The sequence below is a fragment of the Lissotriton helveticus genome, chromosome 7, assembly GCF_964261635.1.
Source record: "Lissotriton helveticus chromosome 7, aLisHel1.1, whole genome shotgun sequence".
NCBI lineage: Eukaryota > Metazoa > Chordata > Amphibia > Caudata > Salamandridae > Lissotriton > Lissotriton helveticus.
This window is the reverse complement of record NC_136068.1, coordinates 1933033963-1933106051: the sequence shown is the minus strand read 5'-3', so window position 1 is coordinate 1933106051 and position 72089 is coordinate 1933033963. Positions and strand designations below refer to the sequence as shown.

At 44.5% G+C, this 72089-nt stretch overlaps 1 protein-coding gene across 1 annotated transcript; it reads left to right on the top strand.

Annotated features, from left to right (window-relative positions):
- Positions 1-16590: 16590 nt before the first annotated feature.
- On the top strand, positions 16591-52442 carry LOC144770938 (uncharacterized). Its single transcript, XM_078655773.1, has 8 exons — positions 16591-16776; positions 26437-26563; positions 28759-28860; positions 31760-31861; positions 33532-33642; positions 37169-37258; positions 49209-49319; positions 50513-52442. The coding sequence occupies exons 1-8, from the start codon at positions 16735-16737 to the stop codon at positions 51178-51180; spliced, it is 1353 nt and encodes a 450-aa protein (XP_078511899.1). The 5' UTR covers positions 16591-16734; the 3' UTR covers positions 51181-52442.
- The last annotated feature ends 19647 nt before the right edge of the window (positions 52443-72089 follow it).

Genomic DNA, 72089 nt, shown 5'->3' with positions numbered 1-72089 from the left:
GCTGCTAGGCGCGTACTCCTTGGAGGTCGGAGCAGAGCTCCGATGCAGCGCGAGGTGCGCCTGACAAAGCACCCGCCTCCGGCGGGAAATACACAGCGGCAAAGCACGCTAAAGCCGACAAGCCCCCAAATAAACTAAACAAGCCATAAAACAATGCACATACATAAGCGCTAGGCACTAGGGGCGCATCTGCACTCTTTAATTATCCAAAATACATTCAAAACGCCCCGAATTAACTACATAAAGTCTCAAGCACACAGGCATATAGATAAGGGGCTGGTCACTTAACTCTTGCTGTGTGAGCAGCAAAGAAAGAGGAAGCTGGAGGTGTGACCTAGGCTCTTATGGGTGCTGAAGGAGGCGTGGCTATGCCAAGCATCATGGTCTTTGAAGTTTATTTGCACTAAACTGTATGTTTATTGGCTGCTGTGTTTTATACAGTAAAGAAAGAGAAGCATAATCTGAAGCCTCCGTTCCTGTAATAGAATCAGTACAGCTGCGGAAGATCAACTCAGCTGACATTGAGTCTAAGCGCCAAGATGCTCCTTGGAGTGAACGAGCGCTATATAAATACCATTTCACTTCACTTCACTTTTTACCAGAAGTCTAATGTTAAACCTGAAGTCTACGTTCAGACTTCAGGTCTAAAGCTAGACTTCATGTCTTCATGTCCCGTGTGGTGCCCCTGTTTGAGTGAGTCCTGTTTTTTCTGCCGTTTTTCCCACCTTTTCCGCCGTTGCACCCGCTCCCCGCTCCCTGCCGCTGCTCCCCTGCGGCCCAGCCCCCTTCTCTCTTAGGACCTCTCCCCTTCCCATTCGCCACCCCGCTCCCACCTCCCAGCTGCTCCTCCCTCCCTCCTCCCCCCCACTCTCCACTCATGGCAGAGTCCGCACGTACGTGCAGCGGGCGTGCCGATTGTGTGCCGAAGGCGCACCAAAGGCAAGCCCGTCTGCGCCCGTCCGTGCCTGGCCCGCGCCCAGCGCCAGGACCCCTGGCCCCGAAGACGCCAGCCCACGCGATGGACCTACGACGCCGCCACCCTCAACGCACTCAACCCCGGCCGGAACCCTGCCTGCTACTGAGCTGCCCCGAAACGCACCCACGGACCCTTCACCTGCCAGACCTGCTAGTTCACCTGCATCCGGACCGGCACCGACAAGCCAAACACCAGCAGCAACCACCTCAGGTGCATCCTGCTCAACACCCGCTCCAGACACGCCATCGAACTCTGGAACCTGCTCGACACAACATCACCAGACGTCGCCTTCCTTACAGAAACCTGGATGAACGCCTGCTCAGCACCTGACATCGCCATAGCCATCCCGGACGGATACAAGATCACCCGGAAGGACCGCGTCAACCAGACTGGAGGAGGCATCGCCATCGTACACAAGAACACCATCCACATCACGACCAACCCCGACGACACCTTCACCGCCGCCGAACACCTCCGCTTCCAGATACACACCGATCCCAAGACCACCCTTAGAGGAACCCTCATCTACAGACCTCCGGGACCACGCACACAATTCAGCGAAGACATCGCAGACTTCATCAGCCCGTACGCACTCCCCTCCGCTGACTACATCCTCCTAGGGGACCTCAACTTCCACCTGGAGAACAACAAGGACAGCTATACCACCACCCTACTGGACAACCTCGCCAACCTTGGACTCAAGCAACTGGTGAACACCCCCACCCACTACGCCGGCCACACGCTTGACCCCATCTTCTCCTCCAGCGAGCACATCTCCTTCAGCCACTCCACCGGACTCCACTGGACTGACCACAGCTTCATCCACTTCAGCTTCAGAAGAACAACGACCCACCACAACTCGCAACAAATTCCTCGCAGAAGCTGGAGTAAGATCACCACCGAGCAGCTCACCACCTCCCTCCGCCAGAACCCTCCCGCCAGCACAACGGACCCCAACGAAGCAGCCAGCAACCTCACACAGTGGCTCACCAACTGCGCAAATGACCTCGCACCACTGAAGAACCCTCCCAGCAGACCCGGCAACAGGAAAGCCTCCTGGTTCACCGACGAACTCAAGAACTCCAAGAAGAACTGCCGCACCCTCGAGAAAGCCTGGCGCCACGATCAGACCACAGACAGCATGACTGCCCTCAAGCACGCCACCCGCAAACACCACCAGCTGATCCGCACCACCAAGAAGACAGCATTCACAGAACGACTGGACAACAACGCCCACAACAGCAAGGAACTCTTCAGCATCGTCAAAGAGCTCTACAACCTCAGCGCCGGAAATAACGACCTTACCCCCTCGCAAGACCTCTGCGACTCACTCGCCTCGTTCTTCCACCGCAAGATCGCCGATATACATAACAGCTTCGGCGCACCTACCACGCACCCAACCACCGAACCAACGCCCCCCACCACCACCCTCTGCGACTGGACCCCGGTCAGCACCGAAGACATCGCCCGCACGATGAACACCATCCACTCCAGATCACCAACCGACCCCTGCCCCCACCACGTCTTCAACAAGGCAGACTCCATCATCGCACCCCAACTCCGGGACGTCATCAACACCTCCTTCTACACTGCCACCTTCCCGGAGACCTGGAAGCACGCCGAGCTCAGCGCCCTCCTGAAGAAACCAACTGCAGACCCCACCGACCTCAAGAACTACAGCCCCATCTCGCTTCTCCCTCTTCCTGCCAAAGTCATCGGGAAGACCGTCAACAGACAGCTCGCCGCCTTCCTCGAGACGAACGAAGCACTCGACCCCTCGCAGTCCGTTTTCCGAGCCAACCACAGCACCGAGACCGCCATCATCGCAGCCACTGACGACATCAGATCCCTGCTCGACAACGAGGAAACAGCGGCCCTCATCCTCCTGGACCTCTCTGCAGCGTTCGACACCGTCTGCCACCACACCCTAGTGCAGCGCCTCAACAACATCGGAGTCCAAGAGAAGGCACTGGAGTGGATCATCTCGTTCCTCGCCGGTAGAACCCAGAGAGTACGCCTCCCCCGTTCAGATCCGAGGCCATCGAAGTCATCTGCGGCGTACCACAAGGATCATCACTCAGCCCAACCCTCTTCAACATCTACATGAGCCCTCTCGCAGCCATCGCACGCAAACACAACCTCAACATCATCTCCTACGCCGACGACACCCAGCTAATCCTCTCCCTCACCAACGACCCCGCCACCGCCAGAACCAGCCTGCACGAAGGGATGAAAGACGTCGCAGAGTGGATGAAGAACAGCCGCCTGAAACTGAACTCAGACAAGACGGAAGTCCTCATCCTGGGATCATCGCCCTCCGCCTGGGACGACTCCTGGTGGCCCCCTGCCCTGGGCACCACTCCCAAACCAACGGACCACGCACGCAATCTGGGCTTCATCCTGGACTCCTCCCTCTCAACGCTGTCTCATCATCATGCTTCAACACCCTGCCCATGCTCCGCAAGATCTTCCGATGGATCCCCACTGAAACCAGGAAGACGGTCACACAGGCACTCGTCACCAGCCGGCTGGACTACGGAAACACCCTCTACGCCGGAACCACAGCCAAACTTCAGAAAAGACTCCAGCGAATCCAGAATGCCTCCGCACGACTCGTCCTGGACATCCCCCGACACAGCCACATCTCCGGCCTCCTGAGAGACCTGCACTGGCTCCCCATCAGCAAGAGGATCACGTTCAGGCTCCTCACCCACGCACACAAGGCCCTCCACGACCTGGGCCCCAAGTACCTCAACAACCGCCTGACCTTCTATGCGCCCACCCGCCAGCTACGATCGACCAGCCACGCCCTCGCCGCCGTACCACGCATCCGCAAGGCCACCGTCGGAGGAAGATCCTTCTCCTACCTGGCAGCCAAGACATGGAACTCCCTCCCCATCCACCTTCGACTGACCCAGGATCACCTCCCCTTCAGGAATTTCCTCAAGACCTGGCTCTTCGAGCAGTAGTGGACCCCTCCCCCCAGCGCCTTGAGACCCAACCGGGTGAGTATACAAATTACCATGATTGATTGAGTGAGTGATGTCTACGTTTAGGGTTGTGAATTGGGCCATGAGTCTCCAAAGGAAAAAAACAAATACAGGATGAGTCACCAAAAGACCATAAATAAGATGGGAGTTGGAGGGTGGGACTGGCTAACACTAGTGCATCCTGTACACAGGGTTTTAATTTTGCTGCTGCATCAGTATGTTCTTCTATCCAAGATTGTACAGGGGTGCATAGTGTCAAACAAGGGTGTGAGTGTCCTTGAAAAATCCAATATTCTCAAGAGGGTCTGAAAGTCACTAACACTAGTGGTTAGGGGTAGCGTCATTATAGCCTGCAGCCCGTCATGTGCAGTCTGATATGTTCATAGTGGTGATGTTTGTGTAGACGTGAGGTCCACACTCTTCTGTCATGTTAAGCCGCGTTCAGTCCTGGTAGAATAATAGTGATGACCTCAGACAGAGTCACTTCAAACTGGCTCTGAAGACTCCCCTGGAGGTGGCCTGGGGCACCGGATCTAGACTCCAGAGTCAGTAGTGATGATCACACCATATTTGATGTTTCATTTTTGATCCTTGGCTGTGGATGTTGCCTTTGAGCAGCAAGCATGTATCAGCCCTGCTTTGTTTCAGTGCTGGAGCTCACAGAGATAGGCAGTATGATAGTTGAGTAAGCATTCCTAAGTTATCCCATTGCTCCTTTCTATGCAGCAGCATTTGTGGTGCCAGAAGAGGTTGTCCTGAAGTCACATTTGCCACCTCGGATAGTCTGCGCTAAGAGAGCTCATCCATCCAGGCCAGGAGTCTTCAAACTGGGGGCCTGGCTCCCCTAGGGGGGCTTCACACGATCCCAGGGGGGTGCCAGGCTCTGGCCAAAAGAAGCATTATGCTGATGAGAGTGCTTTATTTTCAGTGGAAATGAAATGAGCATCAGTGAGCCGCTCTGTAATGGACCATCACTGACATCTTTTGTCATTATATCCTGGCTGGGAGAAGGTGTCAAAGGGGAAGGGACTCCAAATGTTCTTCAAAGCACCCAACTCCATTTCTAATAATCACACTGTGGCTACTTTTACATGTTATTACGGCCCGCCTGAACAGAGTAGGATGTTTGGCAATCATGTATTTGATTGAATTTAAAAAATGTAACACAACTTAACTGCAATTTTAGACATATTTAAAATTGCCAGTTTAACAGGATATTTGTGAAAAATGTTGAGGGGGGCTCCCAATGTTTTACACACACAGAGCCACCCACACACACAGAGCCACACACACACACAGAGCCACACACACACACAGAGCCACACACACAGACAGAGCCACACACAGGGAACAGAGGCCGGAAGAAAATGCTCACAACGAGGGAACAGGGGGCAGGAAAGCAAGCACAGCGAGGGGGCAGGAGAGCAAGCACAGCAAGGGGGCAGGAGAGCAAGCGAGGGGGTAGGAGAGCAAGCACAGCCAGGGGGCAGGAGAGCAAGCACAGCCAGGGGGCAGGAGTGCAAGCACGGATCCGGGGGCGGCAGAGTACGGGGGACAGCACCCCTAGGGGTGAGCAGAGCTCGGGTGGAGGCTCAGGCGTCAGGTGACAGCAGAGCTCGAACCAGGGGCTCGAAAGAGGGGACGGCGGTCGGTGGATGTGGGTGGGGGTGTGCATAAATCGAAGATCAGGGCGAAAGGTGGCTGAGGAGAGGGCAGATCATGGGTGGGGGGTGCACACAGGTGGAGGGGGTGCCAGCGTTCTGACTAACCCTGGGCGTAGTGGGGCGTAGTGGGGCTCCGCGGAGCTACGCGGAGAGGGCGAGAAGCTACGCCCACTCCCGCACTCCGCGTAGCCCCACTACGCACCTCCCTCCCGCTCTCCCCTACATACTTTATTTAAGCATTTACACGGATTAAAACAAGTTAAAAGCACTTACCTTGTCCGGGGCTCGTCCGCGTCTTCATCTTTGAATAGCGTCCTTTGCCTGGATACCAATGCGCATGCGCGGGCGGCTGCGCATGCGCATTTCTCCCGAGAAATGCGCATGCGCGGCCGCCCGCGCATGCGCATTGGTATCCAGGCAAAGGACGCTATTCAAAGATGAAGACCCGGACGAGCCCCGGACAAGGTAAGTGCTTTTAACTTGTTTTTATCCGTGCAAATGTTTAAATAAAGTATCTAGTGGAGGGCGGGAGGGAGGCGGGTGGCGGCCGACTCGGCTACGCTCACGGAGTGGGCGTAGTGTTGCCGGCTACGCTGTCTACGCAAAATGCGTAGAAGGCAACACTACGCCTACTCCGTGGGCGTAGCCGATTCGGACGCCCACCCTTAGTTCTGACCCAGACGTTGGGAAGGAGGGGGAACTCGGCCGGCTGGGGAAGGGAAGTGCCCAGGCAGGGGGGAGGAGAACGGAGGCACTTGGGCCAGAAAGCAAGCACAACGAGGGGCCAGACGCACAACGAGGGTGCCGGAAAGCAAACACAACGAGGGGGCAGACGCACAACGAGGGGGCCGGAAAGCAAACACAACGAGGGGGCAGACGCAGAAGCCAGAAAAACAATCACAACGAGGCAACAGAGGCAAGAAGATGGAAAGCAAATACAACGAGGGGGCAGACGCACAACGAGGGGGCCGGAAACCAAACACAACGAGGGGGCAGACGCACAACGAGGGGGCCGGAAACCAAACACAACGAGGGGGCAGACGCAGAAGCCAGAAAAACAATCACAACGAGGCAACAGAGGCAAGAAGACGGAAAGCAAATACAACGAGGGGGCAGACGCACAACGAGGGGGCTGGAAAGCAAACACAACGAGGGGGCAGACGCACAAGCCAGAAAAACAATCACAACGAGGCAAGAAGAGGCAAGAAAAGCGAACACTCACCGGAGGACTCGGCAGCTTCTCTACTTCTACAGCCGGCGGTCCAACAGAAATGGCTTCCGAAAAGCCCCAACATTTTTGGATTTGGGGGCGTGGTTTTCGTTCTCTCCTCTTCCCATTGGCTGGAATGTAAAATTCCAGCCAATGGGAAGAGGAGAGAAAGAAAACAGAAAGAAGCGAAAAAACACCCCCCGAATCCAGTCTTCAATGGAGTGATGCCCCTCTCCTCCAATGGCTGGCCTCCGTTTAGGAAGCCAGCCAATGGAGAAGAGGGGCGGGTTCAAGCCCCCATACTGAAAGACAAAATTTCTCGACAGCGAGACTGCGCAAGCGCAGCCCACACAGGCCGAGACCTAAAAACGAGGGAACTTGGCGCCTCTTGCATTTAAGGGGCCATGTACTATATGATTGGTGGATGAAGTATGACAAAGGAAATGTGATTATGGAGAACATAGTTTATTGAATGTAATGCTTTTCATTGGCTGCTGTCATTTTCTGCAGTAAAGACTGAATAGTATTGTTGGGCCTTCCCAAGCCCTGGAGCATGCAGATGAAGTTTGCCAAACAGCAGCCATAGCAAAACACTTCTTTATTCTTCAGTGTACACTCACACTGCACATTCTATGTCAGGACCAGAGGCTAGGATTATGTATTTCTTTCTTCTCTCTTTATTATACAGCAAGTTCAATGATCAAGTAAAACAAACTGCGAACACTACATATACCATAAACCAAAGTAAGGAGTGTTCATGACAACCATTAACCAATCATAATACAGTCCGCATGTCCATATAAATCCATGCTCCACAAAGTCCTTTCACTTTCTACACTGCTGCGTCAGTTAAGTCCCTAACTTTTCCTAACTACTCTTGGGTTGTAGCAGTTTTGGGGTTTATAGAGTACTGTATTGCTGCATATTGTAGCGTGCCTGCATATTTTACAGTGTTTTGTGCTATTACTTGCTAATTATAGCACAGTAGGCTTCGGCCTGAGTGTGCCTTGGTACCACGCACATTCCATAGGTGGCACTGTTTCACGCTGCCAAAGGTTCAGGGGAAGCGCTTTGGAACCTGTTGAGCACACGCCCTACCAACTCTCGCCTGACACTGCGTATGTGGGAAGTTTCTTCCCTGGTCATTGGGCCCTTCTGTGCTGATGACACCTAGTGGCTACTGAACACATTTCTTGATTTTAAGCACCTACGAGGGAGCTACCCTTTTTAGTCTATTTTTGGGCAATTTATGTGCACGGGTGCTCTTACCCTTTGCTATGGAATCCTGCAGGGGCCTGGACTATTCCCCTGATCTTGCCTCTGATGAGGACTGGCCTCCCTCAGCGCCACATTCCGGCAGAGGCGAACAAGCTCCTTTCCCAGACTATTGCCAGAGCACTAGCACACTTGCAGGAAAGTGTGGACAGGTTGGTGTCCCAGGTCTCTAGTGGCACTGGGATCCTTGGGGACATGAGGGCAAGGCCTAGTAGGCTTGCCACAAGTACATCTCATAAGTCCCAGAACGTGACACAAGGCACCTAAAAGGCTTCGATTATTTGAGAGATGGCTTCCATAAGAGTGTGCGCATATTGTAGAACACACCCTACTGGGAGTAAGACGCCTTGGCACCGGACTTTGATCCCGAGGAGGGGTCCCCCAAAAAAGGGGAGCATGACACAGATGAGGATGGATCCTCCTACGAGGGCAGGACTCAGGGAGGCACTGATGCCCCGGTTCGCCCCCCTCCGGATCCTTTGATGGGGACTCCCCATCAACTTATATGTTCGAACCTGATGGTATCTACCATCCGAGATCCTCTGAATGGCTCCCTGACAAAAACGTGGCAGATTATGTTGTATGTGAGATTTGCCAACCACTGGATAAGGAGGCACGCACACATCCGAGAGTGGAGTGCCCTAGGCCTGCCTTTGGGGATAAGGTAGCGGCCACTCTGGACATAGATCCGGAACGTTAAACCTTTTTTGGAGAAATACATGAAAGACCCAAAAAAGGGGATTGACTGCTCCCGGAGAGAGTGTCAGGATAAGTTACTAGATGTTGTAGGGACCTTCATCAAGATCAACAAACTGGCAGAACAGGTAAAGCAGACAGGGACTGCCTTACCCACTGATATTGTGGCAGGTTCGGCACAGAGGGCCGTTCGCCTCCTTGGCAATGCCAACTGCTCTCTCTCCGCAGAGTGACAGCACTCACTTCTTAACAAGATAGATCCTAAGCTGGGGGAGCTGACATCATCTGAGGCAGGGGTGGCTGCACAAGACAAACTGTTTGGCTATCCCTTTGTGAAGGAGTTAGGGAAATAGCTCTTGCCAAGCCGCAGAGGTCTATAAAAAAACTTTCCAGGGAAGGTTTTAGGTGAGGCTGGAAGAGGCAGGGGTTGCTCCTATGACTGCTCTTTCCATCAAGGCCTCATTAGAGCTCAAGTTGCTTCAACAATGGATGGAATGAGGGCCGACAGGGTACATTATATTCCACCTGGAGAGGCAGAAAGGGAAGAGCCTACCGCGCCACCCAGGAAAGAAGGCTCCAGGAGGTTTCCATTGTAAACAATATCTTTTCTTTCCCTCAAAGACTGGGGGAGGTTTGGGATTGTTCGCACACAAGTGGATAGAATTCACTTCAGACCCTTGAGTCTTGGAGAAAGTACAAGGCTACCACATAGAGTTCTACAGAACATCAGTTCAGATGCCAAGGCCACGCTCTTTGTTTATTTTCCCAACAGAGGATGGAGCTTATAGACTTAGAGGTGCAGGATTTTCTCACCAAAACAGCATTCAGTATTACATCCCTGAGATTTCCTCTGCAATCTTTTTTTGGTGGAAAAGAAGGACATGAGGGTTCGTTCGGTGATAAATCTGAGAGGATTCAACGAGTGGCTGGTTTACCGCCACTTCAAGATGGCGGGCATTTACCTCCTGAGAGATCTTTTGCAGCAGGACGACTGGTTGGTGTGTCTGGCCCTCTAAGACGCCTACCTCACCGTCCCTATTTTTTGCCCCACATCTCAGTTTTATACAATTTGAGTGGAGGGATCCAATCTTCGAATTTCAAACCCTTCTGTTCGGCTTGTCCACAGCAACCTGGTGCTTTACGAATTTATCAAACCAGTGGTGGAGGCTCTCATAATGAAGGGCATCAGGCTGGTCATCTACCTCGACTATATCCTCCTGATAAATTAATCGTGCAATCAATTGATGTCTCACTTGAGCATGACTATTGCACTCCTCCAGGACATAGGATTCATCATCAACAATCGGAATTGATTCGAGCACAGACCATGACTGTTAGAAATGGGATTTCTGGTTGGCAGAGGCTTGCGCCAAAGCCAAGCAGAAACCACCACTCTAGTCAGGGCAAGGGGGTTATACCCCAAGAATAACCCCTGCTCACCCCCTTGGCAACGTGACACGAGCAGTAAGGCTTACCCCGGTGGCAATGTGTAAAGCATTTGCGCACCCACCAGCAACAACATCCCAGGCCCCCCACAAAAGGAACTCCACACAAGGTTATATCAAAAATAGCCTTTGTATTCTCAAAACACATCAGATAGTAATCACACAATATACATTGTGCCAACTGGCACGGGCAATATTTACAAGGGATTATTTACACATGACAGGGCCACGTGGGCCACTGTCAGAATTAGCACTTAGTGACCTTGGTAAAGAAATAGTGAAAGAATATATATGAACTTAGAACACAGCCAGTAATCACTGGCAGACACTATACTCAGCGTCAACCTGTACCATAACTCATAACAGGCACAATATACCCCAAGTCTAAATACATTAGACCCTCACCCCCTAGGTAAAAATTACACTAGGGGCGTAAATCACACAGGGAAGTATAATCTCCCTAACACAAACCTAAACAGGTAAAACAACCTCGCATAAACCATATCTAGAGGTATTAAACAGGGTGCGCAAAACATACTACACACCATTGATTGCCTAGCACCCAAAAGCATTAGCACATAAATCACATTAGCACATAAATCACATTAGCACATAAATCACATTAGGGCTTGGCGCCCTATAAAAGTAACCATCCCCCTGGCCAACTGGCCATCTAAAAAGGGGGCTCAAATGCCCTATGTCCAGAGAGTCAGGGCTGCTGCCTAGGCAGCGAAAGTCAAGGTTGCGCCACTGCGCGAAAACCTAAACGTTGCAGCTGCCCACTACTTACTGGGCAGCTGAGAACAATAAACTGGAGGCCTAAACGCTGCAACTGGCACTAAGTGCTGCGCAGCCGTGGAAGGCCAAGGTAGGGCGAAGGAGTGTGTCTCACTCCTAGATACACCAAGAACAGGTCCCCTGAAAGAAAGAATCTAAACGGTGCAGCTGCCCACTACTTGCTGGGCACCTGTAAAAGGAAAACTGTGGCATGGGCTCTCACTGGCCCTTACAACGGATTGCGCCAAAGGTGGGAGCCCTCTAGGCTCTAGAACAAATCATGTCCCCTGTCGTGGGGTAGCCCTCTCACAAGCGGGGCTGCCCAGATGCCGACAATGCGCCTCGATATGGCCCTAGGCGAGGGGATCAGCACGGGCCCTTCTGGGGCTTTTCACATAAACAGGGCCCCACTGGGGCTTGGTAAATAAACTCTGCCCCCAGGTTGGAGCTCACTGGCTCCGTCATTGATCGGCAACTGTTGGAGCCATCTAGGCTCGGAAAATAAAAGCTGGGCAACATTTGGAGCCATCTGGCTCTCGAAATAAAGATGCCCCACCGTTCGAGCAGCACTCTGCCAAGCGGGGCTGCTCTGAGGGAGGCACCGGCGTGGAGCCTTCACTTCGCTCCCCCCAGCCAGTTGTACTCACCGGCTCGTCCGGGCGGGAACTCCTTCTTTCGGGATGCGGCAGAACTTCTCCTGTGGGCCGCCACTCCTGATTCACCCGGGCCCCCTCCTGGGACCCGGGGCTTCCTCCATCTACCGCCACCGCGGGGCTCTCCCTTCCACATGGGAGCCCCGCGAGAGCACTGATTGGCGGCACGTCCGCTTCCGTCCGGTGGGCCCGCCCACAACCAGGTGGGCTCTGGCGGCGGCAGCAATCGGCACCTCACATGAGGGGTAGGCTCCCTCGGAAATAAAAATAAACAGCGGGTGGGCACCCGCAAAGTCCCGGCAATTTCGGGGGAATCCCTACGCTGGGGATTCCCTCCAGGCGAGAGGCAGCTCAGTGCTGCAAAGCCCCCGCTCTCCCTCAGCAGAGCAAGTACAAAAAGCAAAATAGAGCGCTCCTCAGGCGCTGGAAGGCTGTAGCAAGCCTGGGTAAAATCCAAAAAGGAGGCAAAATGTCCCAGAAGTTCTGGGCAGCAAAGATGGGGCAAAACCGCTCCCCTCAAGGAAAATCCTCCAGGCATCTAGGGGCTGGACAGGGCCCAGGGAGACAAGCCTTCCCCTGGGCCCCAGCAGCAGCACATCCCTGGTAGATTCAAGTCAGGAACAAGAACATTTTTCATGGGGTCACAGCCCCTTTTTATACACAGAAATCCTTTGTCTCCAAAGGTGCAGGCAAGGGGCGAACCAGATGCAACTGGTTCTTGAGCACTTTGCTTTGCTGAGCCCCTCTCCCTATTCACAGGACAGGGCAGAGACATCAGACACACCACAGGGGGTGGAGCCAGCATTGCGGAGGAAAGGCCCAGCCCTATTCAGGTCCCAGGTGCAACTCCTCCCTGCCATCAACATGCAGATCTCCCCATTCACCACCGGGCAGACCCATCCTGACTCCTGGAGCCAGGCACACCAGCCAGCTCCAGCCAATCACAAGCCAGACAGTCAATTCGCATTCACTGCACAGACATGCCAACTTCTAAAAGTGGCACTTCTACACTAGACACATTAAATCTGCACACATCATCGCGCAGCATTTAATCTCACGAGTTTGCACATACCAAACTCGCCCCTGCACTCCCCACATATCAGGAACTACCATAGACACACATATTCCCCATGCATTCCTATTGGAGGGCAGGCCAATCTCACCACACGCACTCAGAGAGCGCACGCACTTTAAACTGGCCACAGTGCTAAAGTGCGCAGAGACCAGAAATCACTACCATTATGTAATTATAAAAAGGCATAAAATTCAGGGGTGAACCTGCCAAAAGGGCCAAGTCCAACAATGACATTTCAAGGGTTACTCATAGATTCCAGGTCAGCTACTCTGAGTCTCCTGGAACTGAAGATCCTCATGGTCAAGAAAGAATTAAACAAGGTCCACAGGAGGAACACGATCTCCTCAGGCATTTGGCCAAGATTATTGGCTTATCGCCATTCTCGATTCAGGCCATCTTCCTGGGCCCTCTGCACTACAGGGCACTTCAGCAATTGAAGGTGACTCATCTACGGAGGGGCCTCACCTACTCAGACCGGATTTCCCTGATGACAGAGGCCAGGACGGAGCTACAATAGTGGATAGATCACATGGAGGCATGGAAGTCTGGTGATCCTGAGGTCCCTCCCGGCCCTGATAATAGAGTCAGACGCCATGGATGGAAGATGGACAGAGGAGTTGAGATTGCAAATCAACTACCTGGAACTTCTTGCAGGATCTTTTGCATTCCGATCCCCGAAAAGGGATAAGGTATCATACTGTGTACTCCTGAGATGGTCAACACAACAGCAATCCAATATATCAATCGGTTGGGAGGTACCTGATCAAGACTGTTGGCAGAGATGGCCAAGGACTTCGGGCACTACTGCCTCCATTGGCAGATTTCAGTGATGGCAGAGCACCTGCCGGGATCTCAAAACACGGTGGCAGATTGGAATTCCAGACATCTCAAGGATTCCAGAGACTGGATCCAATGATTTTCCAGGCTCTGATGGTTTTGTGGGGTCTTTGCAATGTGGACCTGTTTGCCTTCAGAATGAATGCCCAACTTCCTCGGTATATCAGCTGGAGACTGGATCCAGGAGCAGTGGCTGTACATGCCTTCCTACAAGACTGGCCGACAGTATAAGCATATGCGTTCCCACCGTTTCTTCTCATTCCTAGAGTGGCGACTCAAGTCTGATGTTAGAGAGCTTCTTCTGGTTCTCATAACATCGATCTGGAAGTCTCTCGCATGGTTCCCCACTCCGTTGGAACTGTTATGGGTCATTCCAGTGCAACTTCCATCATTCACCAGTATCCTTCGGGACCCCCAAGGCCATCCACATCGGATGGTTCTACAAGGTCACCTCATCCTCATTGCTTGCTGGATTTCAGACAACGATGGGACGACAGCAAACTTTCTGACAAAGCTGAGAAGCTCATCTAGCAGGCACGGGGCCCAGGGACAGTCAAGAGAAATAAATCTGCATGAAGAAGATGGGTTCATTGGTGTGTGGAGAGACACCTGGATCCCACGGGGACAAACATTACAGGCATCCTGAATTTCCTGGCAGAACTGTCCAGCACGGAGCTTGCTTTCTGCACAGTGAATTCCTTCAGGTCGGCCATTTTATTTGGACACCACCCCATCAATAACATTCCGGTGGGGGAGCATCCACGGGTTTGTAAGCTGCTCAAAGGTGTCAGAATGTCACGACCCCTGGAACTTAGATATTATAGGTTATGGGATGTTAATCTAGATCTACGTCTTCTTTCCAATTAGCAGGATAACCAATATCTTTCCAGGAAAGAGATTCTGCATAATGGCCCGTGTTACTCTGCCTCATCTCTTGTAAGAGAGTTTCGGATGTCAGAGCTCTAGACATCAAGGCAAGAGTGCTGTATCACTGGTGGTTATTGAGCTTTGGACATGCATAATCCTCACCTTGGTCCTGGCATAGAATGAAAAATGTCCTAGTTGACACAAAGGAAAGTTTCAATTCTATTAAGGATGCGGAGGCGAGAGTTATCCCTCCCTTAGCATATTTACAATCTGCCATCACGCCCCATTTTATGGGTTCCAGGGAGTATATCTAAATCTTGTTATGATTGGATGTACCATGTCACCAGCATATACCAGGAGGTAACATGTACAGGTGTGTTATGATCATTATGGAACTCTCTTTTTTCGTGAACAGTGCATTGGAATTCATGTGTTATTGTTTTATTGTTACAGCATGTTTACCAGGAGTCAAGTTCATGGATGAGATATTACATGTTCTTTAGTTAATCGATGTGAGGATTGTACTATGGTCACTGGATGTACGATTGTAACAGGTCAATGAATTACTATGTTGTGGTTTATTTAGTACATTAGCAGCGTATGCTTATGCTTACCAGAGTATGTTCTGTTCGTAGGTTCGGATTCCAAGGTGGATTGAAACTGCTTGAACTTAACTTCCTACAGTGACAAAGAGGAAGGACTTTGTGGAACACGGATTTATATGGACATGCGGACTGTAGTATGATTGGTTAATAGTTGTCATGGACACTCCTCCCTTTGGTTCATGGAACATGTAGTGTTCGCAGTTTTTTTTTTACTTGATCTTTGAACTTGCTACATAAAAAAGAGTGTAGAAAGACATGCATAATCCTTGCTGCAGCATCCTTAATAGAATTGAAACTTTCCCTCATGTTAACTAACCACACCCTAATATTAAAACCGCCTGCATATGATGTTGTTCCTGTTAAAGTCCGCCCCAAAACCACGAGGGTCCTGGTGCATCATGAAAGCCTCCAGTCCTGACATAGAATTGAAACTTTCCTTTTTTTTGTTGTTGCAGATTTATATAGCGAGAAGCCAACCTGAAGGAATTGGAGCGCTTTACGCGAGCATCAGTTGCGTTACACGAGGACACATTCATTTTTGGTAGGCACGAGGAGATTAATCGATGTGCCCAGAAGCACAGGAAGATGAGCCGACGCCGAGGCTCGAATCTTGGTTTTCCAGCTCCAAGGTTGGCAGCTCTGCCCGTTACGCCACATCCTCCCCTCTGCTTTATTTTATTTTATTTTTTGCATTTGTATGGCGCTCAGCTACCCAACAAGGGTTTCCCGGCGCCTTTGACATTGGGTTGGACAAAGGTATATGCAGAGTTAGAATTTTAGCACAGTTGTTTCTGGAAAAGCCAGGTTTTTACATATTTCCGGAAGCTAGCGTAGTTTTCCTCTTTCCGTATATGTAGGGGAAGTGTGTTCCACAGAATTGGCCCTGCTTGATAGAGAGGAAAATGTATATATAGGTGAAGAATTGTGGACACCCATCGCGGCTTTTTTTTTCAGGATATTAGTTTACACATCACCTCTGGTGACATCATGGTCGGCATAGGTTACGTCATCAGTTTATATGAAGTCATACATGGTATTTATTACCTAACTCTTTTTTCCTGGCTGAACTAGGAATGACAGAAGGCTCCAAGGTCTCAGTGTGCATGCACCGTGCCTCTCCGACCGTCAGAGGGCGCTAGTTTGCCAGTTTGTATGCGCAGAAAACTTGCTATAAGAGGTTAACGTTGGTCTTCATCACGCGCATGCTCAGAGAGCTTCCGGTGACGCTTAGAACCTCCGTTCTTGCACTGCGTATGCTCCCCTGAGCAGTAAGCCTTGTCCGCGCACGCGCAGTCATTCCTCCGCAGCCGCGCAAGGTGCTGTGGGTACGCTTGGAACTATTATTCTTGCACTGCGCACGCTCCTCTGAGATGTGAATCTTTTCCACGCATGCGCAGGCATTCCCCACTGCCGCGCAGGGTGCTGTGGGTACGCTTGAAACCTCTATTCTTGCACTGCGCATGCTCACGGAGTCACTGCGCATGCTCCCAGGACTAGTGACTCTTCGCCGCGCATGCGCAGTCATTCGTCCCGGATCCTCCGCAGGGCGCAGTGGCTGAAGCGGTCCCCGGCCCTCTCCTCCTCTCCGTCCCCTCCGAAGAGCCCCGGCGGACGGCGCCGAGGCCCAGCCTGTGCCGCCCGCGGGCGGGGCGCTGCGAGGAGCCATGGAGGCTCGGACCGGCCTGCAGAGGCAGGGCTCCACCCAGGCAAGTGCGCGGGGCTCCCGGCCCTGCATGCGGGGGCCCTGACCCCGCCGCCCGGGGACCCCGACGGCCGGAGGCCCTGACCCGGCTCCCACCGCTCCCTCCGCCGGGCTGCCTGTCAGACCTCCCCTTGACACTACTCCCTGCTTTCCCTCTACCCCTCCCATGAGCCTGACTCCCGCCCTCAGGTTTATTGTATTTATTTTATTTTATCAGTTTTATACAGCGCCAGCTCGACCCGTGGGTATCGGAGCGCTTTACATACACACAGTAAAGAGGGAAGACAAATTGCATTAAATATTAAGAATTAAGAAAGCGGCAAGGAAGCAAAACAGAGATAAAAATACAACATGAAAAATAGGTAAACAGTGCAGGGGAGGAGAGAAAACAAAGGAAGGAGGTGAACACAGTCCGAGCACCAACTGTCCTTCAATTTTTTTATTTTATTCGTGCGTTTTTCTATAGCACGGACTTTACCCGAAGGCGTCAGAGCGCTTCACAATAGGAACAGAACTGATACATGAGAAAATTACAAGTGAACAAATTACAAAAGCAAACGTTACATTAAAAGAAGCAATAATGTCAATCGTGAGCCAACAAAATACAAGAGGCGCAAACGGTGCATTACAGGAGGAAAAAGTGACAAGTGTGCAGGTTACAAAAGTGTACAAAGTACAAGTAGAGGTAAAATACTGCAATGAATGTCGTGGTCTGCAGCCCCAGGGTTCGTTCCTTTCAAGGACCGAGTGAGCCCTCTCCCCCAACCATCTCCTGCCCGGGTTCAACGGCTCACACCGGCTCCCGCTCACCAGCCACCTTCCTCAGTGCTCCTGCCCTTCCTCGTCTTCGTTTATTTTCATTTATAACATGTTTTCCTGTATTCTTTGAATTAGTTGCTCAATCAGTCAAGATTTATCAAGTGCTGCAAATCACCCGTGAGGGTTTCAAGGTGCTTGAGTTGCTAGCTGCTTTGCGGAGAAAATAGTGAATGAGTCAAAAGCAGGAGAAAGCACTCAGAAAGAAGGGAGAGAAGGAAGGAGAAAGCACTCAGAAAGAAGGGAGAGAAGGAAGGAGAAAGCACTCAGAAAGAAGGGAGAGAAGGAATGAGAAAGCACTCAGAAAGAAGGGAGAGAAGGAAGGAGAAAGCACTCAGAAAGAAGGGAGAGAAGGAAGGAGAAAGCACTCAGAAAGAAGGGAGTGAAGGAAGGAGAAAGCACTCAGAAAGAAGGGAGTGAAGGAATGAGAAAGCACTCAGAAAGAAGGGAGAGAGGGAAGGAGAAAGCACTCAGAAAGAAGGGAGAGAAGGAAGGAGAAAGCACTCAGAAAGAAGGGAGAGAGGAATGAGAAAACACTCAGAAAGAAGGGAGAGTAGGAATGAGAAAGCACTCAGAAAGAAGGGAGTGAAGGAAGGAGAAAGCACTCAGAAAGAAGAAACAGAGGAATGAGAAAACACTCAGAAAGAAGGGAGAGTAGGAATGAGAAAGCACTCAGAAAGAAGGGAGAGAGGAATGAGAAAGCACTCAGAAAGAAGGGAGAGAAGGAATGAGAAAGCACTCAGAAAGAAGGGAGAGAAGGAATGAGAAAGCACTCAGAAAGAAGGGAGAGAGGAATGAGAAAGCACTCAGAAAGAAGGGAGAGAAGGAAGGAGAAAGCACTCAGAAAGAAGGGAGAGAGGAATGAGAAAGCACTCAGAAAGAAGGGAGAGAAGGAAGGAGAAAAAACTCAGAAAGAAGGGAGAAGGAATGAGAAAACACTCAGAAAGAAGGGAGAGAGGAATGAGAAAGCACTCAGAAAGAAGGGAGAGAGGAATGAGAAAGCACTCAGAAAGAAGGGAGAGAAGGAATGAGAAAGCACTCAGAAAGAAGGGAGAGAGGAATGAGAAAGCACTCAGAAAGAAGGGAGAGAAGGAAGGAGAAAGCACTCAGAAAGAAGGGAGAAGGAATGAGAAAACACTCAGAAAGAAGGGAGAGAGGAATGAGAAAGCACTCAGAAAGAAGGGAGAGAGAAATGAGAAAGCACTCAGAAAGAAGGGAGAGTAGGAATGAGAAAGCACTCAGAAAGAAGGGAGAGAGGAATGAGAAAGCACTCAGAAAGAAGGGAGAGAGAAATGAGAAAGCACTCAGAAAGAAGGGAGAGAAGGAAGGAGAGAAAGCACTCAGAAAGAAGGGAGAGAGAAATGAGAAAGCACTCAGACAGAAGGGAGAGAGGAATGAGAAAGCACTCAGAAAGAAGGGAGAGAAGGAATGAGAAAGCACTCAGAAAGAAGGGAGAGAAGGAAGGAGAAAGCACTCAGAAAGAAGGGAGTGAAGGAAGGAGAAAGCACTCAGAAAGAAGGGAGTGAAGGAAGGAGAAAGCACTCAGAAAGAAGGGAGAGAGGAATGAGAAAACACTCAGAAAGAAGGGAGAGAGGAATGAGAAAGCACTCAGAAAGAAGGGAGAGAGGAATGAGAAAGCACTCAGAAAGAAGGGAGAGAAGGAAGGAGAAAGCACTCAGAAAGAAGGGAGTGAAGGAAGGAGAAAGCACTCAGAAAGAAGGGAGTGAAGGAAGGAGAAAGCACTCAGAAAGAAGGGAGAGAAGGAAGGAGAAAGCACTCAGAAAGAAGGGAGTGAAGGAAGGAGAAAGCACTCAGAAAGAAGGGAGAGAAGGAAGGAGAAAGCACTCAGAAAGAAGGGAGAGAAGGAAGGAGAAAGCACTCAGAAAGAAGGGAGTGAAGGAAGGAGAAAGCACTCAGAAAGAAGGGAGTGAAGGAAGGAGAAAGCACTCAGAAAGAAGGGAGAGAAGGAAGGAGAAAGCACTCAGAAAGAAGGGAGTGAAGGAAGGAGAAAGCACTCAGAAAGAAGGGAGTGAAGGAAGGAGAAAGCACTCAGAAAGAAGGGAGAGAGGAATGAGAAAGCACTCAGAAAGAAGGGAGAGAGGAATGAGAAAGCACTCAGAAAGAAGAAACAGAGGAATGAGAAAACACTCAGAAAGAAGGGAGAGAGGAATGAGAAAGCACTCAGAAAGAAGAAACAGAGGAATGAGAAAACACTCAGAAAGAAGGGAGAGAGGAATGAGAAAGCACTCAGAAAGAAGGGAGAGAGGAATGAGAAAGCACTCAGAAAGAAGGGAGAGAGGAATGAGAAAGCACTCAGAAAGAAGGGAGAGAGGAATGAGAAAGCAGTATAAACAAGGCAAAAGTAGCAGAAAGCCCTCAGAAGAACCGGGAGGAAGCAGAGCGGCGCCACAGGCCCGGAGTGTTGGGCCTGGGGCCCATATAGGCAGGTTTTCGTTAGCTGCCTGCACTGCACCCAGAAGGGACATGGGAGGCCTCAGTGTGCCGGCCACTTTCCTGCTGGGGTTTTGCTTTGGCACATTTTGATATCTTCTTTCCTATCCCTTCAGTGCAGGCCTAAAGGTGGGGTGACAAATATAGTGACACTCTAAATGCTTTTAGTCAGTGACCCCCCTCCTGGCCCACTAACGCTCAAAGAGGAGGGCCACGATAGTGGCAGGCCTGCTTTACACACTTTATTTTAGCCTAGCCTTTGTTCAGTGTGGTGTGCATATGCAGTTCTAGTGTTTCTTAAATGTGTATTCACTGGACATGAACCAGCGTTTAGCAACCCTCACAAGCATCCAATAGAATCGATTTGCTGTTGTTCCTGAATCCATAGAGATACATTTGCCCAAGTGCACTGTGGATTTAGGGGATACAAACAGCATTTTGATAACTGCGAGTGTGCGGCAAGGGTGTGTTTTGGCCCCTTTGCTCTTTTCCCTATTTTTGTATGATGTTGGCTCATAGCTTGATAACTTGAACGTGGATTGTCAGAAGCTTAGTTATACACATATCATTGTGTTATTTGCATACGATGCAATGTTGATCTCTCTTACTGAAAGTTCTGTGCATAAATTGATAAAGGGCTTTCCAGGTTATTGTGACATGAAACATTCAACTATTAATATTCCAAGACTAAATATATGATACTGGAATCTAAAACTAATTTAAAATTCTCCTACTCAGTGAATAGCGACACATTTGAACACGTAAACTATTTTGGTTACTTGGGAATCTGGTACAAAAATTAAATGTCATGGAAACAACGTAGGGAAACAGTGGCTGCAATTTTGAGGCCGGCAGCAGCCGCAGTTATTAGGTGCAAACAAAGAACAGGGAGGCAGTCTCAGACCTCATTATTACATGGGTACAGAGCAACAACCGGTGCAGCTGCGATATATGGAGCTGAAATTTGGAGCTACACGGATTCCTCTGCATTTCAGAAAATTGAGAATAGGCTTCCGAGGGCACCATTACGGCAGGGGCAGGGGTATACCTTTAGCATCGCAACAATTGGGACTGGGCATGAGATGAGTTTCAGATATTATTGCCCTAGCCCCAGTAGTATACTGGTTATGCCTACAGAAAATGGCCCTGGCCTGCCAGAATGCCCTGGTGGAAGCATGTTTATAGTACCTTAAAGCACCTGAATCCTGACATTATTTGTAGGGATCCCACGGCAATTGATATGGAAACAATAAATAAGGTAAAGGATGTCTATTGGCAATATAAGAATTGAATGGCATTTGAGTTAATTAAGAATTGGATCATGGGACATGGTTATCCTAAACATAAATCTGTTATGTTATGTTATGATGATTTCTAAAGCGCACGAATACCCGGAAGTGTCTTGGCGCTGGACCTAAGTAGCCTGGACAGAAGAAAAAGAAAAAAAGGATACGGTAAACTTAGTTAAACAACCAGGTTTTCAGACTTTTTCTAAAGGTGATAAATGAGTTGGCTGCTCGGATATCTGCTGGAAGAGTGTTCCAGAGTTTACCTGTACAGTAGCTTATACTTCGGCCACCCCAATTTGCCTTACGAATTTTAGGTACCAGCATCAACCTGGCGTTGGAAGACCTTAAACATCTACCTGGGTGGTACCATGCAAACAAACTTTTCAGTGGTTCTGGCCCAATGTTATTCAATGCCTTGTAAGCGAGGCACAGTACTTTAAATTTAATGCGCTGAATCACAGGTAACCAGTGGAGTTTCCGCATATCCTCTGAAACAGATTGATATTTTGGTACATCCAACAAGAGCCTAACAGCGGCATTCTGTACCATTTGCAATTTTTTCAGGTGCTGCTTTTGCAACCCAGGATAGAGGCCATTGCAATAATCTAATTTCGAAAGCACTAACATTGTTACCATCGTCCTCCTAAGGTCTGAGGGGATGAAGGGTATAATCTTTTTCAGTTTTCTTATCAGGTAGAATGCAGCGGACACTGTTGAATTAGTTTGCTGAGAAAAAAGGTACGTTTGTTATCAATCCACACCCGAGGTTCTTTGTCTTTTCTACCGGCTTCGGTAGTTCTCCAATATCCACCGGCCACCATAAGTCATCCCATATGGGTCAGAGATTTCCAAAGATAACTACCTCGGTTTTATCCGAGTTCAATTTGAGGCAGTGTCTTCCCATCCAGTGACTAACTTCTCTCATACAATTCTGTAATTGAGAAGCAGGTGGAGCTTGATCTTTATGCACCGCTACCACAATTTGAGTGTCATCGGCATATGATGTTAAATTGAAGCCGAATTTTTTAACCAAGGGGGCCAATTCTGACACATAAATGTTGAACAGGGATGGACTTAACGATGACCCCTGAGGAACCCCCCAAGGGAGTACATAAGGGGCCACTTGAAACTGATCAAGGGTCACAGTCTGTTTCCTGTTTTTTATGAATGATACTATTAAGGAGAGAGCTGATTTCTTTACTCCTATCTTTCCCAGACGCTGAAGCAGTGTATCATGGTGCTCAGTATCGAAGGCAGCCGACAAATCGAGGAGAATCAGAACAGCCGCACCTCCCTGATCCATAGCTGCCCTGATCTCCTCGGTAGCCTTAATTAGTGCCGTTTTCGTACAGTGCCCTGACCGGAAACCAAATTGAGAGGGGTCAAGTAGATCCTTTTCCTGAATGAACTGAGAAAGTTGTATATTCATTATTTTCTCAGCTATTTCGCCGGGAAAGGTAGTCTAGCAATTGGACGATAGTTATTTGTTATCGTTATATCCAGGTTAGCCTTCTTTATCAAAGGAAGAATCGCTGTGTCCTTCCAGATGGCCGGGAATGAGCCTGATAGGAACATATTGTTAAAAATGTTGGTCAGTATAGGACTCACCTCCTTTGCTATACTTTTTAGTACTGCAGGGGAGCCGGATTTTATTTCTTGAATGAGATTTTCCACCAGTTCACTATGCACCTGAGAGAAACTAAAAACATCATTCTCTTTAATTTTAAAGATGGGGGAAACTGAGATTGAAAGATTGGGGATGGCGGAGAAATTATTATAGATGTCATAGACTTTATTCCTGAACATGGTTGCAATGTTATCACAGAGAACTTGACTACTTCCAACTGTAGATTTATTGGATATGACCGTTAGTTTTTCAACCACCCCAAACAGTTCCTTAGTTGAGTTTTTAGCTTGCTCAATTTGTTTAGTGAAATAAGTCTTTTTTTCCATGATCATAAGAGATTTATAATTGGCTAGTGCATATTTGTAGCTATTTTTATCCTCAGCCTCGTATTTTATTCTCCAGCGCCTTTCTAGTCTGCGACATTTTTGTTTCTCTAGTCGCAAAACTTCCGTAAACCATGGGGCTGATAGTTGAGTGCGATTCCTGTTTTTTAAAATTTCTGGTGGTGCAATAGCCTTAAATGCATCGTTTAACCAATTGGTATAGGTCCCCAGTGACCTTACATTAATCAGGCCACAATGTGTTTCTGCACCTTTCTTGGTACTAAGCTGCTTAGTTTTTGGATTTGAATTAGAGATGCGGCCAATCTTTTGTTGGCCCGGGAGTGTAAAGCTACATGTACATTTAAATTGACTGGAATAAACTCCCTTATCTAGTGTGCATCTCATGCAATCCTGATTGGCGTCTAATTTATTTAATCCATGGAGGTCCTGAATTGTGTATTGAATTGGACCTGACATTGTTGTACCACGGTTTTTGGCACTAGGCATGGGCTAGGCGCGGAGGGGCGCAGACGGGCTTTACTTTGTCGCGCCCGCTGCGCGTAAGTTTCATGGTGGTTTATAGCTATCGTGGTGGCGGAGAACTAGACCGCGCACCAGCGGAAGTGGGCCTAAAGGGCTTAACCGGAAGTGAGTGAGTGAACAATTCCCCGCCCAAACGGCACACAGCCGTCTAATGTTGGTTCTGAACCCTGTTTGGATGACATCTACCCTGAGATACAACGGTCTTTCTACATAAAATTCTGCCTCTTCCCACTTGAAGACTTATAGAGCAAGCCCAAGGGGACTGATGCGGTATGTGATTGTGGTGAAATTGAGACCATTACCAACTTCATGCTATTTTGTTAAAGGTAGAGGAGTACGCATAATATAGCTTGCTCCTTTAATTTACACTTAAAACGTTTGTAACTAAATGGACACTTTAGCTCTCAGTTACAGAGCTGATTACCCAGAGATTTATTTACCTTGCAGTTTCTATGTTCATTTGGATTACCTGGATTTTGACTGGGAAATGGGTTTGTAACTAATTTTAATTTATATAGTATTATAAGCACTTTGTAAATGTTTTAAATGTTTCTTGGGGTGTTGTACTATTTTTCCAATCACTTTGGTTTGTATTTGTTATGGCAAATGCAGAGAAGAAGAAATAAATAACATAAGGTATCTACAAATGCAACGACGTTTCTGAGGCCAGTGGCATGGGCTTAAACCTGCACCACTGCTGAGTAGAATTACAGGACTTGTCGGGTACTTGGCTGCCTACACTACCCTTTTCAGCAAAATTGGGCATGAAAATGACCCTTTTAGAAGTAGCAGCAATCAAAGACAGAACCCATGTTGTCATAATCGAACTGCAGGGTTTTAAATACTTTCTCAATACTTCATGTAAGAGGGAGTGGTGCCCTGGGTCTAACACGAGAGGCTGACCGGTAATCCGGCTTCAGTCTCAGACTGCCAGAAAGGATGAAAGGAAAGCATCATGTACACATGGCGTCTTTTTCATTTTTGAAAACCCGTTTTTTCTTTATTTATTCAGATTAATGTAGGTCTCGCGCTAAACCGTTTTTAAAATGGTTGTAATAACTGACAAAAACTGGACCGCAGCCTGGATTAGATAATATGTCAGTGATGTAATGGCTTTGATAAACCATGTGCCTCCGTGCAGTGGCAGAGTGCATTATGAAGGACCAGATATAAGGGTAGGGCCAGTGTCATGGCTGCACCAGGTGTGCTGGCAGTGCATGGAAATCTAATTAGGTAGGTTACAACTGTGAAGCAATTTGTGTGTAACTTGTAAAAGCACCAATTATTATTTTGTGGTGGTTTAAGGTGTTTGCAGTTGATCATGTTGATATGGCAGTTGGATGTAATATTTTGAAACATGTTAGTCGTCCAGATGTTTAAAGCTATATGCGTTATAAAAATGTATGCAGAACTAAGATTTATCCGGCATGCTGGCGGAGCTCTGGAACGCATATAGATCTTCGATACTCGATGAATGCAATATAAAAGTCTACCAGAGCAACCGCGTATAAAGAAGATGAAGAAGTAATTATAGGATTCAGGCGGATTTATATAAAATTCGGTATATAGGAATAAAGAAGGATTTTGGGACCTACTTTTAAACAACTATGAAGGTCATTCTGGAAGAATGAGCAAGTGTATTCTGTCAAAATCTTCCCGAGGCGACATACAAAAGAAGTGGAGTACCTCTTCGACTGACTCCTTTTCTGATTGAGATTGTGAAGGATGGTGGATAATACTTTACCCTAGGTTACCAATTTGTAATGGTCCAAACCTCTGACAGACAGTCAAAAGTGTGAAGAAGGCTTGTACTGGCAGGTTGACCCAGTACATTTGAACAAAGAGACATTAATTCCAGGTCACGAGACACACTGTTGTAATTGCCCCTGGCTGGTCCTGATGATGGTGGTCCACATTGCAGTTCTTCCAGCGAAACGCGCCGGCCATTTCTTTAGTAAGATCCAACCTTTTGGTTGTATAGTGGACAACTGGTCTATAACAACAGGATGTTTTTTGGTTGTAGTGAAGTTATGTGTGATTAGGGTGTATGAGTGAGTGGTTGTGTTTGTGGTTCTCGACCTGGTATGTAATAACTGTCTGTTTTTTTTAAGAGATGTATATTTTTTTCATGTATAGAACTATAAAATGAATTTTTGTGTATGTATCTATAAGAAAATGATATGAAATACAGTGAATAACTATCTGTTTTCAAAAAAAAGAAAAAATGATTTAATGAAGGATAAAAAGACTTTACAAATAAAAACAAAGAAAATAAACAAAAAAAGATGAATATGTGGTTTATGTATGCCTTTGATATTAGAGGTGGTTCCCAGTAGCAAAGTGGTTTCAGGTCAAGAGGGAGTTTCATTTTCACTTCTAGTTATCTTTCCCCTTCACTCTCTGACCATAAAGTATATTTGGGAGGGGGTCCCTACCTATATTCAATTATAAGAATGTATGTCCTTGTTTTAAAGCTTGCTCCTTTGAGTCACTTCTACAACGTGAATCTCGTGATGAATTAATATAACATTCAAGTTTCAAAAAGATCCTTCCGAATCTGTATCATATGAGTTTTTGTAGCTGAATAACGTCTCATTTTAAATGTTCTGTTCCAGGCGCCAGTTACTTTCTGCGACGTCGCTGCCGGTTTCTCTGACGAGGAGTGGAAGCTCTTGCAGCACTGGCAGAAGGAGCTGTACCAGAATGTGATGAAGGAAATCCTACAAGCGTTCACCTCTCTCGGTGAGGACACTCTGCCAATCTTTGTTTTATAGTATAGGGTGTAATAATCCCTCCGGCCTGAGTCTGTTTCAAGATTCAGAAAAGTAGATTAGACATTTGTAATATGAATGTGTAAAACCAAATAGTGCTCAGTCATTACAATAATGGATTCTCTTGATTTATTTTGGATTTGACATAAAAGCGATATATTTGCGTGAACAAACCAGAAAAATCCTCCACTGCACTCTAAGCTGTGATTTAAGAGTTTTAGTGACCACTGCTTACATTTTGTAAGGAGAATGTCTGGGATTTCGTTATCTTGCAATTCTCCTCAACCACTGCACACATTTTCTAAAGTGCAGTTTAACCTACACACAAAAGCCGGTGGAGGTTGTGGCCCTCGTTGCGTGGGGAAAGTCATGTACCTTTTGGGTTTTTTGTTAAGATTTTCTACAAAGTGGGGGAAGGATGACTGTCCAGAACGAATGGTGAATAAAAAGAGAAAGCGCCTCCAACTCTCTTCACATAAGTTAAGTAATGTATTAAATAAAGCACCAACCCAGCCTTTGTGGGAAAAGAAAGTAATCCAAAAGAGTAAGTGAAGGGCCCCCCTACCACTACAGGGCACTCGAGGAGTATCTATCCGGCCAATAGTATCTATCCGGCCAATATTTTGAAGGTATATGTTGGACCTATCCTAATGGCCTTTTAAATTTCCATATCCCTAAGAAGTGGAGACTGCATTTCCCACTTGATACACCACAAGGTTTCTTTATAGATTACAGGCACTGGTTGGGCCTAATCAATTTGAAATATCTACAAATCAACATTAAGTGGATTGAAGAGTGGCGACTGTAAATCCCACTGAAAAATCGAAAAGAAAAAGTTTACAGTTTTATCGTACTGGTCCAAATGTATATGCACAGGACCTTCAGGGAAAAAAGGAGGGTGGATGTTTCAGTCACCAATTAAATGTAACGTTGGTGGGAGATATATTTTTTTTTTCCTGAAGAAGAACTTTAAGAATCCACCGAAATGCGTCAATGCAAATTCTACACTAGATCATCTAAACATTGATTGGAATTATGAAATCAGTATAAGGAACCTTATTTGAAAAGGGGTTTGTTCAATCTATGATTTACTTGTGATTGGTGTTTTTGAATGACAGAATCAATTGTATTCTCCCGTTTTGTATAAATGTTATGTCTATTAATGTTTACATTGTTTTTAACCATTTATGGTTTTAATTGTTGTAAGAATATTGGGGCTGTGTATTTTATGTTGTATATTTGATTCATACAAAATTGAATGACTACATGTACTGTTTTTAACCAGTACAAAGTTGTACAAATTAAGAAAACATCTAATTTTATAACATTTTTGAGGTTTTATCTTGGTGATATTAGCTAGATTCTTGGATGAATGATTGAAATCAGGATAATTATGAAAGTGGGTTTGTGAGCTAACCCAAAGGGAAAATATTTATTGACTTATTGGTGGGGAAAAAAAGTAAGCCATACCCCTGTGAGGGGCATATATTCCTAGCTTGTAAAGTAATTCTGTGCAGCCTGAATCGGTGGTCACGGAGCTGAGGAAATCATAACCTTTTGTTCTGCACAGCCCTGCATATCAAAGGCAAAACATAATCTTTCCCCTAGGATCCCTCAGCTGAGCCTCCTCCTGAGTAGAACGTCCCATGGCACATCTCCCCTCAGTACCGAGACGGGGCTCAAAACCTCTCATCCTACATCCTACAGAAAAATCTCCACTGCGCATAGAAGAAGGGTCATGTTAAAGATCAATTGACTTAGCTCCCATCTGAGCAGACGAAAACACAGCCTCTCCTGAAGAAGGCTCTTCAGAGCGGAAGAAACGTACACCATCCTCACGGGAGGTTCTTCAGCACAGTTCCTTCTTTCCAACTCTTCCTTCCCCATCCCCACTAAAAGGCGAAGCACAACCCCTTTCATTGGAGATCCTTCAGCACAGTCCCCTCTCAGAGAATAGGTAAAGGTAATTCTACATCCTGTAATTACAAATCCTGTAGTATTTATGATCTCAGGTGCCAGATTACTGTATCTGAATGCCAGCGGAACTCAGAATATGGGCCTATGTTGAGTTCAGCTGTTTAATTTTGCTGTTTTCTCAGCGCAAGCATAATTACTGTATTTTTACGATAACGTGGTCATTTTGTTCTGTATCTCTTTATTTATTAGGTCCTCTGATTGCCACCTCAGTCTTTTCGTTAAGACCTAAAGAAAAGGAAGACCAGAGTTTTCAGGACATTGAGATAAAAGGCACTATTACCTCTGTCTCAAGTGAGTAGAAGTGACAAGGATGAACTACTGGCACATCCGAGAAGCAGTTTGTATTGTTTTGAACTCATGTGGGAAATACCAGTTCCTGGTCGATTTCCAACTGTGAAGGCCTTCATTGTGAAGATATTTTGGCAACACTCTATACACAGCTTTTATGATCAATATTTTGTGAGCCAATATTTTCCAAGTTCTGATTCACCGCTCCCTCACCTACACTGCAGACCTCCATTCTTCTCTCCCACGTGTGCATTTATGTACAACCTACTTCCCGCCGAGTCTTGCGTTTAGGCTGGCTGTTAATTTGTGCACAATCCTATCTACTTCTGAAGAATTCTGATGATCCCTACTAAAGTTTGCCGTTCCTCTATGTACAGTAGGCATTGCCCAGTCAAATGATAAAAAAAAATGAAATCCAAAAAGTGTTAGGCATAGTGAACAAAACCACAATCTTACATTTTTCGATATTGAAAGCAAACATATAAAATACAGTACATATTATATTTATATAACTCATGCACAGGTGCAGATAGATACACAATGTCTACAGACACGCTCTCTCTCACACACACGCACGCACACCCCCACTTCTCTCATCTCAAACATTCACACTGTCTCTGATAATACATTCATGGCTATATCAGGAGCGCAATATGCCCACAGATACCCATAGCTACTTGGACCAGCTGAGAAACAGTAACCCTTCTCACGCCCCCAACCTCACACCAATAGTTCCCAGTAGTAATTAACTCCAAGGTCCAAGTTGGTAATTAAAATCAAGGGTCCAGTCTGAAATTAACAACAATGGTCCTAGTCAGTAATTCCTACACACAAAACGTGAGAAGTGACATATTCTCACTTATACTTTCTCTCTACTTATAATACAACTACACACAAGGTAAAGAAAGACCAGTCATCACTCTTGTGATATTACACTTTTTTTTTATGTATCCTCGAATCACTTGTGGAGGGACAAAAAAGCCCTCGACTACATTTTTGTGATATGCTTCATCATCAGGCCTAAGTTCATCCACAACATTATTGTGTCTGGATGGGCTCTACCAAACAAGTAGGAGCTCTTGTTTTTATATTGGTGATCGGAATAGATATATTCAGTTGCAGAGTAGATTTGACTAGAGTAGCCTAAGAAGTAGTTAATTGGTGGTTGCTCTGGCAAGATTAAAAACCTTCAGAAGAGCAGATGGTTGTGAGACACAGTTACCCAACTATCCTGTTTTCATTGTTGGCATGTTTCAGTCTGTATAGATAGCTCTGTGGGTCAGTTGGCCTTTGTCAGGACTGAAAAAATCCATGTTGCCTTGCCTCGTTAGTATAACTTTTAGTTACGTACCTGTAGGTGGATGAACAAACGCAAAACATACTCTTGGTACTCGCTTATATCATTCATATTCATTGGGATTTCCTATATAGAAAAATATAAAACACTCACAAAATGGTTAGTATCATCCTTATCTTTAGGATAATTATCATGTGCAAATGCGTGGGCCGCTGCGAACTGTGGTAAAATACTGCATTCCGGTGACAGGGTGGGTTTCCATAAAGTAACACAAGACTTACCCCATACTACTTGTCTTTGTGCCACATGGGAGCAAGAGAGGGAACATCTTCCAGTTGTCCGACACCAGATGAAGGAGGTAAATAAGTTATTGCCTGCTTCTCCTTGGCATGGAAGTCAGTAATTATCACAGATTGTCCCGGTCAATAATTAACACCTGTGGTCCCAGTCGGTAATTAACACAAGGGCTGTCAGTCAGTAATTACAACCAAGGGTCTAGTTTGTGATTAACACCAGTCAGTAATTAACCCCAGTGTCCCAGTCAGTGATAAAGGTCCAGGGTCCCAGTCGGGAATGAACACAATAGCCTCAGTTAGAAACCTGTATCCAAAATGTCATGACTTAACCTTCCACAACGCGGGGTTAGAAACCTTTACCTTCAGTCAAGCCTAAGATATCCTTCAGCACAGGAAATAAAACACAAAAATGTGGTTTTCATATGAAGATTTGAGGGATACAGGGGCAATGACAATAACACTATAGGAATTTTAACTATAATCCCGAGAAAAGAGTAGGGTCTCCATATAGGAAACCCCAATGAGGGGCAGGGTATGGGCAACCAACAAAGGGGTTAGAAGTACAGAGGGGTAACCTGTGTAAAAAAGACTGTGTATGTTTCTCCCCTAAGAGTCCTAAAAGAAATGTCACTATGATTTAAAATATATATTGTGTAGATATGCAGGGTTATACATTCAGTAAATAGACTCACAAGTGTGGCCATGAGCAGAGCCACACCATTGCGCTAACATACACTCCAGCACACATGCACGTGTCATAGGTTTGGCCAATGTGGATGTTGTTGGGATTCTTTTCATCACAAGCTCACGCCGTGTCAGATTTTCAGAATGATCCCTTTTCATATCAAGCCAGAGCGGGTTGTAGTTTACTTTGGGCCAGTAAGGACAACATCCAGGTGAAAGGCTTCTTAAGTATTCCTAGGAGTTAATTTGTTGACATACTTGGAAGGGGGTTGTGTGTCTTGGGTGTGGGGTTCTGTTTGTGAAATGGAAGAGGTCCTCATCTGATTAGCACACTTCAGACCATTTATTTAGCGTTACAAATGGAGGTTGGACACACTAAATCTCTTTGGTCTTCAGTAAAGAATATTCAAATGTTAAGTTCTCTCTCCATCCCATGAACTTCTCAAATTCTGTGCCTTTTATAGACTGAATTACTAAGTGGATTCTAGTTTATTAGTAATGCTCTTTATGTACGCACCAGCGGTTCCTGTCCACCATACTACATGTGTTTATCCTCTGTGTGCCCCCTCAGAAGTTGATACTTTATGTTTGAAAGTAAAGTCCTGTATTTCTCTTTATTTAACAGGAGAAGCGGCTGCTAAGCCTGATCTGTCCTTCGAGGTAAACCAATGTCTGAAGGATCCTCAGGGTTCAGAGGAAAAGGACAGCAAAGATGGTCTCAGTGCAGGTTAGAAAAATGATGGGAATATTTGTCTTTTCTGTTTAAGCTTCGAGAAGCATCTACTAAACATTAAATGATTCTATACAAGTTACACTCTTTGCACGCCGCTGAAAAGGGATAGTGTGTCCCGATAACTATGTGAGAAGATTTGCACTCTCTGCTCTCCTCTGAGAAAGGATAGTGTGTCAAAATAGTTCTGTCAAAAGTGTTGCACTCTGCACATCGCCATGGTGGAGTAGTGTGTCCTGATAACTGTGTCTGAAGGGTTCAGTTCTCTTCTTCCTACAGAAAGCAGTGTGAAGTAATGAAGTGTTAAAATAATACATTTTCCTTAATCCTCGGAGAAGTGTTCCCTAATACCCATGTCGGTACAGTCACAGGGTCTGCACTTTACGGTTCCTTTATACCGCAAAAAATCTGAATTCTCCCTTCAAGCCGTGAACATCTATAGTTAGTGTAATATCAGTTAGATCTCAGGAACAGTGCTAAAGAAAATCAAAAAGTGATTAGTGGAATTAGTTATAGGTAATTACTTTGCACTTCATTTCAGTTCATTGTGTATTTATCCACTGTACCTCTACAGATGGGGAAACAACCATATGCAAGTCAGTTTAAATTCTGTCTCAAGGGCAGTCTGGCCTCAACCATTTCCACTCTGTAAGCATACATGAGGAACTCCAAAACATGTTTTCGGCTTTTTTGAGCCTAGCACTCCAGGCAAGAATGTTTGAATTGGAACAGGGCGAAGGCTGAGTTGGTTCATGTCTGGTCCCTTCTTTAATATCACAGATGAGCAAGAGAAATATGGTGTGCCATGCTCCTAAGGTAATTGTCAATGGTACAAATTAATTCAAGTAGTTCCTTCTTCGCTTGTTTTCCACGCAGTTTAGCCTGCCTTGGTACCTGGCATGGTTTCCAAACTCTTGCTCAAGTGTGCAGCATGGCAGTGACCTCCTTTGCTCGAATTCAGGTGATACTTACAGACTGAAGATACTTCTCTAGTTGAAACAATATCCCCGTATTTGGATACCCAGATTACGGAATAGTTGCCGCATTTCAAGCCTTTGGGCAAGCATTACTTTGTTGTAGCATGGTGGTCTAGCGTCTTTCGAATCACATGAATTTTTAAAACATCATGTTCACAAAGCAGCCACAATGGTACAGAGAATGAGCCATTTGGAAGTGAACTTATCTCCACCAACTCATATAATATTCCCTGGTTCAGAATAGGTTATTTGTCCATTGAGAGATGCTGTGAAGCACAACCACTGAGTTCAAAATGTGAGTGATTCCCAATGTTGACTCTAAATTGAGGAATAAATATTTCTGGTTGTTGAACTGTAATCCTAACCTCAAAGACTCAAATAACAATATATATTGCCAAATCAAACCATATATGGTGGTAACTAATGTTACAAAATGTACAGGAGAGATTAGCAAAGTTAGGTTTGTCGTTCATTTGTATAGTCTTAAGAATAACTACTAGATGTTACGGATCGAGTGCTTGCTCCTTCAGGGTGACAACTTTCTTGACTAATTAATTCCTCTCTGTGTCCCTCTGTAGGAATGATCAGGGTTTACCTTTAACTCATTCTCTCGCAAGGACTGGTCTCATTAAATGTTTTTGTTTACAAAATAACAAAACTAATCACATTTTTTGCATGTTTTTGTTACAGGACCCAAAGTTACTGCACCTGTTTTCTCAATCAGCATTAAAAAAGAGGGAGAATTAAGTCCCATTGATCGATTGGATCCCAAGAGTGAAGGCAGCGTCTCCAGTAAAATACGTGAGTGGAATACTACATATTGGAACAGAATAACCTGAACACATGTATTCTTTGAGGGGTGTCAGGCGTAGAAGTTCAGCTGCCCCCAGTGGGATGCATATTTCCTGCACTGTTTGTTTCCTACCGCAGTTGAGTTTTCCATATTGTGTCGTTAAAGAATTGAGGAAGGTAGTAGCATACTTTTTTGACCTTTTTAATGACTTTATAAATAACCCATTTAGATCAGCTCCTGTCTCGGATGACTTGGTTACCCTCTTAATCAGTAAGCCACTGTGAATCCAAGAATCCATTGGATGCAAACAATTCTAGACCTGTTTTGGAATGTACTTTTTCTTTTTTTTGTTATTGCTTCTTGTAAAAGTAGCACATTACAATTTTAGAATTGCGCACAACTCGCAAAACGTTCGGTAATTAGCTGCCTGGATTTAATAGGAACTAAGTCCATTCTGATCGACATGCAATCCTCTATATCGTTAGCAACAGATAAAGGTTATCCCGCTATTCTCATGCTGCTTTGTTTCCCTGAACAACAGGATTGGGTGAGGCGGGCTAAGGGAGTCGTTGAAGATGTCAGATAACTTTAACATTTTATAATCTTGCTGAGGAATGACATCCACATGGTGTTTGATCTTTCTAAATCACATGCAGCGGATAGGGAAATCTTAATCGAAGTGAAAAAATTGATGCTGGATCCCATTCATAGGATCGGAATAGGAACTTAAACCTCTCCTTCCCAGCGGGCCTGTCGCAGATCCCGCAGAAGAGTATGGTGTAAACATTTAAAGTTTATTTGATAAAACTATATCCGTGAAGGGCCTAGTGAGTACCTTGGCTGTCTCAGCAAAGTATCATCTGTGCCTTCTCAGAGTGCAACTGTTGCTCGAAGAGCAAGGCCTGGTGACTAAAGCCAGGGCCATAGCTGAAAAACGCTGATTACGGCATGCACTCCTTTTAGAGTCGACAAAGTAAACCTGAAAAAGCTGTGAGCAATACAGGACTTACTCTTGCTGTAGTAACCTTTCTACTGTTTTGGTATTTACAATCAAAGATTGTAATTTTACTATTACTAATTTTACAAGTGTAATTTTACTACCAGGAAAAGTACTGGTAGTAAAATTACATGTAGTTTGTGAAAACCAATACAGTAGAAAATTTACTACAGCAAGAATAAACGTACACAAGTGTAAGTTTACCTAACTTTACTACTGTTCTGGTAGTCACAAACTACGAGTTCAATGTTACTGCTACTAATTTTATGAGTGTAATTTTACTACTAGTAAAATTACTAAAAGTAAAATTACACTCATATTTTGTGACTATAAAAAAGTAGTGAAGTTACTACAACAATTGTACAACTTACCTTTGTGAACCAGGCCCCAAGTGTGTAAACCCGTTGGGCACTTGAAAGTTAAATACATTTGGTCTCATCTGTAATTTCTTGGTACGATGGCTTAGATACAAAAGCAGTATATGGGTACGTCCATCAGACCCTACAAGTCGCAAGGATGTATAGGGTTTGTAGGTTTTCCAAAAACAGGCGATAAGCAGACACAACAACTGAGCTGCATCTTATAATGATTTTTCATCATGTGCCGACCATGCAGTAATTCCTATGGTAAAATCTAACATATGAAAAATGGGTACGAAGGAAACCTATGTATTTCTGAATTGTTCTCAAAATACTGAACCGTGCTTATTTGTACTCCTCTGATTTTGGGGTTACACATACTATGGTGATTCAGAGGGCATTTTGCACAATGTATTCATTCTCGCACACTGGCTTATATTTGGAAGCCACATTTCAGAGATATCCTGTTGGTAATAACAAAATATTCTGCTATTCTGTGTTCGCACATGTCTCCGACTCAAAGCGGTACCCCGCTTGTGTGGCTGAGCCCTAGCGTGCATGAGAAAAAACACCACAAAATTCAATGTTGGGAAAACAACCCGGTTTGGGTATGTGAAAAGCTGCTCTGCCGCCACCCAGAGAACCCTACCAAACCCAAACAGTTAAAAAAAACTTGACACCCAGGGAATTCTGGTTTGCATGGATCTCCCTCTTTTCTTATCCACAGCGTTCTTCAAACCTCAAACGTTGGCAAAAAACATGCATTTTTCTCACATTCCTGTGAGAGAACGTTCTGGATTCTGCAGGGATATACACAATTCTTACCACCCAGGTTTGGTAAATTACCCTGAGTGGGAGCCGACCCTGGGTCTCAATACCACAGCTACCCCTAATGTCAAGGTCTCTACGTTGTGTTTTGGGGGCCTTTTGTTATGCAAGCGCCGGCTGAGCCACACTAGTGGGTGAGGCACTTTTATCAGAAGTGTCGGAACTCCGGGTGATAGAAAGATTGTGGGCCTCCACAGTTTCTGGACGTTTAGGAAACAGAAATGTGGGTAAAATGACTGATTTGATGCAAAAGTTGTATTTTGAAGGACATTGTGAGTTACAAGACATTGTGGGATCCATGCATGGCACACCACCCTGGCCATCACTCTCTGTTCAATTTTTACAAATCCCTGGGTTTGATAGGTTTCCCAGGGTGGCGTCAAATCACAGACCAGAATAATCCAGCCATTGAGCATGGAAAATTAGAAGAACTTTGGATTTACCCCCGCTCTGCCGGGCCATATGTCAAAACTAATCACATAAGCATCCAAATTCCCTCTTTTGTGCTGTGGGGGTGGGGATGCCCTGCACGCAAGAGAGGCAGAAAGATAGTTTGGGATGGACTAGGGCAACTTGCCAACACCCACATTTTTCTCCTAACACAAAAAGCATATTCCTGGTGTCTAGTGGGCTTTTTGCAAGATATTGCAGTTGAACTCTGACGTCACAATGCCTGCTGCCAGCAGCCAAGGTGATTGGTACATCACAGAACATAATTACATCTGCACTTTAAACAACAAAAACGAGCACTGGCTTTACATTCTTCTGATATGTTTTTCTTAACTAAACACTGATCCACAGAGAGGACATATTCAAGGCAGCATGTTTATTTTTTCCATTATATAGATCATACACGAAAGATGGAATCTCTGAATGTTTCTACACATTCGGAGGTACAGAATTTTTAAAAATCGGATACAATTTAACTTCACTTTTTGCAACAAATTGTTTTTTGGTGTGTTCAATTTTACGCTGCAGATTTTACTTTAATTCTTCATGTTGCAAACATACTGTCTTGTATGAAAAGCAAGGCACCAAGGATTGAAGCCGTTTAGGGAGAGGGGTGATGGGGTGATTGTGTATTATAAAGAATTCAATACCCTCTGCTGTTCTTTAACAGAATATTGCAGTCACTTTGGAGACCTTTGACCATATAAAGGAACACGGCCATCTGCCTTCCATACGACCATGGACCTCCTTGGTGACTTGCAATATCTTTATTATGTACAGCAGGGGGCTTTCTCCCACATATCCACATCTGTATTGGAACCTCATTTTATAAGTCAGTGTTCTATTGATAGCACTGAAATATTGTTTGCAATAAAGCAGCTGTTCTCTTTTATGCAACAGGAGTTCCGTTCCAGAGCATTGAAGCCGATGGAAGTTTGGGGGATTATTGTTGTGCCAAAAAAGAAGAAAGCGGGCCGTGCCTGGACTCAGGTAGACTCCAAACATTTCACTGTTGAAAAATACCAAGATTGAAAGAATGGGATTAAATATGGAATTTTTGGGCCTTGATGCTATCTTGCTCGGCCACTGGGAGAGGAACTGACCAAACAGGTTCAGCCTGGGGCAATGGTTCCAACATGCCCAGGTCAGGGAAAAGTCAATCAAGGTGTACGTGGCCTTTGGAATCGAATTTAGCTGTATTATAGCCTATGTAAAGGGCAACACACAAAATGGCTGCTGTACACAAAATGGAAGCCAAGGGTTCAGAACGAGAATGACAATTTCGAGGTGAAATTGTTACTGGAATATGACGAAAATGCTTGTACATAGTGTACTAGCCATTCTCGGTCTTTTGATATAAAAATCGTCATGCTACGACAAAGTTTATTACACGAGTCCAGAATTTTCAGTACCACAGACGCCCCTTTTGCCCTTACATAGGCAATAACCTATACTCACGCTAGTCTGAGTCGAGGCCTATATTTTATAAAAATCCTCAAGATGTTGCTGAAGCATAATCCTATTACTTAGCGACTCTCTCGGGACAGGTCTCCTTTCACACGCAGTAGCACAAAGGCCATAGCTGGCAAGACCAAGTAGGGAATGCCTCTATCTGTAGTATGTGGTATAAGACCACACGCCCAACAATCAGTGATGTTCACTACTAACTGGTGTTGATACAGAAACTGTAAAAAGGGAATTATCAGTAAACTCTGATCTCCTAACTATCCATGTTCAGGTAAAATCTGGAAAGATGCAAAGAAGTAGAAGTAGGAAAAGACATAGGTTGGGAGGTGGGTACAGATGTGAATTGGGCAGGAAAAACAAACCCACCCATAAAGACAATGCCATGTTTAAAAAACACTAGAAAACATGTTGTTGAGAACATATAGACAACAGGAGAAGGTAGTGACCACTATTACAAACGAAATCATAATTTTTCACAATCCTAAGCAGAAAGCAAATCCTAGAATTATCTAATAACATTTTATATAGCTTCCTATGCATTTCAGTAATTTGTTATATGTCAAGTGAAACAGTGGTGTTCCTTATCAATGCTCTCAGATGAAAAGGGATACTCTTCCACAGAGAGTGGACTTTATTCTGCTTTTACTTTTACTAAACAGAATAGTACTTTAAAACAATGCCAGCAAAGCAGCAAAAAATCAGTTTCCAAACTCCAATTCTATACAAGCTCACAGAAAATACCCAGAGTCCGTCAAAGCCTCTCCTGGCAGGCTTCTATTGTCCATCAAATCCGCTTCCAGTGTCTTCTTCGCGTTGGGCCTCTTCATTCAGGCTTTTCATGAGAAAAAGTACTGCTTAGCTGGAGTGCCCTCCTGGCAAATACTCATAGCTCATTCACAAAGTCTCAATGTCTCAAGGCAGTGCACCAGTGTCTCTTCTTTGTGGCAGACACTACAAATGATGTGCTCTTCATTGATCATGGGCACAAAACATCTTGTGCAGATTCAAGCACTACTGAGAAACAACCTCTCAAGATCAGCAGCACTTTCAGACTCCAACACTCATTATTTAGTGTCAGAGGACGCTCAAGCTGCTCTCTCATGGGCACCAGAATGTAGTGCCTTTTTCCAAACGTGGATCCTTGGGTGCACTGCCTTTCCGCTGGAGCAAAGGGAAAAGAGGTGTGTGTGTGGCCAAAACTCGGACCAAGGGCTCAAGGGACTGTACACTGTCAGAGGTTACCAGTACATAACAGGTACAAAGCTCAAACAAACAAAAGTTCTTATTCTGTGGCAAACAAGGAACCAGCTCCTCTTTTCCTCTGCAACGCTTTCCGATGAAGCAAATGCCTTGCTTGGGAGGTACCATTGACGGCACGCTGATGATCGCTGTTCAGCCTCGCGACTTTCTGGTTACCGAAATTGTAGAGCCACGAAATCTGTCACTCATCTGTAGTGGTCACTGATGGGGCTTAGTCTCGATCACAGGTCTGCAGGATATCACTCTTCCTTTGACTCACAGAACCTAGTGATATAGGAAATGTAACACAATTGTTAGTTTCCTTCAAATCAAGCACAAAAACAGTTCATGGGTTTTAACAAGGGGACTGCAAGCAGGTGGCCTGCAATCTGCAAGGGAGTGGCAATACGCCATGGGACAATGTTGGTCTAGAATGCACTGTCATTTTCAAAAAGCAATTCAAACATAAAGGCAGTAGGCAAAACAGTGTCTCTAGGTTTTTCAATTAGGTTTCCGTGTGAGAGCATATCCTTCATCATCTAAGGGTAAATAACTACACGAAAATCCTATCTAAATGGATTTCTTCACATATGGTGGCATTGTCTAATGGTGCAAATACATATTTTCCTCAATGATTAAGCCTAGGTGTTCCTAAATTCCTTATCTAGAACATCACAAATAGAGAAATGACATAATACAGATTATCAAGGACATGAAGAAAAGTCCCTTTAAAAATTGTGCATTAAGTGCACTATGCAATACAAAGGCTAATGATCAAACATGCAGACAACAAGACCAGAACTGGAGAGTCCTGGTATTTGCATGATTAGAACACATCTGATCCCACCAAAAATTAAAGCAGCAGGAACAAAAGAGAACTGAAAAATTAAAATAGACATTGAAAATTCGTCATGTTCAAAAAAGGTGAACTTAAGATATCTCCTATTGAGATGGAAAACGTGTCTTACTATAATATTGGGTCAGTTAACCAGCCTATCACTACCCCGACAATCAGTCTGAAAAAAACATTTTACATAACATGGGGGGTTGATACATCACTCCAGTCTAGAAGTGTGCGCATAAACAATACACCCATAATAAATAAATGGGCTGACTGGTGAAAGGAATATGGAAAAGGGAAATGGAAATAGGACACAACTAAAATCCCCAATAACTAAGCATGATGCGACATCGGTCAGGGGAGAAGCAACAAAAGAAAAAAATCTATAGGAAGAACAAGAGTTTGCTTGGGTGCCTCAGGCATGTGACACAGCACTCCGGGAGAGTTAAAAAATGAAACCTGGTTTCCTTTCAAGGGACAAAGCCATATGCTATTTGGGAAACAGAACAGTAGTGCAATATAGAAATTAGGCCACCTTGAGTCACAGATCTATAATTCCATCCTTAGGTCCAATCAAGGATGCATGAATGTAGGGCTGCCTATTCCTTTAAGGGAATGTGCAGTAAGTGACTAACAGCAGATGACACACTTTAATTCTGTATATCTTTTTAGTGTTCTTCAATATCACTATAGCCAAATTTAGGCATGCACTGGTAAAAGTGCTGCCTGTCTTCCTCACAGTATGAAACCCATATCTGTGAAATGTATCATTATACCAAATCCATCCAACTGTTGTGCAACAAGACGTACCGTCATACGGATCGCTTCACAACACTGGGGAACTTGTAATAGTAACAACATAAAACAAAACATACACGAAATAATGCACATGTGTGGACAAGCGGTGACACACAGTAACATGGCACATGTACTTTATGCACTATAAACCTGCAGCCCAAAACCCAATATTTGGGCCTGTCTAAATTTGTCAGGTCTAAAATCCCTAAATCCCTCCTTTTGACAGTAGACCACTATGCAGTGTGAGTCTGCTGTCAGATATAACTTTGAACCAACTAAAATATTTCACGACAGGGCCAAATACACAAACGAAAACATGAACATTTTTTAAGAAATTACGCAAAAACACCTCTTCTTTTCAATTAACCAAACTCACGTGTCTTGTCAGCCTTAAAATAATCCATGAATAATCTGCAAGCAGAAGCAGAAAAATACACAACACAAAAAAACATTTTAACATACACAAAAATAAATTTTCATTACTTAACTGTTACTCTCTTGTAAGTTCACCTCGCAACATCAAGCCACCTTATTTTTACCATTCTAAAAGAAATTGTTACACTGATACTCCATATCAATTTGGCACCTATAATTTCCACTGTGAGAAATAATTCCTAATTTAGCAAATCGTTTTTTTCCACATAGGCCTGTAGCCCGTAGCCTACAAAATTTTGGAAAAGGGGCTGTATCTTACTTTTTTTATCTAAGACATTTCGTTTTTGTGTGTGAAATAAACGCAACTAGCAAACATTATTTTACTTAGCGTGGAGGCACAAATGTGTCAGTTCTGCAGAGCATTTTAACACGATCTTTTTGGGACTTTTCAAAGAAACCCCTTTTTATTTTCCCTTTTAAATTGAGTTCTTTCATTTTATTGATGTTCTCACGGAGAAACCAGAAACCCGAAACCTTTAGAAGCCCGTTCAGAGAAGTCATTCTGCATTCCTCGGAGGCAAAGTCCTAATTAAAGGTCACAAATGTCAGCCTTCACCAGGGAAACTAAAAGATAACATCTCAGCAGCGCGGCTCGAGCCAGCCTCTGCAATCCTCTCAGCCCTCAGCTGTTGCCACACTGACGCTGTCAAAACCAGAAGGCCTAACTAATTCCTAATTCACTCTATTTTGAAAAATAATTTCTCTTTTTTTAGGCGCTAAAATTATCTCTATTCCCAGATTATTAAACTACATTTATTGTGACTAATTCACAAAACCGAATAACACATACCAGTTTTTAGTAAATGCTTGTTGCAATACTATGGTACACACTTCATCAGTCTTAAATGAACAAATTTTTCCATAGACTTAGCTGAAGCTAGAACCTTCAATCCTGATATTAAAACAAACTTTTGTACTGGCACATTAACCCACTGAATCATAAGAAGGCACAACCTGCAAATATATATATCAAAACCTAAATGTATGCATGTACTTAAGCCTGAGACACTTTAAAAAGTACTCTGAATGAAAGCAAAATGCAGTTTAAACAGTGTTTTTACTCAAAATCGACTTTCATATTTTGGGCATTAAAAAATTAATATCCTACAATTTTCTTGCATAATATGCATTACTAGAATGTCTATTACATAACCCATGAGTCAGGCATTTGAAAATAATAACTTATACTTTATAAAAATGAGCTTGCTTGCGCCTATGCCAAGGGGAAATTATGCACACGAACTCTTGTCATTTTAGTGATGCAACATAACTTAAATCAAATTTTAATGCTAGGAGGTCATAATATGAGTGTTAAGCTTTATAAATATTAAAAAATGATTTTTGTAGCACTTATTTTTTAATAATTATTTTTAATAATTAATCATTTTTCTTCTTATAAAACCAATTATTCCTTTTTGTGATTGTTCTATATATAAGAGCCCGCTGCATCCCTTGCCTATCATTTAGATGCATTAACTCACAAACCTAAGCGCATATGCCTAATTTAAAACGCGTCACATTCCTGCGTCACATTTCTGCGCCACATTTATTTAAAAGGACTGTTATGCAAAATTCTACCCGTGTTTAACTGGAAAAGTGCTGGCTGAATGAACTTCCTATCAAATATGCTGCAGCTGAGATGTTTGCCTGTGACCATCTAATACAGTGCATCTAAGGAAAAATGCTGTAAATTTATTTATTTTTGCAAAAATAGACAATCTCGTTTTTTCTTTTGGGGCCTTATTTATATCCATTGAATGTTTTTCCTAATTTTATCCTTTAAGCGTGTAACGGCAGTTTTGTATATGTGCACAATTGCTCATTTTACAAACTAAAGAGCAACACATACCCATCTTAGCACATTACATGTTTCATTTCTGTATCTTTTACTCAAGTTTCTACTCCACATTAACCAACCTGTATTTTACTTAAGACTGAAAACATCAAGAAAACCAACAAACACATTGAGCTCATTGCAAACATAAAGAGAAAGGATTTAAACAGGACACGCAATACAGTGCTGTAGCTATTGTTTTCATAAATTGGGCGAACGCTATTCACATACCGAAGTTGCACTAATGAGAAAACCACATAGACATTGAAACACAAATTGAAACACACATTGAACCCACAAATCGACACTCAGGACGAAAATAAAGCCTTTTGTAAATACCAGCTAAGTCATATTTACAAGAAACACGTCGCAATAGTGTTCCAAAAGACTGCAAAAACACAGCACACAAAGCCACAATACACTTAATTCACTAAACACCAAAAATCGTTCTGCATATAAAACTGCGTACAACAAAGCATCCTTGTTTTGTATTATGTCATATTTTAATTCCCTGGGGATACAAAGTCACCAAGGAAGAAATATGTTTTTTAAATCTAAACCTATTTAGATATTTAGCCGGCTAATCCTAAACGCATACAAAGTTGGCCAACACAAAGCTCCAAATTCGCTAAGATCAGGCATCTTATAGCTCACTAATCTAGCTTCCAAACTTCAAGGGGGCTATCTCTATCTATACACTCGTAAATTTACAAGACCCTCGGTTTTTGAAAATTGCAATGTTCAAATAAACTAAGGACCAAAGAACTAAGAACTATGGACTGGGAGCGACCCACTTATACTTCAACTAAAACAGATGGAGACAAAAAAAGTCTTCACTACCTGCCTACACAAATTGCAATTCGCATATACAAACCTATACAAACCTATCAAAGCTATACCAAACAAATAGTTGTCAAAATTCTAACTGCCAAGTTCTAACTGCAAAAAAAACTCTTACGCCAAAAAAAAGGTTCCTCAGTCAGGAGTGACATCTTTTGGAGAGTTTAAATATACTGGGCCGCAGAGCAGAGACACAGAATCCCCCAGAACCTCTGTGCACAGAGTACCTCTTTTAGTAGATTTCTGTCTTGCCTGCCCCCGTAGATTTCTTCTCCAGACAGTCACTTCTTAATGAGGCCCACCGTTAAGGCGCCAACTGTAGTACTTGGTAATTTTTGCAGTCAGGGAATACTTACTAATATAATAAGAACTTGGCACAGACTCTGAAAATATGAAAAGACATCTTTATTACAATTAATTGTGAGGCTACGTCGCCCAGTCACACCTAAAGCAACTGAATGAGATAGCCTGCTGAATTGTCTGAGCACAGATCCTTTATACCATGTATCATGCCCTAGGCACACATTTTTGCTTTGAAGTATGTTATTGTTGGTCATTCCCAGGACGTGCACACAGATGCAAACCCACTTTCAAGATAAGTCCAGGCCATAAACAATGTCCACATAATGAATACATTCTTTAGCTGACAAGGCCGGGTAAGCCCCAAAACAGTAAGATCACAGCCCATGCCATAAATAGCTCGTGGAGGCAGGAGCAGGAACAGATGGAAGTAAGATAAGGCAGGGTGTGTGTGCGATGAAAAGGTTTATGACATCTTGGGCCTTGATGCTATCTTGCTCGGCCACTGGGAGAGGAACTGACCAAACAGGTTCAGCCTGGGGCAATGGTTCCAACATGCCCAGGTCAGGGAAAAGTCAATCAAGGTGTACGTGGCCTTTGGAATCGAATTTAGCTGTATTATAGCCTATGTAAAGGGCAACACACAAAATGGCTGCTGTACACAAAATGGAAGCCAAGGGTTCAGAACGAGAATGACAATTTCGAGGTGAAATTGTTACTGGAATATGACGAAAATGCTTGTACATAGTGTACTAGCCATTCTCGGTCTTTTGATATAAAAATCGTCATGCTACGACAAAGTTTATTACACGAGTCCAGAATTTTCAGTACCACAGCACAAAATAGTGAAACCTGCCTGGCTGAAGCGAAACCACCTCTTTACAGCACATCGTGCATACTTGTCTCCCTTAAAGTTATCAAAATTTCAACCTGGGAAAGTATGCAATAAATGTGGTCTCCCAGAAGCATCAGATGTGCACGTTTAAAGACTGCCCCTCTATTCAGTCTTTTTGGGACGACGTGCAGAAGTCTTTGGACTCCATTTTTACGGTTTCATTGACTATTAGTCTCCCTCTAATTATTTTTGGCCTCGTTGACAACATCTTGGGTCATGCCAGATCTCTCCTCTTTTCCGCAATCCTCATGGCCAGAAGACAAATTTGTATGTTCTGGGTAGACTCTGCCGCTCCAACACATTTAGGATGGCTGCCTTTGCTGTATGAAATATCTAGGGTGGACCTGGCTAGATCCTGCAGTAAGAAAAAGCTTGCATTTTGGGATCTATTGGTACAGTGTTAATAGGATGCCCGGAGTTTTTTTTTTTTTGCCCGGGTCCTATGATTATGCCTTTTCTGCTCCATGGATCAGTGTAACGGGCCTTTCAGGCAAACAACATGGTCCGGCAGGTCGGAAAATACCTCGGTGGAGTCAACTAGTTTACCCTCAAATTATCGATGCTCCTTCCGCCATTCAATCAATCGTGTCTTGGTCCGAGCCATATAAAGACCCCTGAACTTGTTCAGAAAAGATATGCAAGGTTGTCGGTGTTTCTTATTAGAGGGTTAAGGCAAATGAGAACAAAAAAAAAAAAGATTTAAAATAGTTTGTAAATGAACTTTGCAGATATTTCAAAATATATTTTTGGTAGTTAGGAAAGCCCCTTTTTAAAATTTTGAAGTGTTGATCAAAACAAAGATTGTAATAGGAGCAAAACAAATCAAACACGTTACTTGGTGACCTGCAAATATTAAAAACGTGCTGAAACCCCATTCCCACACATTATTGTTTGTACGCTCTATAGTTTTATATGTAAAACTGCTTGTCAGTGGGACGTTTGTGTCCATTTCAATGTAAATGTGCTGTCTGAGAGGACAGTGCACTACCGTAAGAGGGTGTAATAATATATTCATTCAAAGTGCCGGGTTTGAAACATGAACTGAGGAACATTCCTGCCCCTGTCCTGATGACTGTGCTGTTAGTGAACTAAGAGGCACGTCGGGGGTCATTGTTTTACATGCAGCAACATTTTTGTCTATGAAATCAAACAAGAGTTTGGAACTCCCATATTTGAAGATACTTTCATATGTGATAATGGAAGAAAAAATTGACTTGCTGAAATAAGATCATTTGTCTAAGATCACACAATTGAAGACCAGTTTATGGGTCAAGTGCAATACATTTAGGTCAATTAGAATATTCAAGTCGCGCAACTTGCGGGTTTATTAAGATTTTTATAATTTTTCGAGGCCTGAAGAGTGTATGCAAATACTGTGTGAGGTCCATAAACCTACCACACATAGTCACCCAAGTGGAAAATATTTGCCCACTGCTGTATTGGTAGACCCATACATCCCCCTCAAAGTGCAGGAGTTTGTTTGTTCAATGTTGCATTTGCAAAAAGCGGGATTGGCAAACCCTTCCATTCAGCTACACCGACCACCGGTTGCAGCAAATCTGCAGGACAGGTGCACTTGTCCCTCTAGGATTCCGGTTCTAAAGATCTTCAAGGTGCGCATTATGAGAGCCATTCCTTCAGAGATGCCTACAGCCCCTGCTTGGGACCTCGATGTAGTGCTCACCCGACTTATCGATCCTTATTTCGAACCACTGCCTTTCTGAGGCAGAAAAAGCATTACACATTTTGGATATTGAGAAGGCATATTACATTGACAAGACCAAATGTGTCCACCTCACACTAGAATCCTCATATCCAAGGCAGCCATTGCTAGATGGGTTGTTAGATGTACACAGACATGCTATGTGTAGGCCAAGCTTACACTATGTACTGCCTAGAGCACATTCCACATGCAAGAATGGAGCCACTATGACCTTTCTAGAAAACATACCTTGAGAAGACATTTGTAAGGCTGCTACGTGGTCAACACTACACACATTATTATTATTATTATTATTAAGCGTTCTTATATAGCGCTCGATTACCCGTAGGCATCTCGGTGCTTGCCTTGGGAACCCGTCCTGGTTTTTCCCTGTGAGATACCCGTACTGGACATCCCCAAGGTGAAAGCCAGGCATCCCGCCGCGGGGTGGGGGCGTAGTGGAGATTAAGCAAGCTGATGCCCAGAGCTGCAGAGTGTGAACCTGTGACTCGAGTAGGCACCGAAACGAGAATTATTGAGTCTGTGGATATTTGGGCTCAAGACCCTGCCGCGTCGGGAATTGAACCCTGGTCCCGGGTCGGACCTCTGCTTCAGGGTCTGCCGCCTCTAACCAGTGAGCCACACTTCTCCACTGCGACTGTGTGAACATTAAAACCCGCCAAGAGGCTTCGGTCGGCCTTAGGAAGGAACTGCGGTACAGTATTTGCAGAGCATGTGTACCTACAGCCACACAAGCTGCGAATGGAAAGTGTCACCCTGTTACCATCGCTTCGTAGTAGATGGTGTCGATTCATATGTGCCCACTCTCCTCCTTGGAAGCTGGTAATGATCACAGCGGCATTCACCATGGCTAAATCCTACAATGCACACTCACACTCCACTAATTCTACAGCAGCAGCAAATAAAGAGCAAAGTGTTATGCAAAAATTTGGATGTGTTTTGCACTCAGGCCCGGGACTCTGCCATTGAACCCCCACCTCCAACTTCTAGCCATGGAGTTCCTGGAGGGAATAAAAATATTGGTTTCCAGAGGCATCACCTTTAAAAGGGTGATTGGACTCCGATCCTAAACTGCAGTCAGAATCAACCCAGTATGTGCAAAGCATGTGCCCAGTCCTATCATTTTGATTACGATCCGTTGGTCAAGTGATATGGATCCTTGACGGGGACCTTTTGCGAGTACCGACCCATTTCAGTCTGCAATGGCCTCCCTGTTTGTGTTGATACATTGCAAGGCAGCTGAGCAGTAACTAGTCTCCTGCTGAACTCTATATCCATTGCCCCTCAACACCAACCTAGTAGCCCCGGTGTACCAGTTCATCGTACAAGGCACTTCGACTTTGGACTAAATAGTTTGTAAATGTCATGGTACTTATAGAGCGCACTGTCACCAGACGGTCACCTTGCGGTGCCGCCTATTTGGCTTCCTGGCACTGATACTCATACCGCTGTGGAACCCCTCCTGGCTTTCTCTGTGAAATGCTCACTCCTGGGCACCACCAGGGTGAAGCCAGGCATCCTTAGCGCTGTTGGGGCCGGTGTGGAGGCTAAGCAAGTATTGCCCAGAGTCACAGAGTGGGACCCATGATTAGAGTAGGCACCGAGGCGAGAATTAACAGGTCTGAGGAAATTGAGTCCGAGACCCCGCCGAGGCGGGAATCGAACCCTGGTCCCTGGCCAGAACTCTGCATCAGGTTCTGCCGCTCTAACCATTGAGCCACACTCCTCCACAGTTTGGACATCATAAAGCCATATTTTCTACGGGTGGGAATCAGAGTTCTCTTTTGAGTGGTGGGGGTTTCAGTGCTTAAACACATGTGTGGAATTCTCAGCTGCCCGTCTTCAAACCTATTGGACACTGTGAGTCATGATAAAAGCAGACAAATCCCGCCATACTGGATACACCGTTAGAATTTTACTGTGCACCTTTGATCCACTGACTGGACCTGGTGGCTTAGTGGACTAGTGAGTCCATGGTAGAGGCCTGTGTGCCACAGGTTCAGATCCCAGGGAGTCAATTCAGCCTTTCATCCTTCCGAGGTCGATAAAATGAGTATCATTGAGTTGGTTAACAATGAGCATATGTTATTCAGCACCTAGATAACTTTTCTGGGTGAACGTGTGCTTTACAAATACACGTTATGTTATGAGCAGAGGCTGTAATCCAGGTTCTTGTCAGAAGACTCAGACCCCAGGGTTTTCGACTGCAGCATTATCATAAAGATTACATTGTTATTGTAAATCATTTTAGGATTGTAGTTTTGCTTCAAAATGTTTTAAGACCATCTTAATTTGTACTATTCTGGACTTGGTTCTAGAAAGTAATGCTTCTTTTTAAGATGTGAGTGGGACGTTTCCTTTATTGGTAGTTATTATTTTATATCCCTCCACCCAGTTTCATTGCAAAGCTGGCTGGCACGCAAATGTAACTAGTAGAGACTTAACTGTGTAAGATTATTAGCTGAGGGCTGCTAACATGTTTATTCAAAGTGGTCCATGTGGAGCACTGAGCTGGGATTCTATCTGCTTGCAATTAAATGTATCATTAAATCAATGTTTTCATAACAGGGCCTGATGTTACCGCAGCAGTTGCATCAATTGGTATCAACGAAGAAGGAGAGACCTATGACCTTGGCATCCAGAACTATACAAGCAGAGAGAGCGTATCCAGACCTACAGGTATGTAACCTATTCTATGCTGCTTACAACTTCATGAGTAACATTTGTAAGCTATAACTTAATCAACCAGTAGGGCATTTCTTGGCCCTGTTATTAGTGTGTTATGTTGGGTCTTGGAAGCCTGCTGTTGCAACTGAGTGCTGGGACTGTTTGTTTGCAAAGCAATGTAAAGTGTTTTTTTTGTATTTGCTTGGGAGGATCTGCACCCTACCACGGAGGCACACGCATAAGCAGTAAAGCTTTGCACAGATGTGCATGCCACCAGGAAGGTGTTGCACAGTTAGTGTGAGCCCCGAGGATACTGCTGCATTTAGAGAATGGTACAGAGGGTCCCCGGGACCTTCCCACAGGGATGTTTGTCTGCACTCTGGCCTCCCTCCAAAGGCGGGTTGTGATAGTACCTGGATGCAAGTGTAGCAAAGGGCATCAATTGCACCAATGGTTCTTTTGAAGTTTTTGGAGGAACAAGAAGGTTACGTTGGAATGATGGCTGTCGTATTTATAACAGAAGGTACTGGCCTGGTTTCACCTGGGAGGACGCGATGCTCAGACGCCTTTCCATTCACCTCTGGCAGTTGGCAAATAACAAAGGGTCACATTGTCTTCATGCTCTATGCCATCAATAACCTTCTAATACATGGGATTCTGCAATCCCTGTATAAAAGCCTAAGTATAATATGCATGATGTGTCTCCAACACATATCCTGCCTTAACACCTTCGCTGCGGCGGCTATTCCGCCGCAGCGCTAAGGGGGAGGGGGGGCGCGCGGCGCTCACACGCTGGTGACAGAACCGCTCCGTCCCCAGCCTCGGGTGAGCTGTGCTGATGACGGAACGGTTCCGTCATGGCCCGCCCGCTCAATAGAACGAGCCGCGCTGGCGCGTTGGGCGGGCCATGACGGAACCGCTCCGTCATCAGCACAGCACCACAGCGGCTGATGACGGAGCGGTTCCGTCATCAACGTCGAAGCGGTTAACTCTGTGCTTCATCCTACAGGTGCCTTTGGTCCTTCAGCCCTAGCACTGAAGCGCATGTTTTCAACACTTCTACCTGGGCTCGGGCTCCTGAAAGATTAGACACAGCTCTACTACATGCGTCCTCATGCTTCCTTACATGTGCCATGGACCTACTGTTCTTTGCGACGTTTAACATGGAGAATTGTAATCATGTCCATTTATTTCTCATCCAACAGGCAGTGGCAGCAGGAAAAGAAATGCGACTAGTTCCTTATCTGGCTCGAAGGTGTACAAACCGAGGGCAAAACATTCCAGTGCACCGAGGCTCCAACGTGCTTATGGAAGGAAGGTTTCCATGGGCCAGCGGGGGTCTGGACATGACCTGGAGCTGAGAGGAGAGGAAGCTGCAGAGCTGCAGAGGGATGTCCCCCAGGTAACCTCTAATGCCCAGAGATCGAGAACATCCGATAAACCTGACCGTGTGTTCAGAAATTACATTGTTCCCCCAAAATTACACCTGCTGCCAGTTAACGAACCAAGTACTAAACCTGAAGGTGACCAACTTGCCATAAAACACCGGCCCGCCGGACGGCCGCGCGCACAAAATCATCAAGGGAAAAACACATGTTCCGAGTGTGGTAAAAGCTTTTTTTCACAGTCAAATCTTACCAAACATATAATTATTCATACCGGGGAGAGACCTTTTCACTGCATGATTTGTGGAAAAAGTTTCAATCAAAACGGAATTCTGCAAAGACACATCCAAATGCACACGGGCGAAAAACCATATCATTGCAATGTGTGTGGAAAACGCTTCACGCAACGGTACCACTATTATAAACATGAGGCGACACATAAAAACCCGCAGCAGCCCTGTAAGATTGTTGTAGTGGATACTGAGTGAATACTGAAAGAGCAAGACTGATGGACAAGGAAACTGAGAGCCGGACAGAATCCCAGGACACAGTGAAGTTTTGATTCTGCTGAGTATCCCTCGTCGATTGTATCAAAGTATAATAGCTTCTCAATGTGACAGATAGAAGAGCTACTTGCGGACATGAAAAGATATCTGACATCGGACTCAATAAGAATATAAAAATAGAGGTAACTATTAAACCTCTGGTTATACCACTGATTGGTAGTTACATTAAGGAACCCATCATGTTTGCGCACCTAATTGGGATATGTTTGAAGAAATCCTGCTTCAGCAAGGTATTTCGAGGACACACTGCTGGTAATTTGCTGTGTAATTATTATATTTATAAGACAGTAATAGTGCTAACAAGTCTTCTTTGCAAGTGAAATAGAAGCATAGTTAAAACTGTAAAGCATCTAAGCCAAATGCTTGTAATAGCCCTCTACCCCATTCCCAACCCAACATGACCAGGGGTCTCATCTGCAGGTGTTCTTGTACTTACAGTTGTGACGATTAGAGATTTCCTTTGTGACCATATTCCAACTCTGTCAGCCATTGGAGCATCACGCGAGTCACAGGTCATTGTTGCACCCTCGTTCCATGATGTCATGCAGGAGGAGAATCAATATTACATATGAGGGCTGTAATAAAAAGATCCTGACAGTAATTCTTGCTTAAATTCATTGTCAAGGCAATGCCATTCAGACCGCTTTGAAGAAATCCTGGGTCTCACCTCGTTTGGAAGCGATGACAGAATCCAGCCCAGTCTGCCAAATGTTATGTTATGTTATATGCAGTTTTGTAGCGCGCTCAATTACTACCAGAGTATCCTGGCGCGGATAAATGCAAAGGGCCATAACAAAAGAATAGAACAGCCTAGAAAGCAAGTTTGAACAGATACGTTTTCAGAGCTTTTTTAAAGAGAGCAAAATTCGAATTAGACCGAAGGGTCAAAGGAAGAGAATTCCAAGTAAATGTCGTTCTATTTCTAGTATTTCACTGCATTCACTTCCTCAGTTACAGCAGTGTCCTTAAACTCATAAAATCCGTAATAACGGGCAATCTGAGTTTGGTTCAGACCGCGGCACAGTACGCTTCTCCTTCAGGAGATCTCTATTGATGATCATAAGCACGGATTACCACCAATCTGAAGGATCCGAGAGCACTTTATAGAATATTATATATGTCTCTGTAGAAAAATACATTTTTTTCAATTAAAACATTTGACAGCCTTTTGAAGGCCACACTGACCACTTCTTGTTTACTTTTCTTTAATAATGTAGCCAATTTTCATTTTTTTAAATCATTTAAGAAAAATGACAAAACAAACTCTGTGATAGACCTTTTTTTAAAAGAAAAAGGGAGAGAGTTAGAGGGCAGATTAGCTCGATAGGATGCGAGCTAAAGAGGCTAGAAAACTCCGCCTGCTTCTTCAAAGGGCCACATACCACCTGTATTTCCTCATACCTTGCCGGTGACAATAGTTCAGCCTCTTTTTTTCCAGCTCCTTAGATATAGGATCCTGGAGCGCTGAGTTAGGCTGTTTTCTGCTTTTTTGTGGAAAAATCTTTCCAAGCCTTTGCACCAACCGATTCACTCGATGTCTTTAGAGGTCTTGATGTTTATTTTCCATTTTCTTATCAGAAAATATGTTTTCTTTCACAGAGAAATTACCTTTCTCTTTGAGAAATGCCCTTCCTGCATTAGGTGTAGACTGAGCCACATGGTGGCTGCATAGCTGTTTCCGTGGTTCCCATTGTCCTGAGAAGTGTCCCAACTGTCCAAATACTTGAAGTAGGAGCCTCAAGGATGCAAAAAGATTTGCCTCCTCAACCTTCAAGAGGAGGGGGCCCCTTCTATAGCAGGGCTCTCCTCCTGCTCGAAGGACTCCTCCTTAGGGAGACCGCGGGAGAGATACAGGTGTGGACAATCTCGTCGCTCCCAGTTCCCTTTTCCAGACTTTCGCAACCTGTCTTACTTTGAGAGCATGAAAGCTTTGAGACACTCAAAGCAGTTGACGCAGACGACGCCAAGGTATTCAATGTCGAAGTCTCCAAGGTAGTCGACATGGATTGAGGTCTCTGTGTTAAGGTTTGCAAAGTCCCTGATGTTTAGTAGACTAAACTGGTCCTTGAACTGGTTGCAGAGTACTCGTTTGTGGACTTCGCCACATGCTCTTTCAATCAGTGCTAATGGCACATACACATACACAACACCGGACCAGCATACCTCAACGACCGACTCAGCTTCTACACCCGCAGCCTCCGCTCTGCCAGCCTCGCCCTCGCCGCTGTCCCCCGCATCCAACGAACGACCTCCGGTGGCAGATCCTTTTCCTACCTCACTGCCAAGACCTGGAACACTCTCCCTACCAATCTACGACAGACCCCAGACCTGCTGGCCTTCAGAAGACTCCTCAAGACCTGGCTCTTCGATCAGTAGCAGCCCTCCCACCCCCCTAGCGCCTTGAGACCCTCACGGGTATGTAGCGCGCTCTACAAATGTACTGATTGATTGATTGACACTGCATGTCTAGAACTATCTCCTCCAACAGACACAGTATGCCTAGAACCATCTCTTCCAACAGACACAGTATGCCTAGAACGATCTCCTCTAGCTGACACTGTATGCCTAGAACCATCTCCTGTAGCAGACACTGTATGCCTAGAACCATCTCCTCTAGCAGACACTGTATGCCTAGAACCATCTCCTCTAGCTGACACTGTATGCCTAGAACCATCTCCTGTAGCTGACACTGTATGCCTAGAACCATCTCCTCATGCAGGCACTGTATGCCTAGAACCATCTCCTCTAGCTGACACTGTATGCCTAGAACCATCTCCTCTAGCTGACACTGTATGCCTAGAACCATCTCCTGTAGCTGACACTGTATGCCTAGAACCATCTCCTCTAGCTGACACTGTATGCCTAGAACCATCTCCTCTAGCTGACACTGTATGCCTAGAACCATCTCCTCTAGCTGACACTGTATGCCTAGAACCATCTCCTGTAGCTGACACTGTATGCCTAGAACCATCTCCTCATGCAGGCACTGTATGCCTAGAACTATCTCCAGCAGACACTGTATGCCTAGAACCATCTCTTCCAACAGACACAGTATGCCTAGAACCATCTCCTCTAGCTGACACTGCATGCCTAGAACCATCTCCTCTAGCTGACACTGTTTGCCTAGAACCATCTCCTCTAGCTGACACTGTAAGCCTAGAACCATCTCCTCATGCAGGCACTGTATGCCTAGAACCATCTCCTCCTGACACTGTATGCCTAGAACCATCTCATCTTGCTGACACTGTATGCCTAGAACCATCTCCAGCAGACACTGTATGCCTAGAACCATCTCCTCTAGCAGACACTGTATGCCTAGAACCATCTCCTGTAGCTGACACTGTATGCCTCGAACCATCTCCTCATGCAGGCACTGTATGCCTAGAACTATCTCCAGCAGACACTATGCCTAGAACCATCTCTTCCAACAGACACAGTATGCCTAGAACCATCTCCTCTAGCTGACACTGCATGCCTAGAACCATCTCCTCTAGCTGACACTGTTTGCCTAGAACCATCTCCTCTAGCTGACACTGTAAGCCTAGAACCATCTCCTCATGCAGACACTGTATGCCTAGAACCATCTCCAGCAGACACTGTATGCCTAGAACCATCTCCTCTAGCTGACACTGTTTGCCTAGAACCATCTCCTCTAGCTGACACTGTAAGCCTAGAACCATCTCCTCATGCAGGCACTGTATGCTTAGAGCCATCTCCTCCTGACACTGTATGCCTAGAACCATCTCATCTTGCTGACACTGTATGCCTAGAACCATCTCCAGCAGACACTGTATGCCTAGAACCATCTCCTCTAGCAGACACTGTAAGGCTAGAACCATCTCCTCTAGCAGACACTGTATGCCTAGAACCATGCACTGGATGAGGAGCAGCCGTCTGAAGCTGAACTCGGACAAGACGGAAGTACTCCTCCTCTGACCCACCTCTTCAGCCTGGGACGACTCCTGGTGGCCGACCACACTGGGAACAGCACCAACACCCACTGACCATGCACGCAACCTAAGATTCATCCTCGACTCCTCCCTCGCCATGTCTAAGCAAGTCAACGCCATCTCCTCCTGCTACGGCACCCTTGACATGCTTCGCAGGATCTACTAGTGGATTCCGACTGAAACAAGAACGGTGACACAGGCCCTCGTCAGCAGCAGACTGGACTACGGCAACACACTCTACGCAGGAATCCCAGCCAAACACCTACAACGACTACAACGCATCCAAAACGCCTCCGCCCGACTGATCGTCAACGTCCCCCGCTGCAGCCACATCACCCCCCACCTGAAAGACATGCACTGGCTCCCCTTCGACAAGAGGATCTCCTTCAAGCTCCTCACCCACGCACACAAAGCACTCCACAATGCAAGACCAGCCTACCTTAACAGCAGACTCCGCTTCTACACCTCCACCCGCCAGCTCCGCTCCGCCAGCCTCGCCCTCACCCTCGCATCCAACGAACATCCACCGGCGGCAGATCCTTCTCCTACCTCGCCGCCAAGACCTGGAACACCCTCCCTACCCACATACCGCAGACCCAAAACCTACTAGCCTTCAGAAGACTCCAGAAGACCTGGCTCTTCGAGCAGTAGCAGCACCCCCTCCCCTCAGCGCCTTGAGAACCTCACGGGTAAGTAGCGCGCTCTACAAGTACTCTGATTGTTTGATCTAGCAGACACAGTATGACTAGAACCATCTCCTCCTTTAGACACTGCATGTCTAGAACGATCTCCTCCAACAGACGCAGTATGCTTAGAACCATCTCCTCTGGTAGACACTGTGTGCTTAGAACCATCTCCTCTGGTAGATGCTGTATGCCTAGAACCATCTCCTCTGGCATACCCTGTATGCCTAGAACCATCTCTTCTAGCTGACACTGTATGCCTAGAACCATCTCCTGTAGCTGACACTGTATGCCTAGAACCATCTCCTCTGGCAAACACTATGCCTAGAACCATCTCCTCTAGCTGGCACTGTATGCCTAGAACCATCTCCTCCTGCAGACACCGTATGCCTAGAACCATCTCCAGCAGACACTGTATGCCTAGAACCATCTCCTCTGGCAGACACTGTATGCCTAGAACCATCTCTTCTAGCTGACACTGTATGCCTAGAACCATCTCCTCTGGCAGACACTGTATGCCTAGAACCATCTCTTCTAGCTGACACTGTATGCCTAGAACCATCTCCTCTAGCAGACACTGTATGCCTAGAACCATCTCCTCCTGCAGACACTGTATGCCTAGAACCATCTCCTCCTGCAGACACTGTATGCCTAGAACCATCTCCTCCAACAGATGCAGTATGCTTAGAACCATCTCCTCTGGTAGACGCAGTATGCTTAGAACCATCTCCTCTGGTAGACGCAGTATGCTTAGAACTGTAGTGTAGTTCCTATTATCCCAATAGGCTCTGCGCATTGGAATAATACCTTCAATAGTATAGGCCTAGACCAGACGTTAACTAGGTCTTCTATTGTCGATATTAGACTTAAAGTTTTGGGTTTGCCAGCTAGCTCAGAGTTCACTAGAAACTTTCTCGAATAGGCAAGGAGGAGTTGAACCTCCCTGGATAGACAAGAAGGGATTTAGTTTCTGACAACCATAGAACATGACAACTTTGCTCTCCCCTAATCAAGAGTGTATCTCTAGAGTCGTGTGAAAACAAAAGACAACTTATTTTACTCAGTCAGTACCTGCATTCTTAGTTTCACCAGATTGTAGAGAAAAGGAAGAGACGGGCGTGTTCAATAAAAGATGTTATTTATTGATCAGTCTCTTTTCTCGTACAAGAGAAATGGATCGATATTATCGCAATACTTATGGTTAAGTAAAGTGCATACAATAAAAGCAGAAGTATAAAATAATACTGTAAAAACATTTATATGGTTTCTAAGCCATATGGTGGTTTAAAATGGATAAAATAGATACATACATATAAACATTTGACTAATCGTACTCAACTGGTGCTTCTAACTACGCCTACCCCAGTGTACCTGACCTAAGCCTAATACGTGGGCGGGAATAGAAAGTAGCAGTTTAAGTTAAGTTTGTTTTTGCCAAGTGACTGACTCAAGAATTCTCTGCAAGGGGTTATTCAGTTCTGTACCTGGAATCTAGGATGGTTGAGGGATGGTATCTCTCGTCTTTGGTCTCGATATTCCAGGCTGCCTGCAAGGGCTGCTTGGAAGCGCCGGAGCTGGATTTCTCGGCAGGAGAAAGCAGCGTCTCGTTCTCAGCGCGTCAGGAAGGCGGGGCTGCGCCAGCGGGGTCCGCTCTGTGTTGGGCTTCGGCAAGTCTGGCTGCTCCGATCTCGTCACCACCGCGTGTGTTTGCTTAAGGCAATATCGGTAATATTTATACCTGTAAGGTGCCGAGATTGACGTAAGGATGGACATAGATACGTCAATAAGGATGTCATACGAACTGGTCGTTAGCACATTCTTTTAATAAAGTTCTCGGTGAAATCAAAACAATGGCCGCAGGGATTTTCCCAGGTTGTCATAGGTTTGATTTGTTTTGAGAACTCCGTATGCCTTATCAGGGGCTGGAGGAATATTGCTTGCCTAATTAGATGGCAAGCGTTATGACCTAATCAGATAACGCGTTCCTGTGCCGTGGTGTGGCTTAATCAGATAACGGTTTCTGCATCATGGGATGGCTGCTAGTTAACTTGTTAACCAGAACTGGGTCAGGAATAGGGGGATCGATACAGAACCTATAGGAATACATCACACCCACTCCACGCTAACTATGGCCATATTTACGAATCTAGGCATAGTAAAACATACTGTAGAGTATCTTGTATACCTTGCCACCCCAAAATACATATAATGCATTTCGAAATTATGTAATATAACAAAAAAAAAAGTCACATGTACTATATGCACTCAAGCTGTAGAATAATGCTAAAGTAATCACACATATGTATACATTATTACTAATTCGAATATGAGAATTACACATGAAATGGCTCTTAATACAGAAAAAAGGTTCGAGACCACTTCATCACAGAATAAAAATAATTATGAACATACCAGCGGGCAGCTAATGTCTATAAAGTTTCTAAAAAATAGAAATTTAGTTCTCTAAGAATAGTTCTTACTTTAAGCAGAAGATAAGTGTCCCGAAAAATCGTAAAAATATTTTGGGGCTGCTGAAAAAATTGCTGTCCGTGAACTGGAGGGAAAATTGTTCATGCTACTTTATCATTAAAGTTGAAGGCCAAATTCAGAGTGTTGGGAACGCCGTGTGCTAGCTTGCTCAAAAGTCGTTATTTCTGCTCTGGTGAGAACATCATATCATTGAGACTGTCGAAAAAGCTGTCAACAGCTTCCTGTGAAAGTTCCACTAACTCGGAAAAAGAAGTAACCATGCATTCGTGTGCATGACCGTCTCCATTGACGTTTTGATTAGCATTGCTGACAGAAGGTCGTACCTGATTGATGCTGCTTTCATCTTGAACTTCACTACCCCTCAATCGTAGTGGTGAAGTTTCCACGAATGCCGTCATCAGGATTGGCAGCCGTTGAGGGCAGCACAATGCATGAGCCGTTACCGGACCCAACAATGTTTCTGCATCCATTGGCGCATCTGATTGTAGCGTCAGACAGGTGTCCAACACGCATTCTTCTCCGCACAGCAAGCACCTTAATACAGGTAAAACACATCGATGCCACATTGGTCGAAATGAAAGAAACCAAGTCATGTTTAGGTCTCTAAGCCGGGAAAGTCCCAGGACTTTTGAAATCCGGTCCCGGTATCCAATGGCTCGGATTGTTTCTTCCCTTGTCGCAGGTGTTTTGTTTGTGACATGGTTTGCCATAACGAAATATAAGGACCAAGAATAGGATTCCTGCAATTAGTCCCAAAATGAGGGGAAGTCCGCCAAAAATCGAATGGACGAAGTCTGGAAAAATACCCAGTATGGCTTTGAATGGTGTTAATGCCATCGAAAATACTGTCTTAAATACATTTGAGACTCCACTGGTATCCGAAATATTTAAGATTTCATTCAGGATTTCTGCGAAATGTATGGGGGAATTAGTTGATAGCAATGAGTGAATCTCTGCAGTCGTCCTTGCGACTAGGAGATCATACGTTTCTTTTGATGACGTGAGCCTGGTCGGCGTCTGAAGAAGCACTGTTTTCATTCTGCTTAAAGTATCAATTCGAATAGAAGTAATTTTCAAGTTAGGCCATGCCCTTGCCTCCCTGTCTGGAAAGGAGCTGGGGAACAATAAGCGTCCACAGCACATGACCTTCGCAGTCGTAGTTATGAGATAAGGAATCCCGGGCAGAAGACTACAACATCTGCGATCCACAATTAGAATGTAACTCCCGTTATAGAGTCTTTTAAAGAATGGTTCTATCTCTGTTGCAGGTGTGCCTAGCTGGTGACATGAAAGGTTATTTGAGTTCCCTTCACAGGCTCCATGCAAACTAATTCCATTACACAGAAGTGTACCGCTTAGTGACATCGCACAATTATTGCCACTAAGAAACACTTTCTGTCCTTTATTACTGACACATGCATGTGAATAGGGCAAGTTCCATGTTGACTTAATGTACCCTTTTCCCAATTTTTCGTACATGCCAGCCTGTATATATTTTTGGCAGTATTGAAACCTGAAAGTAGATATTGGAATATTAATTATCCCATGTATTATCCATTCAATGACAGGTCGTTCTGACATTGTCAATGGTAATCTCTCGAGTTTCTCAATGCTCAGGATTGTATAATCAGCACCCTTCTGTGCCATACTGATTTGTTTATCAGTAAGGTTAAAGATATTGAATAGCCGGCCCCATGAGGGTTGTAGGCTTATCGCTGTGTCACTGTGACCCTTTTCTTATGTGTGTCTCGAACTGAGGCTTAATAAACAGAAGTTGAAATAAAAGATATTGAATAGTGACGTTGTGTTAATTAAACGCCAAGGCACATAGCCTGAACGCAGATTTTGTAACGTCCAGCCAAGCTGTACAATAGAACGCAATTGAGACTGACCGTGTTGTAACAACAGTAAGTCTTGCGATATTATGTCGATTGCTGAAGACACAATGCTGTCCAATGAAAAGATTCTGGAGGACAGAGTCATTAACCCATTGTCCACTACAGAAAGTGATTTTTCCAAATTAATACGGTCAATTTCCCGTATACTTTCTGCTGTCTCAATTTGAGTTATCTTCCAGGCCTCGTTGTAAGCTGCATATACAGAGGCTGCTAGGAAGCGTTTTTGACGCTGTTTGCGCGGTCCCATAATGAAATCACGCAAGTCAGCACCATCAGTAAGTAAAGTTAGGTGTTGCTTAATTTCTGTCAGTGTGGAAGTTTGTAGCCATTGGAGGCAGAGTTTGCCCATACTGTAGGTGGTAATGATCCCTGGGTGTTGTCTTTGGGAATATCTAGGGTCTGGTCTGGTCAATGTGAATCCCTGTATTTTGTTCAGGAATCTGTCTTGACAGTTATTAGTATCTGTGGGCCAGATCAACCATTGTTTCCAATCAGGATGTGTTCTGTTTTGGTTTAATACATTGTTTACGTCTATCTCTTCATCTGTAGAGCTATTGCTGTTCATTGTTGGCTTTGGAATAGACGGTTTATTTAAGTCTTTGATTTTGGCTAGGCCAAAACAGGTAGTTTGTTGAACAGTGTCATTCAAAAATATAATTTGTTCTGGGATCATGCAGGCTCTAAACAATGATTCTATACCTTGTACTTGCCATTCTTTTGTACCCCAAACACTTTTTACTTCAACATTTTTGTCCCAATAATCAAAACCAAATGTATTCATTTGTTCAAAAAACGAGTCCGAATATATCAATTTCGTGTTTGTAAGCATGGTTTTTGTTCCTGTCTTATTTGACAATTTGAAATAAAATGTTTCAGCATTACTTGTGTTGAACCCTGAAAAGTATGAATATTTGTCATAAAAGGTTCTTGAGCTTCCTTTTGGAGGGGTTGCACAATGTTCCCATTGATTATAATTTAAAACATTTCTAGGTTGTGCCGATTTATGTAAAAAATGGTTACCATAGTGGTTGTAACAGTACATACTATCATAATTAGACGAACCCTGCAAATAATCATGTTTGGTAAATTTAGCAGACATCACTAGGTCAGACATCATATCATTAATACTTTCAAAGTCCCAATCATCAGCAAATGAGCTTGGTTTTACAAAGTCACTCAACGAGATCTTGATTTGGTGTGGATATTTCAGGACCATAAATTTCATAGTCAGTGTTGTCCCATGCTACCCCACCCGGTATAGGATTGGCTGTGAAGTTGACTGAAGAAAGTTCTCTTTTCTCGACGTGTGAAGACGTGTGTGGCTTGAGGATCAAGTTGATTTTCTGGCTTGCTGTGTCCATTTTAGCATATTTTCCCTCAATGAAGCGTCCCAAGCATAGTATCATGATGAGCCAAAGTATGAGGATAAATGCACCAAAGGCCACCCAAAATTCAATCCATGGAGAAATCAGATAGGTTTCTTTCAGTTGTTTCAAAAGTTCCTTAGCTTTATCTTTAAAAGTTTTTGTTGATGGCTGTGTCTTTGATTCACTCAGGTCTTCAGAGGAATCATCGAAGTTTATGAAGTAGCCGGACGCTGTTCTGTCAATTGTTCCAATTGCTTCAGGATTACTGTTTCTTGCAGCTTCAGCATATTCATTTGTTACTTCATTGTAGGTTGGTGTGTCTCTACTAAATGTTTTTATTTGGGTTTTTAGAGGTCTGAGTTCCAATGCATTGTTGCATAGTCCTTGTTGTTGTTCTGTAGGCGTTTCGAATGTGATTAGCCTCTTAGTTTGGACCTCTGTATTTGTAGCAAACCTTGGTGTTCTACTACTTATCGGGAGTCCACTTGGCCTACTGTTTGTTATCGGCCACATGATTGTGGTTTTACCAGGTCGATGGATACAACTCGGATCTCCTTTTTACCAGCAAGTGGCGGCAGTACAACTGATCTTGTCCCGTTGATAGACAAGACAGGAACTGCTTTTCTGTAAGAAGGCCTAAATTCCTTCTTTACCGCGATCTTTTCTCTGACTAGATCCCCGACTTTTGGAATCCAGACAGGTCTTGCTGGGACAGGTGGTGTTTCTTCAGTGGTTGTTGGCTGCTGTTTCAACTTTACCATCATCCTAGTCCCGAACAATAATTCGTACGGACTGAATCCCTTCAGAGAATTTCTTGGCAGGTTGTTTAGACTACGTTGGACACTTATTAGATGTTTGACCCACCCAGCTCCCGAACCTAATATCCTTTCTGTTATAGATAGCTTTATGCCTTGGTTTTTTCTTTACACCATCCCGTATCCCTCAGGAAGGAAGTGAGAAGAATCCCGCTGTGTTATGCTCATTTGGCCATGCTTCCTCACAGGCTTGAGGGCTAAAGTGAAAACATTGGTCAAACGTAGCATGTTCCTAGCGTATATGCCATTTAGACTCGCAAATCTTTGTATAACAGTCCCGACGTCAGCCGAGTGCTGGGGTCTACATTATAAGTGGAAACTAGTCTTTGTTTGTTATTGGGACGCATTATTTACACTGATTTTACTGATTGTTTAGCCCTTCTTGAGTGAAACGCCATGGTATTACACCGTTTCTCTCGCCGCTGCGATCTCTGTTGCAGCCCGGGCATTTTTTTACAAAAATGTGATGCTGCAGGCTCATGCCTGGCCACCAGTACACTGATTGTAGTTCTTCCAGAGAATCTTTTAGTTTGAGATGACTAAGACCCTCACCTATATGTGCGTCTACAATTAACAAAGTTCTCCTGTCCATGTTTGGAATTACTCTATCCCCCACTCCAGGGATTCGAGCAAAAGGAACGGAGTTTGCATCGATTATGTATGTATATTTGAGTGGGTAATTGATCGGTAACGCTGAGCAGTCGCCTTTTGATGACGTTTTCACCGCCAGCACTGTCTCACCGTCAATGTATTTCACTGTACGCTCTTTTCTAGCTACGGAAGCCGATTTAGTTGCTACCGCTGTGGCTGTCTCAGCCAATGAATTCCCTGCAACGTGAACGCCATCACGCTGATGGCTCGGTGAGTGTATCACGTGAGTCTTTGGTAGTTCTTTCTGTAACAGAACTATTTGTTTCCAAAGCAGTTTTTGCTGTATTGTTGCACCTGTGTCATCTTTGTAACCGTTTTGAATCCATTTCTGCAAATCGTTGTTATATGATTTGACGCAGTAATATGAATCGGACACTATAAGTGTCGGGAATTCGCGATCTGCATTATCTAGCGCCATTTTCAATGCTATTATTTCAGTTTGTTCTTCTGAATTAGTTTCTACTGAGTGAGTTTTTATTAGCAGAGGTCTCAGTTTCCCTCCGTGCCACACTTCTTTTGTGATTCCACATGTGGGGTTATATGCTTGTTCTCCCCACCCTGGTGGTTGAGCATGGCCGTCTGTATAGATTATACAGGCGTACTGTCGTAATGGCAGAATGTCGATTGGCAGAGGGAATGTTCTTTCATATTCTAGATTTTTTAAAATTCCTTTAGTTCTGGATCAAAGTAGTATTTTACTCAGTCCGTTGTAATTGAATTCACCCATTGTATCCATTCCGGATTCAATGCTGTTGTTGGTAAATTACACGGTGTTGTTAATGCCTCAAAGGCTGATTCTGCTGTTCGGACTGTGATACGTCTACCGTCAGCCTTATCTTTTTCTCTAGTTATTGCTGTTTGAACTGCATGAACAATGTTTTCTTTAATGCTGAACTTCTTTTCAGCTTCTGTGTACAAGTGTGTTTTGAATGCAATCGGTACCTTTTCTCCCTCATTAGAGGTCAGGTATGTGAATCCGCATCTTCCTGGGATGACTCGAATCACAAGATTGCGTGTGTTGTCACGTGTTTCTAATTTTGTTTTAATTAACATGTCTGTTTGTAAGGATCTCAGAATTTCTGTGTGTATTTGAGTCCAATTGGTTCTTTTAAAATCCGGTTTTATTAGATCATAAAGGGGTTTAACCCTTTCTGCGTAATTTGCAATGTATGTTCTTCCGAAATTTAGGAAGCCTAGAATTGACTGTAGGTTTTTTAGTGTTCTAGGTGCTTGGAGTACGGCACATTTCTCTAGGAAATTGTCAGCCAGGCTTTTGCCTTCACTTGATAATTCATATCCTAAGAACAGGACTGTTAGATGGGCAATTCTAGATTTTTTAAAGTTGAATTTGTAACCCTCTGCTGCGAACCCAAGTATTATGGTGTTCACTCTCTTCAAGTGAGTATCCAAGTCATCATCTGTTAGGTATATGTCGTCGACATAAGATAATGCTTCGTCATCATATGTTTGTAGTAACTCTGTTACTCTCGCTGAGAATAATCCTGGGCTGTTCTTGTACCCCTGGGGTAACCGACAGAATTGTTTCTGAGCGCCATTTATTGAGAACGCGGACAAGTATCTGCTCTCTGGTGCTATATTCTGACAAAAGAATCCATTAGAGATGTCTAATGTTGTTTTGTATTTTTTGCGCACTATGTTATTCATTAGTGCTGCACTATGCGAGTTTTGCACTGCAAAAGTTTTGCAACATGAGTTAAGGTGTCTGTAATCCAAAACTAGACGATATGAGTTGTCTGGTTTGGAGACAGGAAACAAAGGGTTGTTCATTTGTGAGGTGCAAGTTTCAATCACCCCCTGGTATTCAAGTTGATCTAGGATCTCTTTTACCTGTTTTTTAGCTTCTTGCTTAATTGGGTACTGTCTCTGTGCAGTAGGTTGTGATTTTAACTGGATTTTGTGAGGAGCAGAGTCCTCATCCCATCCTACATGATTTTTATATAAAGCAGGAGCTTGAGCTACTGCCCACTTCCTAGCAAGTGTGTATTTTTTATGAATTGGAATATGATTTGAGAAGGCAGGCATAATTATTTCTTCGCCATGTGGGCACTCCCTGACAAACTCTGGTGGCCAGTCTTTTTCAGCTAGAAGGATGTCATAGCCCTTGGAGAGATTATCCCAAAATAGGCCCCTTATTTTTCTTGTCTTATCCCCTTCTATACGTAAAGTTATTTCATATATTTTGTGAGGTTTGCTAACTCTGGTGTCTGCAGTTTCCACTTGAAGGGATTCATTCGTGTCCACTGTCTCCAGATGAATCATAAGGACTTTGCGAGCTATGCTCACTTCTGCTGCGCTGTCTAGCATTGTCTGAGCCCATTCTCCGTTTTTCAGTTGTGTCCTCAGTATTCTCGGCATTGTTGATTACTTTAATACTGGCTACCTTCTTTTTTGGAAATTGTAATTTCTTATTTAGATGAGCAGGTTCCTTGTCTTTGGACTTGACGTGCTCTTCCCTGTGTTCTGATCGTCCTCTTCTTTCCGATTTCTGCGAGGAAGTCTGAAAAGATTGAGAGGGACGTGTATCAATTTCTTGATATCTATCAGGCTTCTTTATATTATCCCTATTTCTAAGATTGTATTTTTTCCCAGAGGGCTCACTTTGGGGAGACCTGCGGCCTTGGTTCGGAGATCTTTCTCTCCGCCGAGGAGACCTTCCTCTGGACTGGAATTTCTTTTCTTTAGTATTGGATTGTTTGTTTCCATCCCAGCTCTTTTTTTGTGTTGTTAAATTATTTAAAAAAAATACTTTTTCAGGACTTTCAATCAGTTGTGGTTTTACTGATATTCCACCTAAACTATCTCTACCTAGTTCCTCATAGGATTTTTCTATAATTCTGGCAATTTCAGCTGGTTGGTCTGCTATATCTGTTTCTTTTAACCTTTGGCGGATCGCCACGTTTGCTGCTTCTCCCTTTATATTGGCTAGTAATATAGCCGAGACCTGCTTGAAGTCTTTCAGTAATTTCATACCAAGAGTTAAAGCGGGTTCTGGACCGTATTCATCTTGAATTTGTTTTAGCACATCTGGTATTACCGAGATGGATGGAACACCATGCGTTTTTGTGTAAATGGAAGCAAAGACTGTACCCCAAGTGTCACAGTCCTCCACGTGTGGTGCGATTCCCATTCGAAGACAGATAGTCAGAATCCTGTGTTTTTCTAACGGGGTGGTGTCTGGAAACACCGCCTCTATTTGGGTGATTTTTTGTGCTAACCAGAATGGTATTTGTTCCCGTTTAGCTGGTACTTTACCTAGGCAGGACTGTATGTTCTGTGGTGTAATTTTATTTGTGTTCCCCTGATGAGGGGTCAGCTGTGAAATTTTAATTGCTGGTTGGATTGTTGAAGTCCGCATTACATATTGGACTAATTGTCTATGTACTTTTATTAATTGTTTTAGTTGTATTAAAAGATCTGCTGCAGACATTCCTTCGATGTCTGGATGTGGTGTGTATCCGGATAGGACCGGCCATGTTGCTCCTGGTCTACCTAATGGACCGAGCCTGGTGATGTGATTATTATGTTTTAGGGCGCCATTAAACAAGAGCAGGTGCTCTTGGAATTTAAGTGGTACTTCCACCTCCTCGAAAGGAGTGTACTCATTAGGAGGTTCCTCTGTTTTGTAATAGTGGAAGTGCTTTGTTACAGCGTTCGCTGCTGGAAAGTGTATCCATGAATAGAACACCTCTGTCTGCCGATATTCGTGTGCCTTTATTACGAATATGACTGTGCCACCTCTAGGTGTCAGTCCATTTTCTATAAGTTTTAAAGTTACAGATTTTCTTATATTGACCGGGATGAGTATTATCTCCGGGTCTGCATCTTGCATAGTATTATCAGCTGCTACGAGTTCAGCTGCCATTCTAGCTGTCTCTCTTTCTTCTTCACTGTCTACCATTTTACCGACAGGAAGGTTTTACCGTTTGTTTGCAGATCAGGTTTCTTATGGAAACAAAGATTAGATGCCCAATATTTTGGAACAGTGTATCCTTCAACGTTGATTGAACCAAGAACCATACATAGGAGTTTCCTCCTGCGAGGTTTGGCGGATATTACCTTTCACCCACTCCAGACGTCTTTGGAGTATTATGGGAAAAAAGGGGTCTGAGTGAAAAAGCACGACTGAGTTACTCTAATGTCTTGCGTTAGTTTTATCGCCTTTCCAAACGTTTGGGCGCCATGTAGTGCAGTTCCTATTATCCCAATAGGCTCTGCGCATTGGAATAATACCTTCAATAGTATAGGCCTAGACCAGACGTTAACTAGGTCTTCTATTGTCGATATTAGACTTAAAGTTTTGGGTTTGCCAGCTAGCTCAGAGTTCACTAGAAACTTTCTCGAATAGGCAAGGAGGAGTTGAACCTCCCTGGATAGACAAGAAGGGATTTAGTTTCTGACAACCATAGAACATGACAACTTTGCTCGCCCCTAATCAAGAGTGTATCTCTAGAGTCGTGTGAAAACAAAAGACAATTTATTTCATTCAGTCAGTACGTGCATTCTTAGTTTCACCAGATTGTAGAGAAAAGGAAGAGACGGGCGTGTTCAATAAAAGATGTTATTTATTGATCAGTCTCTTTTCTCGTACAAGAGAAATGGATCGATATTATCGCAATACTTATGGTTAAGTAAAGTGCATACAATAAAAGCAGAAGTATAAAATAATACTGTAAAAACATTTATATGGTTTCTAAGCCATATGGTGGTTTAAAATGGATAAAATAGATACATACATATAAACATTTGACTAATCGTACTCAACTGGTGCTTCTAACTACGCTTACCCCAGTGTACCTGACCTAAGCCTAATACGTGGGCGGGAATAGAAAGTAGCAGTTTAAGTTAAATTTGTTTTTGCCAAGTGACTGACTCAAGAATTCTCTGCTAGGGGTTATTCAGTTCTGTACCTGGAATCTAGGATGGTTGAGGGATGGTATCTCTCGTCTTTGGTCTCGATATTCCAGGCTGCCTGCAAGGGCTGCTTGGAAGCGCCGGAGCTGGATTTCTCGGCAGGAGAAAGTAGCGTCTCGTTCTCAGCGCGTCAGGAAGGCGGGGCTGCGCCAGCGGGGTCCGCTCTGTGTTGGGCTTCGGCAAGTCTGGCTGCTCCGATCTCGTCACCACCGCGTGTGTTTGCTTAAGGCAATATCGGTAATATTTATACCTGTAAGGTGCCGAGATTGACGTAAGGATGGACATAGATACGTCAATAAGGATGTCATACGAACTGGTCGTTAGCACATTCTTTTACTGAAGTTCTCGGTGAAATCAAAACAATGGCCGCAGGGATTTTCCCAGGTTGTCATAGGTTTGATTTGTTTTGAGAACTCCGTATGCCTTATCAGGGGCTGGAGGAATATTGCTTGCCTAATTAGATGGCAAGCGTTATGACCTAATCAGATAACGCGTTCCTGTGCCGTGGTGTGGCTTAATCAGATAACGGTTTCTGCATCATGGGATGGCTGCTAGTTAACTTGTTAACCAGAACAGGGTCAGGAATAGGGGGATCGATACAGAACCTATAGGAATACATCACAGAACCATCTCCTCTAGCTGACACTGTATGCCTAGAACCATCTCCTCTAGCTGACACTGTATGCCTAGAACCATCTCCAGCAGACACTGTATGCCTAGAACCATCTCCTCTGGCAGACACTGCCTAGAACCATCTCCTCCTGCATACACTGTATGCCTAGAACCATCTCCAGCAGACACAGTATGCCTAGAACCATCTCCTCTAGCAGACACTGTAAGGCTAGAACCATCTCCTCTAGCTGACACTGTATGCCTAGAACCAGCTCCATTAACCTGCTGGAGTGCACCTGCTTTTTTCTGTGCTTATGATTTTCAGTGAGGATCACTTCAAGGAGAAGGATACTTTCTTTTTATTTCAAGCTGGGCTTATGATTTTCAGTGGGGATCACCTCAAGGAGAAGGATACTTTCTTTTTATTTCAAGCTGTGCTTATGGTTTCCAGTGGGGATCACCTCAAGGAGAAGGATACTTTCTTTTTATTTCAAGCTGTGCTTATGATTTTCAGTGGGGATCACCTCAAGGAGAAGGATACTTTCTTTTTATTTCAAGCTGTGCTTATGATTTTCAGTGGGGATCACCTCAAGGAGAAGGATACTTTCTTTTTATTTCAAGCTGTGCTTATGATTTTCAGTGGGGATCACCTCAAGGAGAAGGATACTTTCTTTTTATTTCAAGCTGTGCTTATGATTTTCAGTGGGGATCACCTCAAGGAGAAGGATACTTTCTTTTTATTTCAAGCTGTGCTTATGATTTTCAGTGGGGATCACCTCAAGGAGAAGGATACTTTGTTTTATTTCAAGCTGTGCTTATGATTTTCAGTGAGGATCACTTCAAGGAGAAGGATACTTTCTTTTTATTTCAAGCTGTGCTTATGATTTTCAGTGGGGATCACCTCAAGGAGAAGGATACTTTCTTTTTATTTCAAGCTGTGCTTATGATTTTCAGTGAGGATCACCTCAAGGAGAAGGATACTTTCTTTTTATTTCAAGCTGTGCTTATGATTTTCAGTGGGGATCACCTCAAGGAGAAGGATACTTTGTTTTATTTCATAAAGTGCTCTGGGATTCTGCACTTTTCAGTTCAGTGCTTCTGATTCCAGTGACATTATCCCCTAGGAGAACCAGGATTAAAAGTGACCCGCTTTTTCTTCTTGTTGTTAATGCTTCCAACTACTACATTATTGACAAGGAAAATACAGCATTTTGATATTACTCGCCCTGTCAGCTGCTTTCATCACTCCTTTCTTCTGTCTAGAATCAGGGAATCCGTTGAAGTGGCAGAACGTGCAGACAAGTGCCTTCACTCATTTCTGACTGGGTTGCTGAAGTAATCTTTGATCTCCCAATTGGTGCAGTTTTTCCCCGAGTTCCTGTTTGTTGTCATTATTGTTTACTATTTCGATGTAACCTTGCATTAGCTTCTCTTAACCAGGGGTATCATTTTTCATAGTTGTGGTGATGGCACAAGTGGTGTTCTAGCTTACAAGTTGTCCTGAGTTTGAACTGTGCCAAATCAGCCGTATGTGTATCACCACCTAGACTTGGGTATGGACAAGCCGCTGAGTTTAAATGCTCCTTCCTATTGCATCCAAAGCCAAAAGCAAGAAAAGAAAAGATGAATCCAAGAGGATTTAAGGGGGAACTGTTGACAAGCTACACTAAACTGCTGAAGAATAAAATTAGACTGATTCAAAGGGGAACTGCTGACATGAAGTTAAACAAAACCGCTAAAGATTAAATTAGACTGATCTATAGCATTGGACAGACTTGTCTACTCTATTGTTGTGGTGTCACACTGCAATAGCAGCAGCAGCAACAACAACAACATGGTCATGGGAGGAAAGCTTGAATTAAGCATACAGGAACATGCTGCCGGCTAAGCTGACATAACTTGAACTGTGTTTGTACAACAGGTGCAGGGTGTTGCCCAGAAAACCATATTCAAGTAACTTTATGGATTGTAACTAAACGTTGTATACATAAATGAGTTCTGCAGTGAGCTGAATCAGTAATTCCTTGAAAAAGGCGACTACATGATGAGTACATTCATGAAAAGGGGAATTGATGACCTCAGCTAGAAAACAACGAAAAGGCGTTATCCAAGAATTCCACAGTAGTCCAAACGAGATCGACAGCAGTCCAGGAAACACACCAGATAAAATGCCAAAAAGGTCTGCGTTAATCAAAGCCGCACAGTGTTCTCTGCTATCTCCGGTCAGGATTCAGGAAATCAGAAGTACATAGATTAGTACTTTCCAATAACACTTGGAGTCCTGCATTACTGTTCTGTTAAGCATACGCAGATGTTGCTGAAAAATGTAGTTTGACAGCAATGGAGGGCTCAGAGTGTCTGTTTCAGTCTCCTGCTAACCAATCAAAGCACTAAAGAGGGCCAGAGGAGATTAAAGACCAGCAGGAGGAGACGCCCCAGTGTAATACTGCACAACACAAAAAAACCTGGGTCTAAGAAATGAGAAAAAAGTTCATGGAAAACAAAGTGAAGTAACCTAGCTCGGTGGAGCATTCCTTTTATAGGACTATTTCCATCACCCACCAAAGGTTCCTCAACACCGGGAACCTCCTTGCATCATGATAGCTAGTCACTGTGCAGACTACAACCCCCTCGCTGATTGAGAGAAGCACAGCGGATGTTTTTAGAGGTATAATAAATACCATTTAATGAGCTCAGGGTAGTCAAATGGGCAGAGCGTGTGAAACATTGAGGTGAATCAAAACTGGCTACAGAGAACGCAAACACTTTTATTTGTACGTCTTATGGTTGGGATTAAAAAGCAAGACCCCGCAGAAAAGGTTAAACCTGATAAGTTACCTGACTTTGTTTTCCATAAACTTGTTTCTTGCGGTTTAGACCCAGGGGGTCCATTGTGTTGCCTCCTGCTACCAATCCACATGCATGGAAGGAGCATGGTGCTCGTGTGCCATTGACCGCAATCTCTGTCTGGAGAAGCATGTCGGAGCCCTCAGCATGCGTGAGCCACAGGTCTGACTCTTGGCACTCCCACACGAGAATAACTGCATATTGTATGTGAGAGAAAGGTCTACTGAAGTCATATACAAATAGTAGTGCTTAAAACAGGGGGGATCAACCTAGAAGAATTGGAAGTAGACAAACAGAAAAAAAAATCCAAGGGCATCAGCTGATATGCAAAGACCAATGTACATGCAGATCCAATTCCCATGTGGTGAAGGAAGCATACAAGGTGCAGGGGGTGAATCAAACCTCCTGCTCTATCTGCAAACTATGCCTTAGAACGTTGGAAAGCAGAGATGGCGATTAGGTATGAGGACAAGAAATTCTAACTGAGGCCCATGCATTAACACACGTGCACAAACGCCCTGCACAATGAGGCACCACATCCTGCAGTAAATGCCAAAGGAAGAAATGCATGCTGGAAGTTGTATTC

Coding starts and splice junctions, on each gene's coding strand:
- LOC144770938 (XM_078655773.1), top strand. CDS start 16,735: ATGGAGGCTCGGACCGGCCTGCAGAGGCAGGGCTCCACCCAG. Junction 26,564..28,758: donor ACAAGCGTTCACCTCTCTCG/GTGAGGACACTC, acceptor TTTATTTATTAG/GTCCTCTGATTGCCACCTCA. Junction 37,259..49,208: donor CGGGCCGTGCCTGGACTCAG/GTAGACTCCAAA, acceptor TTTTCATAACAG/GGCCTGATGTTACCGCAGCA.